Here is a 72,089-nt window from a genome sequence, read left to right on the forward strand (position 1 = left end):
TAAATCTACAGTAAGTTACTGGCAAACAGCTGCAAAACTACAGCAATTTTTTTACAGTGTATCTGTTCCCAAGAAAGTGGTGGCTGAAATATGTGCAGTAAGTGGACATTTTATAACTTTCCAAAGGAAAGAAAGTATAAGACTTTGTAATGTCCATTTGTTTCCATTGCACTGGACAGTGAATAAACCCTCTCAGATAACTGTCATATGGAGGAACTAGCCTACCTGCAAGTGCATAAATAACTTTACTTAATTTATACTTGTATGCTTTATGGCTGCAATATAAGTTGCAGGATTCCACATCTACAGAAAGGCCTACAGAAGAGTCTGCACAGACAGAGAGACATAGGCCTACAGGTGGGCAGTGTATAGACAACTTTTCCTTTTTATTTGTTGCATGAGGCATGTATCTAATATCTCTTGTTGCAGGCACTTGACCACTGGCTTTTCTTTACAAAGAACAATTGAAATAAAACTCAAGGAACTAAGCATATTTGTCTTTTATTAAACATTTAATGAAAAGTGTTTTTTTTTTTTTTTGGCAATGTTGTGTAATATGGCACATGCAACAATGTCACAGGCCCTGTCAGGTGTGCAACCCTCAGGCTTTTCAGACACTGAAATCTTCCCTTTAGTTAGCCAAAGTTCATTTCATTGTGTGCCCTTGTCCTGGCTAGAGCTGCATTGTAACTGGTTTGGGTCAGGGAATGGGGTCATAAAACACCTGTCTGCAGGCAGGAACATGTCATAATCACCTATGAAAAAATGCAGTTCTGTTAGGATCAGCATAAGTGTATGTAATACAGTGAACTTGATATTTAATTGTGGAACTTTCCTTACCACTTTAAAATAATGTGCATAATTGTGAATCTCTGAAAATTCTTAAGTCATGCACAGATCCTGGCCATTTTGCTTTCACACTTGTGATATGGAAGATTTTAGTCAACAGCCTTTTTTTAATGTGATATAATATTACTAATCTGGAATATTAAGAATCCCAATAGTAACTGGGCTGCACATTTACACTGTGAACCCCCTTTCTATTCACATAATCCCCTTCATTGAGGCCTTGATTGGCAGTCTATGGTATAGTCTACCAATCACGTTAGTGAAGCCTGAGTGACATATCTGTAATCGGCATGGTCATGATTGTATGATCTTCATAAAAAATTATGATAGCCTAAAAAAAAAAAAAAACTGCTTTACAACATTGGGTCTTAAGTGGCTTGGAAATGCCTAAAAGCGACAAAAAACGACAATCTCACGAATCACGAGAAAAAATATATATCTCAGAAAGTGCACTATCGCGCTGCGCTGGACTTCCCGTATCAGCTCCGCTTATGAAGCCGGGATCTAATCCTGTTAACATGAAATAAGCCTGCTCCCGAGCAGGTTTAAGATTGCGCACCTGTTGCTATGACAGCAAGTCCAGGATGAGCGTCGAAGAACCAAACAATCCAAGATCATGCCAAATCGCCAACAATCAAATCCAGCTAAGTGAGTTAGCGACGTACGAAGAACGGGCCCCTGGTGACACAGATGAAAATGATTGACAAGACACAGGTGATGATGATGAACTAATGATGGTAGACATGGCAACGGATAAGTGGCGGGAAAACAAAAGACATGTGACTAAACAAGAACACAACAGTTACAGTACCGGTAGGCGCGTCCTCACGCTGTGGAGGGACCAACTGCAGAGGGAGAGAGGGACCAGGACGGAGCAGACGGAGCAGGCAGCCAGGGCGTAGGAGACAGAGGTAGGGATGACGACTCCAGGGGGCCGACTGACGGGGGCGAAGCAGGTGGGAGAGGAGACCAGGGCGGAGCCAGCTCAGGCGACTGAAGTGCAGGCGGGGACACAGAAGGGCATGGTGAAGACAGAGGGAGTGAGGACCAAGGAGGAACTGAAGGGAGTGAGGAGTCCAACTGAGCCGAGGGGACGAAGGGATGAGGCGAAGCCAGAGGAGTGCAGTCCAGAGGTGAGGGAAGGTGGACGAGCGACCAAGGTGGATCCGGTGGGACGAGGGAGCCTGGCGGAGCTGGTGCACTGATGGGCCACGGTGGAGCTGAAGGAGGTAAGAGCCAAGGGGACGTCAATGGACTGTTGGGCTGAGGCGGAGTTCTGGTCGAGGAGGTTTGAGGCAGAGACCGGGGATCCACCGACCAAGCTGGAGCTGTAGGCTTGCAGACCCACAGCGACACCTCCCAGAAGATGGAGAGAGGGGCTGACAGGCAGTGGTGGAAGGGTTGAGAGGTGGTAGATGGGAGTAAGTGGGATAGGAAGGCTGGGTGGGGATTTAGGCTCAGTGCCCGGTTGCATAAAGCACCTTAAGTGTAATTTGCCCTTAAGTTCGCCCTTATGTTTCCCTTAAACCTAAGGGTGTTGCAGAAAAAAACCCTTAAGTGTTACTTAAGGGTTTCTTTAAGTAAAACGTCATAAACACTTAGAATTTCCCTTAAATGCTGTTTTTTCACTTAAGTAATCCCTTAAAAAGCATTAAGTGTTGCATAAAACCCCTTAACGGTCATTTCCCTAAGTATAATTTAAGGTTTGGAAATCGTAACCTTAAGAGTAACGCGGACAAAAATAAGACGACATGGCTGAATTTATGGAACCAGCTGAAGATCATTATGTGCCAAGAAGAATTTTTAGGGATAGAGAGAACCCTTTGGACCATCTTAGCAATGAAAAATTGTTGCAAGAATACCGATTTGATCGACGCGCAATATTTGACATCGTCACACATCGCATACCTTGACCATGTCACACATCGCAACCACTCTTTAACTGCGGTGTTACAACTGCTTATGGCACTGCGTTTTTTTGCAACTGGGAGTTTTCAGACGGTAGTGGGATATGTTTTCCACGTGCATAAATCGGCTACCATTCAATAAATGTACAATTAGTGTGTATCGGATCTTCAGGTGATATTCTCAATTCATTCAGTTAACGGACACTCTGAGGTAAAGTGACTGCAGACTTAGCAACGATTATATTTAATTGTACAGTACAGTCATAACATAACGTACATACATTATCTTAATTCCATTATGTCCTTAAACATAACAATATTGCTGTCCATAAACTGAGAAAGTGCGCGTCTGGTGTGCGATACCTCGAGTTGTCCTAGACGCGACGCGGCATGTTAGTGTTTTGCGTATCTATGGCAACAACAGACTTTTATAACGTGAATCCAGGATCGCTGTCGTGAAACACTTAAATGTTTCCCTTACCTAAGAGAACCGTTTAAGAGATTATATGCAACACCCTTAAGTTATTCTCTTAGGTAAGGGGAAATCGCCCCTTAAGTATCATACTTAAGGGAAAAACTTAAGGTGCTTTATGCAACCGGGCACTGGTGTCAAGACGGGATCTGGGCTGGAAAGGACCAGCGATGAAAAAGTCTCTGGGCTGGACGGGACCAGCGGTGAAAAAGGCTCTGGGCTGGACGGGACCAGCGGTGAAAAAGGCTCTGGGCTGGACGGGACCAGCGGTGAAGCAGGCTCAGCGGGCATGACATTTACAGTTTCTGGCTCAGCGGGCATTACACTTACAGTCTCTGGTTCCACGGGCAATACGTTAACAGTCTCTGGCTCGGCGGGCATTACGTGATGCGCAGGCTTGGCAGGACTGACGTGATGCACTGGCTCGGAAAAAAGGTCAATTAAGTCCTTCTCATCCGGACTCTGGACGAGGACAGGAACAGGAGACACTGGACGGGCGGTCTCGATGGAATGAGACTCAGGACTGGTGGTGACGGAGGCTGGTGACGGTGGTTGTGCGATGATGTTAAAATTAGCCTCACCCACAGTGTAGGCTGAGCAGCTCAACAAAAGCACATAATCCAGACAACGAACGAACGTCCCTGGGATCGCTGCTGCTGGAGCTTAGCTTCCAACCCATACCAAAACAGTCTTTTGGACATCATCTGCCCAGCTTACCCCATCCGAGAGCTCTAGGAACTCGGCGACATATTCCTCTAGGTGACGGCCGTCCTGGAAACAGGTCAGAAGACCGTTTATTTCTTAACAATCACTTGCCACTACATCACACCAGATTTATTGCTTGGAAGCAGAGTCTTTACAATAGCGATGTTCCCCCTGAAGAAGCGGAAACCGGTGACAACATTCGGAGAGAATTACAGAGACAGCTCATATCTGTACTTGGATTTGATGCCTGTGTGATGAACAAAGTCGTCTGGGTCACTGACCAGGGATCAAACATGATTGCTGCACTCGCACCGTATCATCGCCTGGATTGTCAGGACCATGTTTATAACACAGTTCTCAAACACATTCTTGATTCTGCCGAACTATGAGACTGCGCACCAGAGGTCACACAGACTTTGACTTTGTCTCATCAAAGGCACTCGTGAGATACGTAAAGCAAACGGGTATAATAAACCAGTTATCAAAAACTGTCAGGCAAATGTCAGACACCAAGTTTAGCACTGTGTTCCTTACCTTGGATTCAATTAAGCAGGAGTACGCTTCGTGGAAAACTTGAAAGCCGCAAAATTGACGGAATATATATATATATATACAGTATATTTTCTGTGAGAAACGGACCTTGAGTTCGGGCTTCAAATATAACCTTAATGGTCGGGTCGGGTTAAATGATTTCGGGCACGGGCCGGGTTCGGGCTTCAGTTGCAGATCTCTACAACAGATACTAATCACTTTTCTGGAGTGTGGAGTTGCCATCTTGCAGACTCACCTTTCCAGACACAACTTCATGCTTTTGGATTATCACTTCTTTTGGACTGTATATACACTGGTGGACACGAACACAGGGACGCTTCAACACCCAAGGATTCTCATGGACTGTTTTAGGGTATGGTGCGATGGACTCTATGCTTTTAACATCCTGAGTTTTCCTGGTTTTATTGTGTTGTTTCAAAGTCTCCTGTCCCAGCAAACAATATGACGTTGTGACGACGTCACATGCTGGTCATTTTTAGTCACGCTTACGTTAGTATATGACGTCGCCACAACCGTCAAAGTGAAACACCAAAAGAGGTCGCTACGACGTCACCAACCGACGTTGCTGTGACGTAGCAAGTACGTTGCGACAATGTTTAATTAAGGTCGCCGATTGGTCATTTGATGACTTTTGAGTTTTTCATATATATATATATTAGAGGTGGGCATAGATTATTTTTTTAAATCTAGATTAATCTAGATTAATTTTGAAATTAATCTAGATTAATCTAGATTAAAATGGCTCATTTGAATTCTGCCGAAGGCATTCAGAATATGTGTGCTACCCAAATAATGACTATAAAAGTAAGTCTTTGAGAACGGGTTTCTCAAGCCAGGTGGCGCATTAGACCAGGGGCTCATCTCCTGTTTCCAAAATGCATCACAAACTGCTTGAGAAAGCTGTTCTACTCATAGACTGTAAAAGGTTACTACTGTACTGTTACCGTACGTAGGCAACATTAGGTAGGCCTGTGTTATTATCAACTACTATAGGCTATCAATTAGGGATGGGCGATATGGCCTAAAATCCATATTGTGATATACATTGCAGCCTCTTGCGATAACGATATATATTATAATAAAACCATTTCAGAACAGGTTACACAGACCCTGCTAAACAACTGCTAAATGTTTTTTTTTGAAAGGGTGTATGTAGTTTTGAGAACATATATTGTGCAAAACTGTAAGTATACAACATAATTTTGCAGATAAATAAAATGTAAGTACACTAGCTGCAGAGACTTAAGTAGGTCTAATGTTTATTATGGCTTGGAGCTTATGAAACCCCAAATTTAAAATTAGAATATTGTCTAACTGATGTCTTTTCAGTTAAAAAGAACACAACAACGATTCTTAAAATCGGGCGCTTTTAATAAAAAGAGATTATGTGCTACACCACTCACTAAGATATATTGGGAATAATACGCGCGCGCTGGTATTCAGTGATATGTTTCGTTTTGAATTTGAGGTGGTAGAACGGATTAGTCGTGTGTTAACTTACCGAACTGTTACCCCACACAGTCTACGTCGGACGGCTTAAATCCGAACCAAGTCCAAATAAGGGTTGCACCGATCTTTTTCACCAGCTTTCACTTTCAGCCGTGTTTACTTAAGATGACGACGAATATGATGCGTTGCAGCCGGGTGTTCCTCGCGGCCGCGGGTAGATTGCGTCATCATAGCTTGTGTAGCTTGAGCCAGCTCCCAACGCTCCCAACCCAACTTGGAGAATAGATTAACGGCGATATTTTTTTTATCGCGCGATAAGAGTCTCGCGTTAACGCCGATAACGGCCCACCACTAATATATATATATATATATATATACATATATATATATATATATATATATATATATATATATATATATATATATACATATATATATATATATATATATATATATATATATATATATATATATATATATTCATTCTGCAGTGGATTTATTGACATCCATTTATACTAGCATTTACCTGCCCCTACTGTCACAGCAACATCTATAATTGTGGTTCTTGTTGAGAATTTAAGTTTGTTGTTTCAACTAGCATTACTGTTCAAATCTTGACATTTTACTCAAACAATTGGTAAAAACATGTTTAAACATTCACTAATATAAACACATGTTAAAAACATTGTAGAATAATTGAAAGAACTGAAGTGTTTTTGCAGATTTTATTTAACAGACACTATAATAACAAATGGGAAAAAAAAATTACACAACTATACATTAAAGCAAAAAATGAAAAAAAATAAATAAACATCACTATGTAAAACACTTTAAAAAGGTCTTCATCTGAATCTTAATCTGTGGCACTGAATTGCTGGTTATTGATCTCTTGTGGGACCGTCACTTCTGGGACTGACTGCACCTAGACAAACAATTTAAATAAATTCAGTGAACAGACCTTCAAGATTTAATGTCAACCAAGGAAGTAAGTGTTAACCATTTTGTAAGAGTAACTATACCAAGTAACTAGGGATTGGCCGATACCAGTATCGGGCCCGATACTGGGCTTAAGTACTCGTACTTGTGAAAACAGGCCCAATACTACAAGACGATACTTCCACCACATTTAAGAGCGTTATGCTGCGCAACGTATAGTTGTTTTATTTAAGTGCCAGAGGAGGAATAGTAGCCTACTGTAGGCTACAACGAATATAGATATATAGGAAACAGAAGTATTGCTCAACAAAACGATTGGAACAACAAAACCAACGAACTGGTAAGTCTGATTTATATGGACGTAGCTGTATCCAGCACTATGCATAGACTTTTGCGTTAGTGAGAACGGCAGTCTACTTTCTCTTTCATGGTATGAAATGCGATGTAGCCTATGTATATTTTGTTCAAAAACAGTGACAGAACAGCTAAAATTGTGTACATGATCTTAACTGAATATTTTATGTGTCGCAAAGGACTGCCTTTATGACTGTCCAAAGCCAGGTGCTGTAGTCCGAGAGTTAGAGAGGAGTTAGGAAGGTATGGCATGACAAGATGATTTTCGGTGGAAAATAGATAATTTATTAATTATCCAAGGATAATCCGTGCAAAGTACAAATTAATAATAACAAAAAAAAGGGAAAAAAAATACATGATAAATGCTAATGAAGCAGCACTATAACCTCTGCACATTAACGACAAAGGAAAATTGCTGAAACAGCACTCTATCAACAATAGACCATAATGTTGTACCTACTCTAGTAACAGAGCAAACCACCACAACCCCCCTTCAATAAAGGAACACTCTGGTTAAATACACAAACTTCCCGCCAAACGGAAATGGGAAGTACCATTTGCAAAGGGTAACATTTGTTTCAATAATGTCCATTACAACAATGACATTAAAACAACCTCATCTTACTCAGCCGAATAAATACAATTAGTGCAGATTAAGCAAAGTAACATTACAAACATACATTAAACATTAAACAGAACAAACATCACAATCCCCACCTAGGTTGCCTCCCCCCAGTTGTGAAAAATGGTATGACCGCTGCTATTATAAGCGCGTTCCGGGTTACGCGCGCTACCGGAACGAGCAGAGCAGAAATCTACAGGTAAGCACAAACCATAACACAGAGCTGTATCGTTTAAATTACCAATAAACAGTCTGTAAAAAACATTAGACTCCTTGTGATTTATTACACTTCAACAAGTGCTAACAGTAAACAAAGAAATTGAACTTGCATGATATTACTGAATGCATGAATTGTGGAGTTGCAAACGTCCATAGCTAATTATACGGGATGAAGAAATAAAATGTAAACAAAGCACTTAAACCATGTACTTGACAGACTACATATAGCAACCTTTAACACTCACAGAGACATACTGAAATGGTGATGACGTCAATCACATAGGTTCGTCATCACATTATGATAAAGTCATTATCATTATACAAAAAAAATGTCTGCAATGTAGAGTACAATTGCAAACACAAACATACAGCCCATACATTGGCTTTTCACAAACGTGTTTCTGTCTTTCTAGTTAGGGAAGGAGACAAACTATAATAAATATATAAATTACACATTCTTGATCTGCAATATTAATGATGTTCTTTTGAATGTTGGAGCATTTACCTTTCTAGATTTGAATTGGTTGAAATTGGTTGATCAACATCTAAGGAGATCAAATTTTAGCTTGACGAGTGACATTTGGCACAGTTATTAAAAGTACTTGTATCGGTACACTGTATGTATCGGCAAGTACAAAAAATGAAATACTAAGTACTGCTACTCATTCCATAAAGTGGTATCAGCCCATCCCTACAAGTAATAGTCGATTGCCACAGTCTTGAAATGCTCACAAGAAGTGTATATTTGTACCTGTAGTTTACTGTGGGCTGGCGCATGTTTTAAAACATTTGTGACGAGTTCCTCCACAGCTTTGTCCTGTAGTCCGGACCGACTCAGCATGATAGCCCCTGTTGTGTAGAATAAAAAAATAGAAATGTTTTGTAAATTTCTAGTGTAATTACAATATGTTTTACAAAACAAGTGGTGGACTCATTTGAAATATAAATTAAATGAAGCAGAAGGGCCTTTAATATTGATATTGTCTTTTAGATTTGAAAACAGCAAGCTATATTTTGAAACATGAACCAATTGTAAAGCAGAAACTGTTTAGACAAGCATAAATGCATTTTTTGTGCTGTGGAACATCCACACAATTATTACCAAAAGTAACACTTATATTAAACTCACGTTTGATAACCTGGTACACGGCTGTATGCAGCAACGTTTTTTTCCCCTTCTTCCCATGAAGGCTGTAGTTCTTCCAGACATTGCTAGAAGCTACAGCCCTCATGATACGCCTTGTAGCTTCTCCCGGGTTGGCTCCACCAATCAGACTGAGATGGTGTGTCTACACAGAGGTAATACAGAAAATTAAAAATCAGTAATGCGGTAAATATTCAGCTCTACATAAAACATAGCTTTATGTTTAAACCATTACCCACCAATCTCTTCTTGTAGTCCGGAAGCTCTTTCAGTTTTGCCTCCAAGACAGCAAGTTCTTCCAAAGACTGGGCCACATCGATTTCTATTGGGGTCTCCGGACCCTGGCTGGCTCCTCCAGTCTGGTTTAACTGGAGGAGGATCTCCTGGATGTTTTTTGCCATCACATCCTGGCGGGTCAACATTGCCTTAAGTGTCTCTGTTTCAGAAACACAAAATGTTTCAAAGACATTAAAATGAAGGTCAGAAATGTGCAAAGATAACACATTGCAGTTATTACATGACTGAAATTTACCCACAATAAAAATGAACATACCTTGTATTACTGTAACTGTTCGGGTTAAGGCGGAGATAGAGTCTGACACACTTGAGGAGCAGCTGGCAGTTTCTGTGTGCACATATGCAATACAAAATGCAAGCGATTAAATTCAACACTTAGGTTCAGCATGTTATAAAACAAGGCTACATTTCTTGTGTGTCACCATGTTGATAACTGTAACACTTACAAATAAACAAGATTTTCAAAGTCATTAAACCAACAATAAAAATATAATCATACCATCAGACATCTCAGGCTGAATAGGACTAACTGGATCAAGGTCTGTGTAAATAAAAAAAAAATGTCAACATAAGGTATATTTTAATATAGATCCGCACAACTTGACAAAGCTTATGCAACAATTGTTAACTTACTGTTCATAGTGTTTGTCTGCGGAAAGATGCAGATGGGAGGTGGAGGGTATGTTGGTCCTGCAGAAGATTTCCGTGTAAGTGGCACCTCTGGTGGTCCATGGGACAAATCTAGATGATACATATTACCAAGATACTTTGGTTAATCATTCATTTACGGGACCCTGTGATTTCCAAAAATGTCATGCTAGCGATTTTCTTATAGAGGACAGTCTTGTGAAGCATGGCATGCTTGAGAAATATTGAACAATTATTTAATATCATACCTCTGGATTTCTTAGTATGGAGGACCTGTTCCGCAGAGTCTTCATATAAAAAGCATACAATAAACTCCAGTCAACAAACCAGTCAGAGATACAGCATAATAAATAACTACATGAAAATGTAAATACCCTCGCTGCTGTAAGCAAATTTTGCTGGCCTTTTTGATGTCCTTTTTGAGAGCACAGCCCCATCCTCTGCACTTTCCACGTTTGACATTGTTTCGGCCTTTCTCAACCACCGAAGCGCCTGGTTAAAGTCAGCTACAAAGAAATGTGAACATTAGGGAAAGTACAAACAATATAGGATTAGTTGAAACATTTCACAAGTATTCTACATGATGAAATGTATTTTGCTTTCTTAGCAGCTTTCAAAAAAATTGACTTAAGCATGCACAGCAAAAACAGGACAAGAAATTAATACAACTGTACCTGTAACACCACTAAACACCTTGACTTTCCTGGAAATCCAAGTATCAGGATCAGGTTGTTCCCCTCTTCGTGCTCTGGCTGTCGGGTTGCACGCGGGCCAGTAACAATACTCATCCTGAAATTCATGAAAAACATTTAATGACTACTGTATTTTCCAAAGTACAGTACATACTGATACCCCCAGAAAATAGTCAATAGCCAATGCCGTATACCGTTAGTTCCTTATACGTCCAACATTTAGCCACCACAGCTACACTCCCTTCACTGAAGAATTCAACAACGACGTAAGACATACTGTTGATTAGAAAGAAGAAAAGTTAGTGATAGACAACCTCAGTGACCACTGACAAATTCCTGCCTGAGAGAATTCTATGCATTTACCTAGAAATGAGACAACCACAACACCGCATTGTAATCTTCCCAGTTCAGACCTCCCATTGCAGAAGCACAGTCTTTAAGCATCGAGGTATTCTACTGCCTGACAGAAAGTCACGGGGGTATGAGCCTATTTTTACAAAAACAGCAGCTACGGTGCCGTAACGCAAGATACAAGGTAATCGAGCCTTTGACACATTGTCGTGTTTATTTAGAAATAAACAATTAAAAATTTGAGTCTTTAAACGATTCAGCCTTTGGGCTAAGACTCTTCCCTTAAAAGAAGAGGAAGGGTTTTCTCTTAAACCCTCAGATCCATTTTCACCTTTCTTCAGACCTGATGTAGAACTGCCATAAAAGTTGTAATCTGCCCCCTCTCTACTAGTATGGCGCTCCTCCAGAGTTCTGTTGTAGGAATCCTCTTCATCATTGTGTTCCTCCTGTGGTATTGGAACACCCGAATCACAAACGAACTGCATGGCTGAGAGAAAAGAGGTTCAGGGTGGCGGTAGACTATGCATTTAACCTTTCCCTCTTTTTCTACCTGATCCACAACTTCACAGCAATGTCCATCTTCCAAATAGTATGCCTGGTCCTTCCTTTTTTTAGAAGTTCTCTTTTTTTGCTGTGCAATTGGCCGGTTCAGACTCTCTTCCAGTCTGTTTGCTACCTGAGCCAGAGAACTCTTTCCAGATCGTACCATCTTCTTAATGGCCTGGAGGTAGTTCTCAAACATGAAAGCACTGCAGTTGTCCAGGCCTTTGAAGCACACTGCATCTGTTGACAGGTGCAGCATGGTGTGTGTGTTGTAAACCAGGAAGGTGGGCCTGTACAGTTCACAGCCTTTCTCTACAAAGTATTGTAGTAGTTGGTGAGCATAGTCATGGTGCTGCTGCACCAGTGTTGGACACACCAGCAACCCAACAGCAACACTCAATGTCAGGAAGTGGTTGTAAAGGTCCTCTCTTAAGACACCTTTCAGCACCAGTTTCCCTGTGTATAGCAGAAACTGGCGAAACTCAGTTGCCTTCCATCGTTCAAGCTCATCCAGGCCTCGAGGGCTGCGTGCAAAAATCGAGGGGATTGATGACTTCAGCATCAGCAGCCTGCTGCTCAACTCCTGAACCTGGCTGGCAGATATCCGCATCCCCTTTTCGCCTCTGCACCAAATATAGAGCAGCTTCTTTGTGACGCCTAGGCAGACCTGGTGCATATAGTCAATGGGGAAACTCTGAACCATGTCAATTGGAAGGTCAGACAGTGGTGTGGTGCCATGGTGGTGCTCAGGCTGTGTTTGAGCTCTGAATGATGCATCAGTACGCAGCTCTAAATCAGATGTCTCCGGGTATGTGACTCGATTTAACCATAATCCTTGTGTGCATCGCTCACATCCATAGTACCCTGAGTAACATTTGGTGTTCTTGATCATTGCTTTGGCTGGGGCGTCACACACAAAGCACCTAACTGTCACTTTAATGTTCCTCCCTCTGTAGTTCAGGCCATTTGCTAAGATCTCAGCTAGGACCTTCACTGTGTCCTCCAGGAAGCCAAGGTCAGTTGGCTTCTTCATCCCACAAGTCAGTGTAGTGGGAAAAATAGTAATGGACTAGGCATTACAGCACAGAGGACCGACCACATGGACTTCCCAGAGCTTTTGAAGAGAGGCAGTCCATCAACATTAAAGGACAACTCCAGAGTCTCAAGATCACTCACAAGCTGAACTGGATAACGATCCAGGGTCTCAACTAGCTTCTCCTTCAATTGGTAGTGTAGACACTCCATGCCAGACTTCTCCACAGTTTTCACTTCTCTAGGTGTTTTCAGGAGTGTACGGGCAGTGGATGGCAGTTGTGGATGACCATGGCTTTGCAGCAATTTCAGTAAGCTATCCACAGCATTGTGCTTCACCCGGAACTCACTGGTCCAAGCTGCAAGGGCTGCAAACAATGTGCCATCAGAGTGGTTGTCGAGGTCTGAGTCACTGCTCACTAAGTCACTGCAGGGTGACTCCATACCACTTTTGTGCCTGTCACATGACTCATGCACACGGTCTTCAAACAAATTGTCCTCATTCATGCTTTCATCTCTCTTCAAATCTGACACATCCTCCATTACAATTCCATCTCTTCCACATGCCATGAATGTGTCTCTATTGAGGCTCTCAGTGTTTTGGTGAGTGAGATTCTCTGCCTGGCTTGCACGGGTATTCCCTGCCTGGCTTGCATGGAGTTTTTGGAGAGTGCATCTGGTAGCTCTCCAGGACTGTAAATAGATTCTCCGACTTGGCTTCATCCTAAAATATAATCAATTTTTATGACACCAGTTTAGCCAGAGAACCTAAAACTCCATGTAACTACAATGCCCTAACATTGTGAAAAAGTATGGTTTGTGAATAAAATAAGCAAAAGCAATTATCCACTTGAGACCATGTGTTGTTTAAGGACATGGTAGCCAATTGATATGTTTCTGAAAAGGTGTAAGTTAGGGGATTGTCAAGTTCTAAAAACAGAATAGTTTACAGTCCCCCAATAACAATATTTGTATAGTGCATTTAATACTTTCACTTGTTTAAAACATGCTTACCTGAAAAACACTGTTAATCTTCACTGAAATTGGAAATCACGGAAATCTGCGATCACCGAAAGCTGCAATGGAAGAAGAAAATAGATGTGAGTTTAATAGTTTCCCACACCACTATTGTGTGAATACAACATTTCCTGACAAAAACAGGGTTTCTAGGAATTGGGAAGGGAGAAAAACAATATATAATAATACAAAACAACAATTAAATAATAAAGCTGAAATAAGCTATTCTATTTACCAGGATAATGAAATAAATTACCACAGTAAGAGACTACAGCAGTAAATTTGCAAATAATTGACGATTTGCATGTAAATCTTTTTTGCACGAATGGGCGTGGTCAAATTAAAAATACTGGACATCTTGTTGGTTATACAAATTACTTAAGCAGAGAATATTTGTTTTCAGTTTGAATCCGATCATTTAAAAGTACACACTTAAATGATTATAAAGATATATGGCTCATAAATGTGTGACAAGTATTCGCTGAGTTTTGTTTCAATTTATAGACGTGCTCAAGAAAAAAAAAGTTCAGCAAGACGGAGAGGCAGAAAGCACACCCTGTTTATTTTCTTTATTTTAAAAAAGCACAATGTTTTGATTCGATTGTACATGGACACATACAAAAGTAGACATCTCGATTCTTTTTTTATATTTCTTTTTTCTGTATGACCATAAATGACGGAGTAATTTAAGTTTATTGTGCTACAATGTGAAGAAAATCCAGCAAAACGCGCGGGCGAGTTTGCCGACCTCAGACGGTTAAAAAGCCATTTGAAACAGAGATCTTGGTTAAAATGTAAAATTCGTAAATTACTTTAGAGAACGTGTGGGACCCTTATTGCGAGTTGTATTTACACTTACCTGTGTTTCGTCGTGAAGGAATGGTGTATTTCTTCTTTCTTCCTTCGTGAGGTGGGACTTCTATAAAATAGCAGCGGAAGCTTTTCTTTTGTGGATATGGGGAGTTTTGGTCACCGTTACGTCACATGTTTGCTGGGGTGAAGATTGTAAATACACCGCTCTTATCCACTTTAACCTCAGTTTTTGTATCATTCTTTTAACACCCAATTCCTCACACAGTAAATCTGACCCCATTTTAACTTTTGTAACTTGACTATATATCATGGGCTATTTGGCATTATTTCACACTGTATCCAGTATCTAGAGTTAGTTTGTAAGATGTATGTCTTGTTTTGACTACGTTTCTCATGGTTCTTTGTATTATTTTACTCCATGACCTACTTTCCCTAGATAATACCAACAGAACAACAGAATAACTAATCAATCAACGATTAGTTATTCTGTTGTTCTGTTGGTATTATCTTTAGAAATGTCTTTATGCTAATAAAGTGAATATATTTTTCATAATTAACAAGAAATACTAAATCAGTGTTAATAAAGGTGCTGACGAGTGATCCATGAGAGACAAACTTTTGTCTCATCTCCGTTTATCCTGTTTATTCAGGACTTTTAATCTGTTGATCTGTTTGTTTCTCCAAACACTGACAATCAGCAGATAAACAGAGGAGTGTTTATCACTGAAATTTCAGCATAAGAAGAAATCATTATAAGAGAGAGGGAGCATGACAGACCCTGTGAGAAACTCTGTGACGAATAAAGAAGAGCAATAAATAATACGCGTATAAGGGTTTTGAGATCTTTTATTTTCAATATTTGAGTATTTTTGTTTTTTTTGTGTTTAATCCAAGGATTTAGCTTTATATCTTAACGTTTCAATGCAAGGTCATTTTGAACAGGCTTATATTTTGTTAATTTTACCTAAAGAAATCCTGATGTTGTTCTTTGACCTGTTTCAACACACCTTGATCAGAAGCTCCACCCTCTTACAACACTAACCAGGAAGAGACTGACTTGTTATTTCTCTTTTCTTCCATACTGACTTTGTCTTGACAAAAGCAATAAAGAATCAGCGATCAGTGGAGTACGAAGGGGAAAAATTTACAGAAGAATTTGAGAAGTTTGTTTCTGAACAAGTTTGTTTCTGATTTTTGTGATTCTCATGGTGATTCATTTTTGAAACCGTCATTCAGAAAGTGAAAGTAAAGTTTAGATTGCTGGAGCTCAAACAGTGAAAATGGCTTCAGCAGCTGAAGATGATTATATATGTCCTGTGTGTCATGAAATCTACAACGCTCCTGTTCTTTTATCATGTAGTCACAGTTTCTGTAAAGAGTGTCTTCAACAGTTCTGGAGAACCAAGAAATCTCAGGAGTGTCCTGTCTGCAGGAGAAGATCCTCAAGAGGTCCTCCTCCAGTTAATCTTGCGTTAAAAAACTTGTGTGAGTCGTTCCTGAAGGAGAGAAATGAGAGGCATTCATCAGGGTCTGAGGAGATCTGCAGTTTACACAGTGAGAAACTCAAACTCTTCTGTCTGGAGGACAAACAGCCTGTGTGTATTGTGTGCAGAGATTCAAAACAACATGACAATCATACATTCAGACCCATCAGTGAAGTGGTTTCATCATATAAGGTAAGACAAATGCTTCTTGATTCACATGTAAAGAATAATAACGAGTCTTAAACACAGATTGTTCTGGTTACTAACGTAACCTTGGTCCTGAGGAGCAAAGATCTGTGTGCGCAGAGTTCCTCTTTCGATCTTGCATCATCTGACAACTTCTGGGCCTGTAAAACGCTCAGCAAAGCCGTCCACTGCAGAACCGAACAGAACCGAGAGAGAGACGGGGAGTCAAGGAGGGCTGTCTTGTCTTGATCTCCGTCAGGTTCAGCCAAAGGTGGTCCACCAAACTGGCCATGGCACGACTAATCGCTTGGGCCGTAGACTTAGTGGCACGCAGGGCGAGATCGGTCACGCTGCACAGCTTTTTAAAGGACGCCGGGTCAAGACCAGTTTATAGGTTTTACCAGTTTATACTGTGTACCAGTTTTTAGGGAGCGCACCATGACTTATAACAGAGTTCGCTCAGTCCTCCGCTTCAGAGACATAGTGTCATCAAAAGTCCTCCTCGGAGCCGCCAAATGAAACCATGTCACTCTCTCCAGATGAGGGAAGCAGGGAGCCCTGCAGGAGCAACACTCGTGGCATTTTGCAACAAATGTTGCTCAAATTTGCTCTTTTAATAGTGACAGTGTCTCTTGAAGAGTTGCCGGATAGCCCAGAGGAGAAGCAGCGAGTCAGCTTTAGCTGTCGAAGAGCCGTTAATCCGCCAGTTGAGGCTTGTTTCAACGGTGAGCAGAAAGGCTCCTATCTTCTTCTCTTTGGAGACAGCGAGGAGATGATCTTCACGTTTGAAGGAGAACAATTCTGATGAAGACAGTTTTCAGCGCGACTTAAACATGCAGTTGGCCCCGTCAGTTTTAGCGGGTTGAAAAGCCGTTTGTCTGTACAGGCACACAGACATGAACCAATCAGGCTTCAGTATTCAGTGTTGATCTGATTGAACAGGGCTGCAGTGACCAGGACTGGTTGTGTTTAGTCCAGCTGAACTACATTATAAATGCAGTTTTATAGATTTGAGAAATTAGTAACTACGGGGGCAAATAAATTTCACGCTGGCCCAGTTGGTATTGGATAACCTTTTTGTTTCAATAAATAGCAGTGTCATTTACAAACTGTACTTTGTGTTTACTCAGGTTGCCTTTGTTTTGCCTGGATCTGCTCTGGACTGGTTTACCTCCTATCTTTCTGACAGGAGTTTTTCTGTGTCCACAGGATCTTTCATGTCAGATTCTGTCCCTTTGTCCTATTGTGTGCCGCAAGGTTCTGTGCTTGGCCCCCTGCTGTTCAGTCTGTACATGCTTCCCCTTGGAAAGATTATAAGTAGTTTTAAAACAGTATCTTATCATTGTTATGCTGATGACATCCAGTTACTTATTTCATTTAGTCCAGACAGACTAGACAAACTGTCCCTTCTGCTGAATTGTTTAGTCTCCATTAATAAATGGATGGCTGAGAACTTTCTGCAACTTAATACGGATAAAACAGAGGTGATGATTTTTGCCCCAGACAACATTACCCCTAAGATTAGGCAGGCCCTCGGGGGTCTATCATCCTCTGACCGCAGTGACATAAGAAATCTGTGTGTCATTTTTGATAGATAAATGTGTTTTAACAGTCATGTTAAGTCTGTGGTTCGCACCTGTTTTTTCCATCTTTTATCTGATTGAATCTGACATTGCTAAGATTAGATCTATGGTTTCCAAAAAAGAGATGGAGATGCTTGTTCATGCCTTTATTTCTACACGATTGGACTATTGCAATGTGCTGTACACTTGTTTGAATAAATTTTCTTTAGATCGACTGCAAGTTGTACAAAATGCAGCTGCTAGGCTTTTGACTAGGACCAGCAGGAGGTCACACATTACTCCTGTGCTGAAGGCCCTTCATTGGCTTCCTGTTGGTTTTAGAGTACATTTTAAAATTTTGGTCATTACTTTTAGAGCCTTGCATGGTCAAGCACCCTCCTACGTTCAGGATCTATTACATATGCATACTCCGTGTCGGTCTCTAAGGTCTTCAGGCCAAGATCTTTTAACTGTTCCCAGAACACGCCTTAAGACAAGAGGTGACCGTGCTTTTTGTGTTGCGGCTCCAAAGCTCTGGAACTATGAGTTCTGTGGAATCTTTTAAAAAACACTCAAAGACTCATCTTTTTGGACAAGCTTTTAATTAACAATTTGACGTGTTTATTAGTGGATTTTTATGAATCTGATGGTAGTACAGTTGTGGAGTTGTACTAGGTTGGTACTTGTGCTGTTTTTATTTTATTTTGTTGTTTATTTTCATTACTGTGCAGCACTTTGTGACCCTTCTGTCTGTGAAAGGTGCTATACAAACTTGTTTTATGGTAGGTTTTACAGTTTTTCTCCATTGGTTTGGCTCATTTCTTGAAACAGAAATTACATTCTCAAAACTCTAAGATCATTTGGCAAAACAGTCTTACAGTTCAGCACAACACTATAGCTCACTTGCAAAAGCTCATATCTCTCCCAAAACTGTTCACTCATGCTTCAAAACTAAATTTGTTTCCCATATAAAGAGTCAGTGCCACGAAAATGCTTCGTCCCTTTGGCATTGTGTAAGCACTGCAAGTCAAAATGTTTAGATGTTTTGTCACTATGGCAGAGGAACATTGAAATATCCCTCATGTCCACCTTTCAGTCTTAGCCCAGTCCTTCATTGACAATGGCTACTGTACTGTTTTTTGTCTAGCTAACAGAATATAATTGTGTATAAAACTGAAAAAAAAAAGAAATAGTATTTTAGGGTAAGAGTAGCCTCCAAGGTTTGACATCACACATTGCACTCATAGTGCCAAGGAAATTGTAACCATTATCATTCACACACATAAAGTAACTTCCATACATCAGAGTAAAAAGAAAATGTATACAGCATAATATACTGTAATATAAACACAAACAAAAAACAATGAAAATTATATGCAGCCTACAGTTCTGTAAATAAAGCTGGAGTTTCACAACTAACAGTTCTTCACTGGTCGCTGTCCTCACCCTCCCTCTCCTGGCCACCGTTCTCACCCTCCTGGCCATCCACACGCTGCTGTCTGTCTGGCCACAGATTCTCGTCCACATCACAGCGTATATTCTCCCTTGCGATGCAACGAGGGAAGAAACGGCGTGCATGTCGCAACCATCCCCTACACTGATCTCCTGTAATATCCTCACACGCAGCGTCCATTGCATGGAGCAGGGACCTCTGATCTTGAGCCCAATGCTCATACACTCTCCACCTCCAAGCGGAGAAATACTCCTCAATAGGATTGAGGAAAGGAGAGTAAGGTGGTAGGAACACCATGACCATCCTTGGATGAGTAGTGAACCAGGCCCTGATGAGCGGGCCACAGTGGAAATTCACATTGTCCCATACAATGACATATTGTGGTAGGTGAGGCCCTACGAGACCTCTCTCATTTTCAGGGATCAAATCAAAATGAAGGCGGTCCAAGAAGATGAGGAGCTTCTGTGTATTGTATGGGCCAAGACTGGGGATGTGAGTGGCCACACCATTCTCAGATATGGCAGCACACATAGTTGCCCCCTCGCTGGCCTGGGACATCCACCATGGTCTGGTGGCCAATAGGCCAATAATAGTATATATATATATATATATATATATATATATATATATATATATATATATATATATATACACACACATATGGTATTCATGGTATTATGTTCTTGACTAATTTTGACAATTGAACAGACTATTGTGCATGTGATGGCTTATACAATGAAATGACGCTGACACGTTTTGGAGCGAACAACCATTAGACTGAGAATCAACAATCAGTTTAGATCAACAAGATCTATTCACTTGGAAATTGTGCTAAATGTAAGCTACCTGTACTTAATCATTTGCAAAGATGTACTGAGACATTGAGACATGTACTTAGACATTTGCAATTTGATGAAATGAATGAGAAATTAAATTCTGTTGTGAACAATTGCCAAGTGGTTTGGAGGTTTGTCCATGTTGTTTTGAGAATGTCATTTCTGTTTCAAGAAATGAGCCAAACCAATGGAGAAAAACTGTAATTTCTGAATAAATTTTTCTCTTCACTGTAATCTGGTGTTTTATGTATTTTTGTTCAATTCTAGGAGGAGCTCAATACAGCACTGAAGTCCTTACAGAAGAAACTTAAACGCAATGAAAAAATGAAAGCAGAGATTCAGAAAACAGTTCGACACATCAAGGTGAGGAAACAGAAACGAGAGTCATTTTCATTACAGCTGTTGGATCACTATAAACAGTTATGGTTTGATATAATGTATTCCAGTTTATTATTTCAGTAAATGACTATCAGCAATCTGCTTCTGGATCCGTTTTATGTCGGGTATCCGAGTTCATCGTGGATATTAATGATGTGTGTCGATTGAGATGATTGAAGTGAATGTGCTTTGATTTCAGTCTCAAGCTGAGCACACAGAGCGTCAGATTAAACAGCAGTTTGAGAAGCTTCATCAGTTTCTCAGAGATGAAGAAGAAGCTACAGTCACTGCACTGAGGGAGGAAGAGGAGCAGAAGAAGCAGAGGATGGAGGAGAAGCTGGAGGAGATGAACACACACATCTCAGCTCTTTCACACACAATCAAAGACATGGAGGAGATGATGAAAGCCAATGACGTCTGCTTTCTGAAGGTCTGATTTCAGATCATTGGTTGATTGATTGATGATTGATTGAGTTCTTGATGATAAATGGGGTGTTTGTTCTGCAGGAGTTTCCAGTCTCAATGGAAAGGTGAGTGATCTGCTCCTGTCTCAGGTCTCTCTGGTTCTGATCCAAAGCCACTGCAGTTCTAACTCTTGAATGTTCTTCCAGAGTCCAGAGCTCACAGCCGGATCCACAGATGGCTTCTGGAGCTTTGATTCATGTGCCACAATACTCGGGCAACCTGCCGTTCAGAGTCTGGAAGAAGATGCAGGACATCGTCCAAAACAGTGAGTCTGACAGCAGGAGATCTGAGCTGGACATGATGGGCGGGTGGAAAGTTAGAGGTTCTTCATGACAGAGATAGATAGATAGACACAGACAGACAGACAGATAGATAGATAGATAGATAGATAGATAGATAGATAGATAGATAGACAAATAGACAAATAGACAGATAGACAGATAGATAGACAGACAGACAGAGAAAGAGATAGATAGATAGATAGATAGATAGATGGATGGATGGACGGACGGACGGACGGACAGATAGATAGATAGATAGGCAAGGCAAGGCAAGTTTATTTATATAGCACATTTCATACACAATGGCAATTCAAAGTGCTTTACATAGAAGACATTAAAATAATAAAAAAAGAAGAATGATTAAAACAGTTAAGAAAAATAAAATACAGTACAGTACAAACAGTCGGACGAACAGTGGCACAGTGCTCATTCATTAAATGCATAGCTAAACAGATGTGTTTTGAGTCTGGATTTGAAAGTGACTATTGTAGGAGCACGTCTGATCTCTTCTGGAAGCTGGTTCCAGCTGCGGCTGGCATAATAGCTAAAAGCGGACTCGCCATGCTTAGAGTGAACCCTTGGTATTTCTAGCTGATATGATCCTGATGATCTGAGTGATCTGTTGGGTTTATATTCAGTGAGCATATCTGCAATATATTGAGGTCCTAGGCCATTAAATGATTTATATACCAGTAATAATACTTTAACCCCCTGAGGTCGACAATCGCGCCGGCGCGATAGGCTCGCTTTTTTTCAGTTCAGTTCAAAAGAAATTAATTTTGCTCTGTTGACTTTGATATTACAAGCAAGTTTCATACATCAATCGATTCTGTTAAATGTGTATTATTTTTGTGTATACTCACAATAAAAACAAAGTGTTGTGCTTTTTGCCAAATAAAGAAAAATAAACGTGATGCGAGTTCTGCCTTCTCTCTGTCAGTGAAGACCATTCTGAAACGCGTCCGAAAATGAACTGTAACTCAGCGAATACTCAGTCAAACAGGCATATAGACACACAGACATGAAGCTTGAATTCTCTTCTTTTAAATGAGGTAATTTATATAAAAAACAAATATTCTCATCTTGTGAAATCTGTATTAAAAGAGAGCGATTCCAGTCGAGCTAATTAGAGCTCATTCAAATGCAATGTGACTCCGCCCACGGAGAGCGCGTGCTATTCAAACGCAAATTACTGAGGCAATCCAAGCAAACCTGTGAACGCCCCCATATCAGCTCGAGAAAACACAAGTTTAAACAGATCATTGTAGCCTACGTGTTTACACCATCTGGCAGCGCTGTGAGGAATAATAAAAATGGAAAATCTACCTCAGAGTGCGGGTATTGCAGGAGAGAGGATCCGAATACTGTAAGTTTTTTTTCCTTCTCAAGTTAATCGCGTTTCTGTGAATGAATGAACGGCAGCCGCAGAGATGCGCGCTGTTTATCACAGCTCGCAAAAAGACAGTTTAAATTGTGTCTCTGTGTGAATGAATGATGATGTTTTAGCAAACTGTATTGCTATACTGAGTTGAGTAAAAATCGACAGAAATATGTTGAAATAAAATGTAGGCTATTTGTATAAGCAACGTATTAAACTGAAAATTAACATTTATATGCCCTAATATTTCATAAAAACAACGTTACAGTCAGGCGTTTCTGTTTGTGAATGAATGTTTCGGTTTTAGCAATCTGTATTGCTATACTGAGTAAAAATCAACTGAAATATGTTGAAATAAAATGTATTTGTATAAGCAACGTATTAAACTGCAAATTAACATTTATATTTCTTATAATAAAAATGAAAGACCTATGTTACAGACATATGAAAGACAACATTTCGTTGATTAGTTTTGGATAGATTATACATTTTTACTGTAAAATATCTGCCACCTCAAATAAGCTTTTGTTTGCCAATATTTGCTCATGTTAAATATAGTATGTTTTGTCAAAAATAAAGTAATCAAATAATCAATCAAATCCTTAACTTTGAAATATGTATGATAAAATGTATACTTTAGTTTTTACAAATAAAGATTACACTTGAATTGTTGTTGTAATTGTAACCTTTTTAATAAAAAAATATATTTACAAGGTAGATGTAAACAAACTATTAAAATGTAAATATAAGCCTTTTCTTTAAATAATTTTTATTGTGTTTTATTAGTGACAAATTTGGGGAGAGGATAAATATTCCAAAACTGAAAATACAGTATGAGAATTAACTGCACAATTACTAGACATGTTTTCCTTGGATATTATAGGCCAAATTGCAAGCACAATATGTGGAAAAATAAAAAAGAATGAATGATGCATGATGAGAAAAAAGATGCTTCCAACTGTTGCACTTGCATTCTTGTGGCTCAGTGACTCACCTGAATGAATGGCTAATTAAGTATGCAGGCCCCATTGTCTCCTCAGGTGTGAACCACTAAATATGCATGATCGTTGACGCCCACTCCGCATATTGCCTTTCCAAACAGAAAGTGCTTTGCAAAATTCAAATCAATGTATTGTGTTATGTGAATGATAAGGCAGGGTGATTTTCACATCATTTTGAAGAAAAAACACTAGGCAATGACATCCATTAGACAAAAGTCTTATTGGCACATATTTAGAATGTGTTTTATGGCCTTATTTCAGAAACTTTAGTTTTTAGTTTTTTCAATAACCATGCATAAACATTATTCTCTCAAAAATGCAGACATGTACATTCTTGTTGCTCACATATTATGGTAGCCCTGTTTGTGCTAAATAGTGTGTAATTTTTTTTTTGCCATTAATATGTTTATAAGCAACTGAAAAAAGCACAAATGTCAGGGCATGTCAGAACATCTCAAGGACCCCAAAAACACCTTAGACCCCAGAGGGTTAACCCTCTGAGGTCGGCAATCACGCCGGCGTGATCTGTTCGCTTTTTTCCTTATGAGTTGAATTGAGACCCGGAATACTCTTTTGACTTTGATTTTACAAACAAGTTTCATACATCAATCGATTCTGTTAAATGTGTATTATTTTTGTGTATACTCACAATAAAAAAAAAGTGTTGTGCTTTTTGCCAAATAAAGAAAAATAAACACGAGGCGAGTTCTGCCTTCTCTCTGCCAGTGTAGTCCATTCTGAAACGCGTCCGAAAATGAATCATAACTCAGCGAATACTTCTCACACAGGCACGTGAGATATGTCTCTATGAAGCTTGAAATCTCTTCTTTTAAATGAAGTAATTTATATAAAAAACAAATGTTTTCAACTCATGTAATCAGTTTGAAAGCAAGGAGAGGTACCGTTTTTCCTTCTCCCTTCATTATCTCTAAATGAGCTGAGGCCGCCCCGCCCCCCGGCGCGATTCACATGTAAATAGTTAGGTGATCTAGTATGCAGCGCACCCGCCCCCCGATCAATGCCTCAGACGACGAACGGCAGCATTTTGAAGAGCGAATTCCGCCGAGGACACAATTTCGGAGTAAGTTTTACTTAAAAGTCTTTTGTCTTTTATTTTTCGTGTTCGCATTTATGAGGAAAAAACAATATTACGTGACAGTTCTCCATTATGGACGCGAGCGCTCTGAAAGCAGCACTAAAAGACTTTCAAACTTTCACAGAGACCTCAAAACAGAAAGTACAAATCCTTTCTTTAAAACGAATTTAGTTTTGTATCAATTGTATCTTAATTTTAATAATTTTTTCATTAACAAATTTCCTGGATTTAATGTTAATATAGGCTAGCAATCACAACATAAGGTGCTTGAACTGGAGATCATCATGAACCAGACCGTAGCCTACTCGCCTCACATGTCTAAAAAATGTGAAATATATTTACAGAAAGCTGGTTCTAAACAAAACCATCCAAAACAAAAAACTATGTAGCCTAATAAATGTGCATTTCTCCGGTGCGTTCACTAGCCTGCTGCGAAGATCGCGAGTCAATAGCCTATCGTCAACTTCATCTTTGCCAGAAGTTAAATTTAAATCGCGTGTGTGAATGAATGATGATGTTTTAGCAAACTGTATTGCTATACTGAGATGAGTAAAAATCGACTGAAATATGTTGAAATAAAATGTAGGCTATATGTATAAGCAACGTATTAAACTGCAAATTAACAATATGCCCTAATATTTCATGAAAACAACGTTACAGTCAGGCGAAATATGAAAGACAACATCTTGTTGACTAGATTTGGGTACAGTTTTTACTGTAGAATATACTGCCATGTCAAATAAGCTTTTGTTTAGCAATTTCTATATATAAAATACTCATTATAAATAAAATGATAAAAAGTCATCAACTAAGATGTTAGCTGTTCCAATGTTGACTATATTCAAACTAATGAATACATAGATAAAATGTAGGCCTATAATCATTTTTTTTTTACAAAGAAAGAGTACACTTGAAATATTGTTGAAATTGTAATTATTGTTGTAATTGTAACCTTTTTAATAAAATAGCAAAACATATTTACAAGATAGATGTAAGCAAAATCTTAAATGGTCAATATAAGTCTTCTTCTAAATATATATTTTGTCCTTGCATTGTGGCTCAGTCAGTGTCACACCTGAATGAATGGCTCATTATGCAGAGTGGGTGGGACATTGTATTCTAAGGTGTAAACCACTCCTCGTTCACGCCCCCCTCGCATATTGGCTTTCCAAGCAAAACCTGTTTTACATCAATTTAAATTAATGTATGGTTTTATGTGAACGATAAAGCAAGACTATTTTCACATAATTTTGAAGAAAAAACTCTAGGCGAGGACATCCATTAGTGAAAAGTCTTATTGACACATATTTACTATGTGTTTTGTGGCCTTATTTCAGAAATTTTAGTTTTTAGTTTTCTCAATAACCATGCATAAACATTATTCTCTCAAAAATGAAAACATGTACATACACGTGGCTCACATATTATGGTAGCCCTGTTTGTGCTTTATAGAGTGAATTTACACCTTTGCCATTAATATGTTTATAAGCAACTGAAAAAAGCACAAATGTCAGGGCATGTCAGAACATCTCAAGGGCCCCAAAAACAGCCCAGACCCCAGAGGGTTAAAATCAATCCTAAATCTAACTGGGAGCCAGTGTAAAGACCTGAGGACAGGTGTGATATGTTCATATTTTCTGGTTCTGCTCAGAATCCTGGCGGCAGCGTTCTGTATGAGCTGCAACTGTCTTATGGTCTTTTTGGGAAGGCCAGTGAGGAGTCCGTTACAATAATCCACCCTGCTGGTGATGAAAGCATGCACAAGTTTCTCTAAGTCTTGTCTGGAAACAAAGTATCTAATTCTTGCAATATTTTTCAGATGATAGTATGCTGATTTAGTTATTGCTTTGACATGACTACTGAAACTAAGGTCTGACTCTAGTGTCACACCAAGATTCCTGACTTGATGTTTAGTTGTTTGACCCCTAGAGTGAAGGTATGCGTTCACCTTGAGAACTTCATCTTTGTTTCCAAACGCAACGACTTCAGTTTTGTCTTTGTTTAAATGAAGAAGGTTTTGACACATCCAACTGTTGACCTCATCAATGCATTGGCACAGGGAGTCAATGGGGCTGTAATCGTTAGGCGATAGGGCTAAGAAAATCTGTGTGTCGTCTGCATAGTTGTGGTAAGCATTTTGGTTCTTTCTCATTATTTGGCTCATTGGGAGCATATACAGGTTGAACAGGAGTGGCGCAAAAATTGAGCCTTGAGGGACTCCGCATGTCATGGATATCCACTCAGACTTATGGTCTCCTATACTCACATAATAACCTCTCCCATCTAAGTATGACCTGAACCATTTTAGGACTATCCCAGAAAGCCCCACCCAGTTTTCCAGCCTGTCAAGAAGTATGTTATGATCGACAGTGTCAAATGCAGCACTGAGGTCGAGTAGTACCAGCACTGATAATTTGCCTGAATCAGTATTTAAGCGAATATCGTTTATTATCTTTATGAGCGCTGTCTCTGTGCTGTGGTGCGGTCGGAAACCAGATTGAAAATTGTCAAAGTATCCATTCGAGCATAAGAATTTGTTCAGCAAGTTTTTCAATGATCTTGCCTATGAAAGTAAGATTTGAAATCGGCCTATAGTTGCTTAATATTAGAGATGCACCGATTGATCGGCTGGTGACCGGAATTGGCCGATTTTCACGTGATCGGCCATGACCGGCGACCGGCCGGTCAGTCTGACATATATAAATTTTATGCCGGTCAAATGCACTCGGGCGCCACATGATTAACCTTTTGAGCGGTACGGTCTCATATATGGGATTTTTATTTCTGTGCCCGAGAGTACGGTGCCACATTTAGAATGTTCAATGACGTCGCATAACTGCCAGATTCAAACTGTGCTTTCGCGCGTTGGCTGGCGCTGAGCCAGAGTCGGACGCGTTCAGCGCTGTCATATATGACAACTAAGCAGTGTTTTCAACCTCATAATGTTTATTTTAGGTTTCAGATATTTAAATACACATAAGCACGAGTAAAACAATGCATTTGGAGTTGTAAAATACACACTGATATCTGTGGAAGCAGCAATAACAATCTATTCAAATATAATTTGCCGACATGTGTTATTCATATCAGACAAACATAGTGGAAGTAACTATAAAGTTTACTCTATTCTTCTCAGTTCACCGGCCACTTTCTTGCATTTATTTCGGGAGAAACTGATGAATTCACGTGCTGTAAGTTAAATCCGACTGACAGGACAACATTGCGGCGCCCATCTCATGTTATAGATCAAGATTATTTATAAAGGTTTTTAAACGACCAAACACACTCACTTACACGTATTTGAGAATCGGAATATCAGATAGGCTAGTTGATGACATGGTAACTTAAGCAAGTTTGTGAATATTTTTAATAAAAAAGGAAAAGCGAAATAAAAGCGACACATCTGTCATACAGTATTATTGTGGCTGCGGTGTATCGCGTGACGCGTCGCCATGGAAACATTAAAGGGAAGGTTCGCCTTGAAAAAACTCACTCTGGGGGTGGGGGAGTCAGTTAGAATATTTTAAACTTACGCGTGAAAGGGTTAAAGAAAAGATCGAAAATAAATATTTGTGTGTGCTGTAAAGTGGTTAGAAATTTTTTTTAATCGGAATCGGCTAAAATCGGTATCGGCAGGTCAAACTCAATGAAAAATCGGAAATCGGAATCGGCCTAGAAAATTGTAATCGGTGCATCTCTACTTAATATGGTCTTATCCAGATTGCTCTTTTTCAGGAGGGGCTTGACAACTGCAGTTTTCAGGGAGTTTGGAAAACTCCCAGAGAGAAGTGAGGCATTTACCACTTCTAGAATATCTGCTTCTAAACTGTTTAACACACTTTTGAAAAAAGATGTGGGAAGTGTGTCAAGAGCGCAGGTTGATGTTTTAAGGTGCTGTACGGTTTCTTCCAAAATTGTGCCATCAATTTCTTTGAAATCAGACATAGTAACTACTTTCTCAGGTGGTCTGATCGGTCTGACCCCAGAGCAGCTCAAGGATGTGCTGATCACCTTTCAGATATTATTGATTTTCTCAGAGAAGAAAGAAGCAAACTCACTGCACTTGCTGTCTGAGAGCATTTCACTGGGAATCTGGCTCTGGGGGGTTTGTCAGTCTCTCTACAGTAGCAAAAAGAGTGCGGGTGTTGTTTAAACTTCTGTTTATAATATTTGAGAAGAAAGTCTGTCTGTCTGCTTTGCCTAGTTCCATATTGAAAGCATGAAGGCTGTCTTTGTAGATATTATAATGGACTACAAGTGTTGTCTTCCGCCACATGCGCTCTGCTTATCTGCATTGTCTTTTCATATTTTGCACTGCTGTTGAGTTTCTCCAAGGTGCTTTTTGTCTGCCACTCTTCTTCCTGACTTTCACAGGAGCAATAACATCAATTACACTTTTAACTTTTGAGTTAAAAGAATCAAGGAGAAAATCAACAGAGTGTTAACATGCTTGGTGTTAAGGATATAGCCTTCATAAATCTTCATAAATAGTATGCTAGTGTTCTCATTTAAGCATCTCTTCTTGACAGACACAGATCTAGCTTCAGTGGCAGGAGAGATCAATATATCAAAGAAAATACAGAAATGATCAGACAGTGCTACATCCTTAATAACAATCGATGAAATGTTTAGACCCTTACTGATAAGTAAATCTAGAGTGTGTCCACGACTGTGTGTGGGTCCATGTACATGCTGAGTCAGATTAAAAGTTTTTTAAAACAGTTTTGATTTCTTTTGCCATATTGTTTTCTGCACTATCTATGTGAATGTTAAAATCTCCAGCAATGGCAAAACAGTCAAACTCTGAGGTAATTGTTGATAACAGTTCTGTAAAGTCCTCAGCAAAGGCTGGAGAGTATTTTGGAGGCCTGTAAATAATGATAAGTAAAATGCACCTTTTAACACAGTACCCAGATATTCGAAAGACGGGTAATTCCCAAATGATATTCGCTTACATTGATAGATATCTTTAAAAAGAGCAGCTAGACCCCCACCTCTCTTAACAGCTCTGCAGACACTCATAAAAGTAAAGTTAGGAGGGGCCGTTTCATTGAGGATTGTTGCACTGCAGCTGTCTTCTAGCCAGGTTTCATTTAGAAACATAAAATCCAGGTTGTTTGTGGTTATTAAGTCGTTGACTAGAAGTGATTTTTTTTTAAGTGAGCGAATGTTTAAAAGTGCTAACTTAACAGTCTTACTTTTTGTCCCCACAGCAATCTTAGTTTGACGTGTAATAGGCACCAGATTAATTGGGTTTGCTATACGGCTATTGAAGGCCTTAGACTTCCTATCTTGTAATAGAACAGCAATAGAGAAAGATACAGGCACACTGGGTTCCCGCTTGTTCTGTAAACATTTGAGAAAGTTACTGTTATCATAGCAGGGACCCAACACATATCACTGAGAGCTGGTATCAGTTGTTTTTGGTTCACCTCGAGCAGATGGAGGAGGGTGTGGGCCCTGGCGTTGTGGCAGAGGCCGAAGAGCTCTCACAGGAGGAGGGGGAGGGCGAGCTGGGCCTGCAGGCTTTGGTGGTTGAGGTGCCTGCCGTTTTTTGGTTGGTATCTGGGGGCTTGCAGCAAAAGAGTGGGATAGTTTGGTTCCAGCATACACCAGTTCTTCCATTTTCTGTGAGAAGCACAGAAGTGGAGATGCTGGAGAGAGGGAAAAAGTGTCTGGTGAGAGGGGCTGTTGGTCTGGTGTTATCGGAGGCTGTGATATGCTGTCCTGGCTTCCCTGGCTGTTTTCCAGGAAGTCATCCTTGGGTGCTGAATCTTGGAGCAGTTCTAATATGTCTGTTTGTGGTGAGCTCTGTGGGCAGGGCTCAGTTGAGATTGTGTCCGTGAGCAGAGGTTGTTGCGGCTGAGTGGTGTTATCATTGTCCTTGTGTGATATGTCAACCGCATGTCCATTTGCTGTTTAAGTGAAGTCCCGTGGTCATTCATACTGTGTCCAGGTGTGTGTGTGTGTGCCGTTCAGATCGGCACACACTGCAGAAGGACGATTGAGGGAGAAGTAGATATTGTCCTTTAGCACTCTTGAACCAAGTTTGTTTGGGTGGTGGCCATCCTGTTGAAACAGCTGTCTCTGACTCCAGAAAAGATTGAAGTTGTCAATGAAGTTCACTCCTTTTATATTGCAGGTTTTTTGCAGCCATGTATTAAGCCCAAGCAACCGTGAAAACCTGTTTGTTTCTCTTGCTGGGAGTGGTCCACTGATGAATGTTTGAACTTTGAACTTGTGTTTCAAAAAGTTCATTGAAATCCTTCTTAAGGAGTTCTGACTGCTCTTTATGAATATCATTCTTCCCCACATGAATGATGAGTCGATTTGTAGTCTTATGTTTCATTGGAATGGTCTGAAGTTCCCTGTTTATATCAGAAGTTGTTGCTTGTGGAAGGCAGCACGTAGTTGTATCCCTGCTGCTAATGTTTCTGATTATGGAGTCCCCCACTATCAGAGTCCTGGGCTCGGCTGCGCTCTGAGCTGAGTGCCGCTGTCTGCTCGACCTTGAGCGCCAGTTAGCATCAGTGTTAGCTACTGGCCCATTCAGTCTGTGTTCAATCACATTCATCACGTTTGGGGATTCCTCATTTACATTCATTAGTACTTCAAATCTATTCTCAAGATGTATAGGCGGTGGTAGGAGACCAGTGTTTGCAATCCTTGTTAGAGCTGTACCTGGTGTAGAGGATGCTACTGCGGCAATATGTGAAGCTCGTGACAATCTGATGTCTCGAGTGCCTTTGGGTCTCGCTCCCTGTTTGTGCCATCGATTTGTAAGTCGATCGGCTTGTTTCTCTACCTGTTGAGGAGCACTAGTTTCATGGGACTCACCGGCTATATGCTGAGGGTGTCCATGACAAAGCTCTGTTGTGTGTTCCGTCTTGTTTGGTGGTCCCGTAAGTAACTTTGTTTCAAGAACTGCAATCCTTTGTAAAAGTCTGTGGCAGTTAGTGCAGCAAGTAGATTCTTGAATCAGAAGAGGCATTTTCTCTCTTGTCCTTATGAGTGTAGGCAGTTGTGTTTTCTTTTCCCCGGAATGTAAGCTGGTCGGGTAAAAGAATTCTGAATAATCCAAACTTTGTCGTTTGAGCACTGTGCTGATTTGCTGAAGTTAAAATTAGGTGATAAAAGGAAATAAAATATAAAAATATAGGAGATAAAATGTAAAAGCGATAGAGCAAAGCGCGGAGCAGTAAGCAAGAGCGTCCGAACAGTAGCTGAGCAGGAAGTGCTTGATGAGATAGATAGATAGATAGATAGATAGATAGATAGATAGATAGATAGATAGATAGATAGATAGATAGATAGATAGATAGATAGAGAGATAGAACAGTTTGGTGTTTGTTATATGGTTAGAATTAGTAACATTATGCTAACACAATCACCTTGTTGCTTGCATGTTTTAGCAAGGTGCTAACATGATGCTAGCATTATTTACATGTTGTTATCATTTTGCTAACATGATTAGCATGCTTCTGCGTTTTAGTTAGCATTTTTTATGTTTTAACACTTAACTAATCGCTATTAGAGTGTAGCTATTCACTGCTAGCATGTTTAGAATGTTCTGTTTGCTAGCATTAGTCAAAGGAGCCAACCACCATGTCTCTAAGATGTTCTGGTGCAGAGATATAGGTCTTGCTGAACAGTTGCTAGGGTACTCTGTCTAGTTGCTAGGGAGCAGCTTGGCAGCTGCCAATGATGTTACTTCAAAGGCTGCTTGCTAGTATGAATGATATAAACCAACCGCAACTCCTCTATGACATTCAGATTAGAAGATATCTCTCTTTGGATTTGGGTTGCTAGGGTGCTCGACAATGGTTGCTAGGGCGTGGCTAGGAAGTGTTAAAGGTGATTCGTGTTTGTAAGCAGTGATGCTTTGCCTTCACTAATAATAATAATTTATCAAGTCAACATAATAAGGTGATTCATGATTGTAAGTCAAACACAACAGACAATCATAATAAACTAATTTAAAACAAAACAAAGACTATAAGAGCCAATAAAATGAAGATGATCAGATGCTGCTGAAGATCAGACACACACTTACAGTTTTTCATCTACATCATAAATCTCAACAGATCTCATTGATTTATTGTTATTTAACTTTCCCAAAGTATCAGTTTCTCTTGATGGACGCAAATGTATGAATCTCATATTTAACCCTCTGGGGTCTGAGGGGTTTTTGGGGTCCTTGAGATGTTCTGACATGCCCTGACATTTGTGCTTTTTTCAGTTGCTTATAAACATATTAACCTGTTAAGCTGCACCCCCACTTTTAAAAAATCCCCAGAAATGACATACCCAAACAGATACAGTTCATGAACCCTTTGCACTAAAAGCACAAGTATGATCTCATTTGAAAGCTGACACCTGGCAGTTTATTGTAAATGTAGAATTAATTATTGTCATAATGAAAAAAATTGTTATAAATAGCTTCAAAGTTTTGTAAAGTTATTAGAAATTATTTTTTATGAAACATCCTTATGAAAATAAAATTGAAGTTGGCACTGTAGCAATCTAGAAATGCACTACAGCTAAAGCCACATGTCTAAACATTTTATGTTTAAAATCTGAAGATAATAAGTCCAAAACTCTGTATTTAGTTAAATGTTTTTGAAGACCATGTCAATGACTTTATTTTGCTTTGACGCTAAAATGCAACTGATGTTTATTGCTATCTTCTAACCATCTATCCAGTATATTGTCTCTATTGTTTTGTGGTGCAGACGAGCCCCATTCAGTCTCAGTCTCCCCCTGCACACATTCACACCTCTCCAGACTGGTTATGGCTCTAAATATGCATTTCTTTTGTCTGCATTATAGTTACTAATGACTGGCTATTCACAGGCTATTCATAGGGTTTCAGTCCCTAATTTCTTTTCTCAAAGTTCACCTAACATTTTAAACTGTATCAAATGCATTTCTTGAATAAAGAAACTTTCAGTAAGCATTCCAAAAATCATAAAAGTATAAATTTCTAGGTTGCAGGTGCACCTAGGGCTAGCTAGCATGTTAGCTTAGCACACCATCAATACACGACAATTTATGAGATTAAAACCATGTTTGTGCTCCAAACTTACTTCATAACGCAAGACGAGTGTTTTAAATAATCTTCTGTGATCTAATTTGGCTTCAGATAAAAAAATCAGACAGAAAATATACCATTGTATGGTATTCTGCACAATGACAGTCTATAGATTAGCATTACATTATAAATATAATCTATTATTATGGAAATACCTGGCATGGCTTGAAAAACACAGGTAACTCAAATATCATTGCAAACATGTTTATTGTCTTCAAAACGTCTGTATCTGCATGTTGTAGCGTACTCTCTTGTTAGCTTTGTGTGTATCAGTGACGTCCTGGAATGTCACATGATCATGGCTTTTCTTCATGTTCCATATATGGACTATTATTGTGCATATAGCGCCCTCAGGCTATTGGTATGAATTGAAAACACAGCACATCTCAGTAAGAAGCTCATAATGATTACATCGACGCATTTGGGTATAAATTCAATAAATATTATTCCTGTCTATAGAAATCTGATGTAAATCTATGAGAATCTATCAATATTTCTCCAAATATGCACACTTTTGAGCTAAAGCCCTGAAGGACGTTGTTTTGTGTATCGCTGTCATGACGACAGCACGGGAGTTTTTTATGAATGAAAGCGGCTGACGCGCATAATTCATATCAAAGGTATCGACTCATTTTTTCATTTCATAACTCCTGACACAAATGAAGAAATAACTGTCGCTATAAGTTTCTCAGAATACAATAGTGGTCAAATACTGAAACTTGAGTCATATCTTTTTAATGATGTATAGTTTGTCAAGGTATAACATTAAATCTGATAGTAACTTTGAACTATATATATAAAAAAACGCTTCAGTGCGCTGCGCACTGGCAACGGTTAACAGGTTAATGGCAAAGGTGTAATTACACCCTATTTAGCACAAACTGGGCTACCATAATATGTGAGCAACATGTATGTACATGTTTTCATTTTTGAGAGAATAATGTTTATGCATGGTTATTGAAAAAACTAAAAATGAAAGTTTCTGAAATAAGGCCACAAAACACATACTAAATATGTGTCAGAATACACACTAGGCGACGACATTCATTAGTCAAAAGTCTGACTAATGGATGTCGTCGCCTAGTGTGTATTCTTCAAAATGATGTGAAAATCATCCTGCCTAATCATTCACATAAAACGATACATTGATTTAAATTTTGTGAAACACTTTTAGTTTGGAGCCATAATGAGCCTTTCATTCAGGTGTGTCACTGAGCCACAGGAAAGAATGCAAGGACTATATATATATATATATATATATATATATATATATACACACACACATACATACATATACATATACATATACATATACATACATACATACATACATACATATACATACATATATATATATATATATATATATATATATATATATATATATATATATATATATATATATAATTGGTTCACAGTTGGAAACACAGTTGTTGTTGTTGTTGTTGTTGTTTTTTTCACAAATTGTGCTTGCAAATTGTATAATATCCAAGGTAAACATTTCTAGTAATTGTGCAGTTAATTCTCATACTGTATTTTCAGAAAGTTTTGGAATATATTCTCTACCCAAATGTGTCACTAATAAAAAACAATAAAAAATTATTTAAAGAGAAGGCTTATATTGACCTTTTAAGTTTTTGTTTACATCTATCCTTGTATATATTTTAGCTATTTTATTAAAAAGGTTATACAATTACAACAATTAAAATTTGAACAATATTTCCAGTGTAATCTTTCTTTGTAAAAATACATTTTATCATACGTATTTCAAAGTTAAGGATTCATTAGTTTGAATATCGCCTACATTGGAACAAACACTATAACATCTTAGTTGATTATTTTTGACAAAACATATATATATATATTTAACACATGAGCAGAAATTGGCAACATTATAAGCTTATTTGATGTGGCAGTATTTTACAGTAAAAACTTTATAATCTATCCGATTTTTGTAGTCGATTTTTACTCATCTTAGTATAGCAATAGAGTTTGCTAAAAGCTGTTCATTCATTCACACACAGAAACGCGATTCATTTTGAAACAGTATTTGTGCCAGCTGTAGTAGCTCCACAACAGCGCGCATCTGTGCGTTCATTCATTCACACACAGAAACGCGATTCATATTTAAACAGTCTTTTTGCGTGTACAGACACTTGCGATTAGAACAAAGCATAGAACTGACCTATTCCTCAGCGGGATCCGTTGCTCCTCAAAATGAAACTTCCAGAACTTCTGAGGTAAATTTTCCAGGATTATTATCAAGATAGTATTATTCCTCACAGCGTCGTAAAGTACATGAGTCTGAAAGTGAACTCGCGGAGTCAAATTAAAACATAATGAGCTGAGATGAGAACGACTGACATCTCTCTCTTTTCATTCATATTACATAAACTGAGAATATTTGTTTTTTATAAAAATTACTTCATTTAAAAGAAGAGAATTCAAGCTTCATGCCTGTGTGCCTGTGTGACTGTTTGACTGAGTATTCGCTGAGTTATGGTTCATTTTCGGACGCGTTTCAGAATGGACTTAACTGACAGAGAGAAGGCAGAACTCGCTTCGTGTTTATTTTTCTTTATTTGGGAAAAAGCACAACACTTTGTTTTTATTGTGAGTATACACAAAAAAATACACACTTAACAGGATCAATTAATGTATGAAACTCCTATGGAAAATCAAAGTCAACAGAGTATTTATGAGTTTCTTTTACACTGATAAAAAAAAAGCGAGCTGGTATCGCTGGCGATACCGCCGACCCCAGGGGGTTAATGTTTGTAGTTGATGCCGTTAAACGCTGATGATAAAAACTGAAAATGTGTTTGATCAACAGGACGAGTGTCATAATTCATAATAATCTGTGTTGGGTTTCACTCTTGATCATTATATGAAGATCAGAATAAAAGCATCTGTTGATTGTGTCTCATCAGCTCCTGTGATTCTGGATCCAAACACTGCGAATTCACGTCTCGTCGTGTCTGATGATCTGACCAGTGTGAGATGGAGCAGGATCTATCAACCTGTTCCTGATAATCCAGAGAGATTTGACGGTTATTACTGTGTTCTGGGTTCAGAGGGTTTTAACTCAGGAACACACTGCTGGGATGTGGAGGTTAAAGAGAGTGAATACTGGACTCTTGGAGTAACTACAGCATCAAACCAGAGGAAGGGAGATGTTTTCTTCGACACTGATGTCTGGAGTGTGGAGTATAATGAGGACGGAGTGCCTTTTGGTTCTGGTTTTCATGTTAATCAGAAGCTTGATCGTGTGAGAGTGAATCTGGACTATGACGGAGGAACGGTGTCGTTCTCTGATCCTGTAACTAACACACATCTACACACATTCACAACCACCTTCACTCACACACTCTTTCCATTCTTTTATTGTTCTTCCTCTCTGAGGATCTTACCGGTCAATAGTCAGTAAACGTCACTCCTGTAGATCTGGATCTTACAGCTTTCATCATGTTTCCAATATTTAATCCATATCACATGAGTATGTAATAGCAATTTTTAAATCTCAATGAAAAACACAGCATCAACAGGTGTAAGAAACATTCAAGAGGCAAAACTGTAATAAAGAGAAAAGTTTATTCTTTGAGGATTCTTTTCACAAAAACCGCAGCTACCCGGTTTGGAAAACAGAAAAAATACCTATAGACTCAATAAAGCATAGACATTTTATACAGTTTCTTGGCAAAAAACTCCTCCTTCCAGGTTTCTTGTAAATTTCCAGAAAGATACCCCCTATCTTCAGCTGGTTCGGACTGGTTTCTACCCCCTGGTGCAGGTCACACTGTTCCTTGTCCCTGAGACACCCAAAGGCCTTCATTTATGACCTAAATTGCCTCTCGCTTCCCTAAGGAGAGGGCCTGGTGCTTCTTTTATTAGTTAAATAACCCTGTATTCTTCTAACCAAACTCTTTCTCGTGCTCAGGTATTTCACTATCTTCCTGCCCATCTGTTTTATTGGCCTGCTCTTTCCTGTCCCCTCCTCAGCTGCTGGAAAACCTCACAGAAACATATGATTAAATGGAATTAACAGTTTGAAAACAAATGAATATAAGAAATGCTGAATTTTTCCACAACAAGTAAGAGTGCTGTTGATCTGAATATCAGTACGGTGGCTGTGATTGGGCCGTGATGATCACATGACTGATATCCAGCACTACAGCAACACTCAGATCAATAAACAAGAAGTTTTCATTTATATTCCACTTCACACAATTAGACGATTAGAGACCGTTTTAGCATTCATGTTTTCAGGATAATTGACATTTACCCGATTATTTCTGTCAATGTGTGTTTATTAATTTCTAAACTTTTTGCATCATAAATATATATGTGTAACATGTATGCTGTGTCTGTTTTTGGTTCTCCCCTGTGACCTAAGCTGAGCCCGAAATCGCCCCCTAAACCCTCATTCACTATTCCTTAAGTTAGACCACTAATACTGTTCACTTGAAGGAGTGAATAAATAGGAGTGAATTCGGACAGCTGTTGAGCGTACATCGGTTGAGCGTACATCGGTTGTTCACTCGCCACTGCGTTGCATTGTGGGATAGAATGAGTGCACTCAATAACGTCCATTATGGTTTCGGACACCCCTATAAATGGCTGTCGCTTCAAATAACGCCCTATTTGAGGGTATAGGGGGCGATTTCGGATTCTGCCATGGTTTTCCTACTGTGTCTAATTAGTCATCTTGTTCACCTGATCTGTCAGTCACCTTGTTAATTCTCTGATTATTTAATCCCTAGCTGTGTCCGAAACTGCTCCCTATCCACTATATAGTGCATCACTATATTGGGCGTCGGCCATTTTGTATGGTGTCTGAAATCTGAGTGAACATCATTCTCTGCATTCATTCACTACTTTTACCAACAATCCTTTCTGATTTTGAGTGTAAATCCAAAAAGTGAAAAAAAAGGAAAGAAAATATTTATTTACAGATTTGCTTGTAACTTTACTCCCTTTGCGGAATCTGAAAAATATGTTTTTTAATAATTCATGAATTTTAAATTTGTAAATGTGAACAGATATGCTAAGAGAAAAATATGTTTTATCTTTGGATTTAATTCATATCAGGAATCAGAAATATTTTTTTACAGATCTCAAGCTAGCACTGGCATGACCAAATATAACTTTCACAGACATTGACATATGTTTATTCATCTCTGTATATAGTGTCAATTTATGGATTGTGGATTAAATATGCATAATTGTTTGTGAATGTTATATTTGGTCAGGTCTGTGCTAGCTTGAGATCTGTAAAGATGTAATGTAAGGCATCTCTGTTCACATGTTTTTGTACTTTTGTACTTTGCCCCGATGATGGTCACAAATATGGCAGATGGTCGTAAAAATTCACGTGACTGAAGCAGATGGATTTGTTTTTGTCTATAATTATAATAAAACTCTTACTCATCTGTTGGGTTGTATCATTTGCTTATAAAATAGGTTAGAGGCCATCCATCCAGCCCTCATCCTAATCAAAGAGTGTAGAAGAGGCGAAACGCTGGTGCTTTATTGGTAACAGCCACTAGGTGGCGCTGAAAATGCCAACTGGACAACAGCACAGACACACAGAAACAGACAGAATGACAATGAGAGAGAAGTCAAAGAGGAATGAAAAGAACGCAAAATTAAGTCATCAGTAAATTTTATGACACCTACAGAAAATGTTGTATTGTCTTATAGGCCTGCCTGTTTTATGTTATTAGTTGTGGATTCCAACCATTAAGTAGGTCGTTTTTTTTTATTTCCATTTTGTACAACTTTACATATTTACTATTTGTAAATATGTAAAGTTGCACAAAATGGAAATACTCAATAAAGTAGGCTGAAAAAAAAACATTAGTTACTATTAGCCTACTCCACTAGGTCTGAACTATATATATATATATTGTACGTTTAAATCCCCTGGATCACGCTACAAACATGATGACCATATATAACATGATGCATTGCTGTCTGTATCCCATAATTGGCACTTTTGGACACTGTGGCTGTTTTTGTTTTAGTTTTTTACATAGTCTTGCTTTAACGGACATTTCAGTTTTTTTCAATTGTTTACATACAACAACAATAGACACAATGACCACAACATGTAACTCATGCACCAACCCCCTGAACCAATTCTGCTGAACTACAAACACAGTTCCTGCTTTACACTCAAATTGCAGTTCTAAAACACACTTTTTTCAAAACACTACACACAATTCTCTGCATTTGGCACAATTTTCACGCAGAAAATCTCTTGTTTTCACAAGGCCATTCAAATATGCACACTGACTCATCACATGGGCAAACACCTCACACAGTTTTACAATTAGCAATCAGAGCTTTAGTATAAAAGGGCAACAGATGAGCTCTTCTGTTTTGGAGCAATGGATGCCAAGGTAGAGCCAGAGCCAGAGGAGTGAGAGGATGAGGACAAGGATGAGGATGGCCAAGGACCGTAATCTATGATGAGAGCCGAGCAACTTTGGTTGACACTTTGGTCAACCATGGTCTAACAATGAGGGAGGCTGGGCAAAGAGTACAGCCAAATTTGAGCAGGTTCACTGTAGCATCCATCATCCGGACCTTCCGAAACGAGAATAGGAAAGAAATCTACTCACTAGAAAATTGCAGAACTGCATATCAATACAGTACTCAGAGTACAGTAGTACAGTATTGCCTGTGGACTGTTCTGTAGGACTGTAAACATTGTAAGGCTGGTGCCAGTATGTCTGATCGACCCCTCGATTAAACAAATGGCCCTCCTGAGAATTAACACTTGAACTATCTCCTGCATATGTAACAGGAACTTCCGAGTCGCAGCACACAGTGCAGCTCACACTTCACACACACACACACACACACACACACACACACACACACACACACACACACACACACACACACACACTTCACACACACTATCTCCCCTTCATCCCCCTCCTCCTCCTCACCTAAAATACACTGAAAACCTATGCAATGTTAAGTATGTATAATAAGTAACTATGCATGTGTGATATCATTTAAAGTGTCTCAGTGCTCCTGGTAAAATGGTCTCATTCTCCCAACCATAATGAAAAGCTAAAAGAAGTTATAAAATATGAGAAAAGTGATGTGTCCCTAAAAGGTGTTCCCTCCCCCAGATCCTCCATTCAGACTATACCTCCTGTATGGAAAACAAGAACCCATTCAAGAATAAATTCTGATCTCACAGTGTGAACCCCTCAATAAGGAACCAGAATCTAATTATAATGACAGACCACCATTTGGTAAGAATATTGAATTATCTGGGTTTATAAGGAAAAGGAGCAGAAAAGTTCAGGGAGTCTGTAGGTTGACTTCCCACACGACCGCTGTGTGTAATTATTGTTGCCAGATAATAATTTCTACAAATACCTCTATTTCTGAATTGTTGTTACGATATGCTTAACTGATGATTTTATTCTTATGAATTGGAATTTGAATTATTGTTTCATTACCTGGTCAATAAATTGTAAACGTTTGATTTTATTCTGACTGACTCTGAGATTGTTTTTCCCAAGTAGATTATCGGATTCGTATATTTCCACAAGTTTGCATCAGAGATTAATGACGACTAATATCTGGTATCAAATTCAAGTGTACTTGGATGCAGAGACGAGTTATTTTCTGTCTAGAATCAACAAATGCTTTTTGATCAACCTAGATTTGGGTGTGTCTAATTACCTCTGTTCTAAGTTAATGTTACTTTAGATAAATGTACGTGAAATGCCACGAGCTTGCCCAAGCCAAAGCTATTGTAAGAAAAGTAAAGTTGATCGACTAACGTCTTTTAATGATGGTCAAGACCTTTACTAAAGTAAAACGATTGAATTAAGTTCCTGAAGGGCACTCCAAGGGGGCTATTTACATATGTCGATTGTGTACGTGTGAATACGGCAAATCCCACATATTTAGCCAATTACCTCTGTTTTGATGATAGGGACTGGCGAAACTGTGCCGAGACCTTGCGAGGAAAAAGGACCTCAGAGCGATATAGTTTCCTGATCTAAGCGGGTAAAATATAATCAGAGTTTAAAAGAATAATCAAATATTCATTCACGTTTAATGATGCACAGACATCATTAAAATCTTTTTCATTTATGGAGTCAGATGAAATAACGAGTCAATACATGTGAGAAAATGTATTGCATTTAATCTTGTTGTGTTGCGAAATTGGACCAATACAAGGCTTACAGAATAATCAAACATTCACCTAAATTTAATGATTAATAAACATCAAGTAAACCTTTTTATTTTTGGAGCCAGATGAAACAAAGAGGTAATTAAATTAATTAGCTGAACGCTGTAAAGACAGTAACACGCAGTAAACCTTCACCTGCTTATCAGAAAGAGTCGTTGGACTGATTGGGCAGGGCCTTATAAAGTGGTGACCCCGACGTGATCTCGCAACTCAGGCGTCTTTTCAGGGGAAAATATTGGGATTTTTCAACCAACAAGAGGTTTGATCTTCTCTTCCTTCAGTATTCGTGGTAAGTCAATTCTTTTTTCCATTTTAGAAGTGTTGAAGGAAAAACAGACGCACCCCATATAAACACATTTTTAGAATGGGTCGGTAACACCCAGTTAGACCGGAGACCTCAGAAATCCAGTAAAGCTTGAGAATTAGACACAAACACATGTCAGGGACATGATAGCGGCAGCCTAGATGAGGTAAAGGAGGAAAGAAGTTGTGCAGCCATAAGAAATAAATAAGGGGTTACAGGGCAACCCTGACCAACTCCTCTTGACACTTGAAATCTAGGCGAGGTTCCTGATTCAAGGTTAATGGAACAGTTGCATTATTATAAAGAGTTCTTATAAATTTGCAGAATGTGTGAGTGGGAAAGCCACTGCTGAACTCGGCCCTGGTGTGTCCTCAGGGATTGAGACAATGAGGACAGGGGGTTTGGTGCAATGCCTCTGTCCCAACACATGAGGACAAACCAGGGCCAAGTTTCAGCAGTGGGTTTCCCACTCACACCCTCACCTGTCCCAGGACACTTGCAATCCTAAGGCAGAGCAAATTAACCATGGCTTGTTAAAGGGGTCATATAATGCCATTTTTGTACAAGCTAATATGATTCTTTAGGGTCTAAATTAAAAGTCTGTAATATACTTTAATTAAAAATTCTCATTAGTATTGTAAGAAAACACTCATTTTACCTGGTCAAAAACAGCTCTGTTTTCAGCACGCCGTTTAAGTACGTGTCTTTAAATGATAATGAGCTTTGCTCACCCCGCCCCTCTGTTCTGTGCGTACACCGTTTAACACAATAACCATAACGCGTTGTTCATTATAAACGTGGGATTATGAATTATATTGAGAACGTCGTACATAGAAAACATGCCGTAATGTACCCTGAGTGTAAACCTTAGCTGCATTCATCTTGAAGCGTGCAAGCGATTTGCAAAGATTAATATAAATATTAATATAAAGGTTAATAAATCGTTACACTCACTTCTTCTTCTGGAGGTTCAGCAGGAACACGTTGGTAGCGATCCCTTTTTTCTGGAGCAGCTTCTTAGCAAAACCAGCTTTACTGACCCTCGTTTGTAAAGCTGTCTGTTGTGAAATGATTTGCACAAACATGAAAGCATGGAGGTTGACCGTGGGGAATCCCCGCGAGGGAATCCCCGCATCAATGCTTTGGGCATATTCCCTTCAAAAACAAAACTCAGCCACTGTGTCTTTAGCGGTTCAGATTTAGGAACATCAAAATGACTGCTGTGTTCCTTATTACACCCAAGAACAGAACACCACAATCGATTAGACGCTATTCTGCTCCAGCATATCAACAATGCACTATGATGACAGACAGCTCGCTCACGAGCGAGGACGAGCGAGGGTGTGTTGAAACGCTGCTGTCAATCAACAATCATGGGAGGGGCGTCGATTTTGTGACGTCACAAAATCGAACGGCTTGATTTGAGAGAGGGGAAAACATATAAGGAGATTAAAAAAAACACTGGATGGATTTTTATCATTTTATGATGGTTGTGTACAGGCACTGCCAACACACATTTCAGTACAATCAACTTGTAAAAGTGCATGTACCATTATATGACCCCTTTAACAACAACAGCACAATACATTTCAGCAAAGATGTGTGTATTAACTTTCTTTTTTTTTTTTTTTTTTGCCTGTATGAGAGTTACCTTCCCCAGCAGACCCATTTTCTCCAGAGTTGCTCTAAAAAAGCAGAAAAGGGTACTTATGAAAAATATTAAAACAGGGGTGCAATCTTAACATTAGTGCATTGTTAACACTGCAAAATATGACACGTCAGGACATGCATACAAAATAATTCAGAAATTATATTTATGGATACTCAAATTTGGCTAAAACCTTTGTAGACACAGCTTGCATGACAGCACTACAAAAACACATAAAAGTGAAACCCCATTGCCTTATCTACTGCTTTTCTTATTGTCGTGGGCTTTATAGGGTGAGTGATATTTCTTATAATACACAAGTGAGACAGACTAGCGCAAATATTACAAATAGGTTGTTGTCTTTCCTCCAAGCCACACTAGCGGAGTTTTTCACCCCGTAAAAAAATGGTCATTTTCAGACCGAAAATTTTAATTTAATAAGTTGAGCTGTCTGCTCCTTGCTCCCTGAAACAATTATTAAACTGATATTAGCACAAGTTTTGCCTCAAACCACCTGACAAATGAAGCCACGCAATGGTGACAAAGGAGTTAAGATGAAGTTTATAAGAAAGAAAAACTTGTGGCTTTTAACTGTGATTTCGCTAGCTATTTGAGTAAATGAAAACATAATACTTACATTTAAATTTGAATTTGCCGTCCACAACCGAACTCTCGGCCACCATTTTTTAAAATAAAAATGCACCGACGCACAATGACTGTGCATGGGTAGGATAGGCCGCTAAGGATCCTTTTATGTATCCTTCCTTTCATGGGGAAACAAAGGGTGCATTTGGCGTCGCTTCTGAATCAGAGTAGCCTTCGTCGCACCGCGGTGACGCAACCGGCCTTCAAATACGGCCTTCGGAGGATCCAGCCTTCACATTGGGACACAGCTATGGTGTTTGGAGCTGTTGTTGGGGCGAAAGGCACAATTATTAACATGATGATAAACTTTTCCATTTGTTGACATGACAGATTCAGATGGTAAATATCAAATATCAAGTTGGTTGTCCACCTCAGAGATTATCACCATTTTATAATGAAACCATGATATTTGATATCATTCAGTGCTTTCAGAATGTTTTTGTTTCTGTACTTTTAAAATATATTTTTATATTAACAAATTTTTTCATTATCAAAAACATTTAATTTTAGCTCAAGTATTTGTAAAATAATGTGTGCCTTTTGCCCTATGTAAAATGGGGGCTTGTAAGCCCGTCTAAATCGGTCCGATGGCGGTTTCCGATAGAACGGGTGAAGGTCTCTTCGCGTTACTGTCTTTTCCGCGTGGCAAAGTAATTTAGTTCCAATTAAACTTATCTGACTCCATTTTATCACAACCTCGAATTTAGGTTAGAATGCCAGTTGGTTATTTGCCATTTATATAATAATTTAGCAGCACATTTGATTATTCTTTTCAACTCTTTAATTATATTTTACCGGTTCACATTAGGAAGCTATGTTGCTGTGGGGCTGTTTACACCTGGCCACTTCATGCGTGTTCTGTGATTGGATGGCTATCTGATCGTGAAAAGACCAGGTGTAAACGCCCTCCTAAAACGCATTCGAGACGGATTTGAATCCGATCGCTCAAACCACTTCAGGAGGAGATCATTCCAGACGAAACTGGACAAGTGTAAATGCATCTGGTTGTTGAAACCACATACATCAGTGCTTCTCTCCTCCCAAACGGAAGTACGTCATGCGCTTTAGCCGCGCCAGAAGCAGAAACAAACATGGATGATACTCAGGGATGGAGCAGCGGCAAAACTCGGACACTTATTTCTTTATGGAGCAACGAAAGCGTGCAGCAAAAATCTAGTTCTGTACTTTTCAAAGCAAACTCTTTTTCTTATATTTTAGTTTTTGATACATTTGATGTAATCTACTATTTTAAACTAACAATACATCAACTTGGTCTTTTTTTTAATGATCACGGAAAAGGAAGAAGACAAAACTAGAAGCCACAGTTGAATGCTTTGTAAAGGCCCTGTCTGATAAACTGTCAAGAGAGATGCCGCTCGCTATGCAAATGCAAGCCGCCTAGAATGAACATGAGGCAAGAGTGTTTGGTATGATGATCCAAGCCATCACAAATACACACCCCATGCCCCCCCAAGCCCCCTGTATAACAGGCCATTTCCAGCACAAAATCCACACTTGCCTCAGACCCACACTAACTCACCTGGGCCCATGGCTCACAGTCCACAACCTACGGACCGACACAGACTCCTCATCAGGCAGACACTATCACTAGATGAAGACCAGGAAACCCAGACATTCACTCCACTGTAATTCTTCCAGAGCCACCATTTCTTGTTTTTGAAAAACTAAGTTAAACATTTTAAAAACAAATTAAAAAGTTGTTTTTGCCTTTTAAATGTATGTTATTGTGAGCCATATACATTTCAGTTTACCTTTGTACTCAATTGTGACCTCTTAAGTGGAGTTTAACCTTTGACACTAGAGCTTTTGGGTATTGTGTTACTATGCTTTTCATGTACAGTTTGAGTTATAAGATGTTTCTGTTAAATACAACAAATAATTTTGCCTTTGGGTGTTGCACTTTATTTTCAAATATTGCATATGTAAATTATTAAAGTGTGGTTTATGCTGCTATTTACTTAACTTGATACAGCCAGGCACATATGCCTTTTTTTATTTATTTTTATTAAAAAATAAATAAAAGTTTCAAATGTTCACCATCTTCAGTTTGGTTTTTAACACTCTGACAAACACATGACTTGGTAGAAAACAGAAAAACTAATGTTAAGAAATAGATGAGCTGCATCTTAATTTCAGTGAACATGTTGCAAATGGAAAGGTGATTGCTACTCCTGTTGTCCCTGCTCAGAGAACAAACTGGTCAAAGCAATGCAAATTTTATGGGGTTGTGTGTCTTGGTGCCGCAGAACAGGTGCCGTCTCCTGGGTCTCTTCTTGAGTGCCAGGCTCACTAACGCCGTGTAGCCTCTCGTTGTCAATGTTCTCCACTCCGCTTGCACAGATTATGTAGAATGGAGCATGCTGTGACGACCACTGGCGTTCAGTCGAAGCTCAGACGGCTTGAGGAGGAACCTCCACCGGCCCTTCAGCCTCCCGAACACACACTCTCCCGTCATTCGTGCTCTGCTGAGGCGGTGGTTAAAATGTTGCTGTTCCACCGTCAACTGGCCATGGTCACTGTAGGGCTTCATAGGCAAAGACATGAGCGGGTAGGCTGCGTCCCCCAGGACTGTGATCGGCACCTCAATGCCTCCAATGTTGCGCGTAAGCTGTATAAAGAGAAATCAATTGTGATAAATTATTATTGTGGCATTACTTACATATTATAGATATTAATTGCTTATGTCAATTGCTTTCTCATTTGCAAGTAATTTGTCCATAAAATGAAGATGTATGGTGATAACACAAATGTATATCTTGGTGTAATAAGCACATACTACCTATATTTTTATTTATTAATAATAATGATACCAAAGGCTGCTTTTACAAATTCACACATTTTTCTCTTCTTTATTCTAACATTTTTATAGACAACCTCTTTTGCTAGCTTTTCTGTTATTCTTGGGACAACAATGAATGATCATGTTTTTACCTAGAGCAAGTCAGAATAGCTGAGGGGCCGCCGTGCCTTGGGGAAACTGTGTTTGTACATGGATTAGATTAATTGTCAATGCAAGCAATCATAAAATACATAATATTGCAATATATACTGTATATATTTTCTGTGAGAAACGGACCTCAAGTCCGGGCTTCAAATATAACCTTAAAGGGATAGTTCGCCCAAAAATGATATTTAAGCCATGATTTACTCACCCTCAAGCCGTTCGAGATGCATATGTCAATCTTTTTTCAGACGAACACATTTTCAGTTATTTTAGAAAATGTCTTAGATCTTTCAGTGGTTATAATGTGAAGCAATGGGGTCCAGCTGATTCAAGTCGCAAAATGTGCATGCATCCTTCACAAAAATAATCCATCTGGCTCCAGGGGGATAAACGAAGGCCTTCAGAGGGTAATCCGTGCAGTTTTGTCGTAAAAATATACATATTTAAAACTTTATAAACGAAAATAACTGGCTTCTGGTGGCGGTCGGCGCGCGTTCATGGAGATGAATGACGTCGTGACGTAGAGCGAACGTAGAGTTTTGTTTTGCTCTGCTCTCTGGCTGCGCTGTCACGCTCGTTCTACGTCACGACGCTTCCTGCGCTACGTCCTACGTCATATGCCAGCAACCATCTCTGTGAACGCGCGAAATGTGTTTGTCTGAAAAAAGATTGACATATGCATCTCGAACGGCTTGAGGGTGAGTAAATCATGGCTTAAATATCATTTTTGGGCGAACTATCCCTTTAATGGTCGGGTCGGGTTAAATGATTTCGGGTACGGGCCGGGTTCGGGCTTCAGTTGCAGATCTCTACAACAGATACCAATCACTTTTCTGGAGTGTGGAGTTTCCATCTTGCAGACTCTCCTTTTCAGACACAACTTCATGCTTTTGGATTATCACTTCTTTTGGACTGTATATACACTGGTGGACACGAACACTGGGACGCTTCAACACCCAAGGATTCTTATGGACTGTTTTAGGTGCGATGGACTCTATGCTTTTAACAGCCTGAGTTTTCCTGGTTTTATTGTGTTGTTTCAAAGTCTCCTGTGAAGATTGTAAATACACCGTTCTTATCTACTTTAACCTCAGTTTTTGTCTCATTCTTTTAACACCCAATTCCTCACACAGTAAATCTGACCCCATTTTAACTTTTGTAACTCAACTTAATTGGCTGATCGTTACAACTTGACTATATATCATGGGCTATTTGGCATTATTTCACACTGTATCCAGTATCCAGAGTTAGTTTGTAAGATGTATGTCTTGTTTTGACTACGTTTCCCATGGTTCTTTGTATTATTCTACCTACTTTCCCTGATTGATTGATTGATTAATTATTCTGTTTCAATTATCTCATTAATTTCCTTTGTTTCATCCATGCTTATATACCCTGAGTTCTGTCTTAGTCTCTGTCCATCTTTATCTATGTATAGCGTGTGTGAAGTGTATTCTGGTATTATCTTTAGAAATGTCTTTATGGTAATAAAGTGAGTATATTTTTCATAATTAACAAGAAATACTAAATAAGTGTTAATAAAGGTGCTGACGAGTGATCCATGAGAGACACACTTTTGTCTCATCTCCGTTTCTCCTGTTTATTCAGGACTTTTAATCTGTTGATCTGTTTGTTTCTCCAAACACTGACAATCAGCAGATAAATAGAGGAGTGTTTATCACTGAAACTTCAGCATGAGAAGAAATCATTATAAGAGAGAGGGAGCATGACAGACCCTGGAGAAACTCTGTGACGAATAAAGAAGAGCAATAAATAAAACGCGTATAAGGGTTTTGAGATCTTTTATTTTTAATATTTGAGTATTTTTATGTTTTTTTGTGTTTAATCCAAAGATTTAGTGTTGTATCTTAATGTTTCAATGCAAGTTTTGAACAGGCTTAGGTTTTGTCAATTTTACCTTAAAAAAATCCTGATGTTGTTCTTTGTCCTGTTTCAACACACCTTGATCAGAAGCTCCACCCTCTTACAACACTAACCAGGAAGAGACTGACTTGTTATTTCTCTTTTCTGCCATACTGACTTTGTCTCGACAAAAGCAATAAAGAATCAGCGATCAGTGGAGTACGAAGGGGAAAACTTTACAGAAGAATTTGAGAAGTTTGTTTCTGATCTTTGTGATTCTCATGGTGATTTGTTTTTTAAACCGTCGTTCAAAAAGTGAAAGTAAAGTTTAGATTGCTGGAGCTCAAACAGTGAAAATGGCTTCAGCAGCTGAAGATGATTATATTTGTCCTGTGTGTCGTGAAATCTACATGGCTCCTGTTATTTTATCCTGTAGTCACAGTTTCTGTAAAGAGTGTCTTCAATGGTACTGGAGAATCAAGGAATCTCAGGAGTGTCCTGTCTGCAGGAGAAGATCCTCAAGAGATCCTCCTCCATTTAATCTTGCGTTAAGAAACTTGTGTGAGTCGTTCCTGAAGGAGAGAAATGAGAGGCGTTCATCAGGGTCTGAGGAGATCTGCAGTTTACACAGTGAGGAACTCAAACTCTTCTGTCTGGAGGACAAACAGCCTGTGTGTTTAGTGTGCTTTACTTCACAACAACATGACAATCATACATTCAGACCCATCAGTGAAGTGGTTTCATCATATAAGGTAAGACAAATGTTTCTTGATTCACATGTAAAGAATTATAACGAGTCACAAACACTGTTCTGGCTTTGCCTATCTTAGCGTTTTTTGCTTGTTTTTTGCTTTCTATATTCTACACTTTGAATTGGTTTTATTCAGTTTCCGGGGTTGGGTTCAAAAGAACAACACAGCACATGGTAGAGCATGTTGAATTTGCCGTCAGTCCATAGCAACAACAACTCTTAAACGAGGCACTGTCTGTAAGTGGTATTTGATTATTCTTGATTATGGCATTTTGTATGTTTTTTAGGGAGTGCATATAAAGTGATTGTTTTCATAGTTCTGCATTATATTGTGTGAACACTTTGTATTATTTTCTCCTGTTGTACATTGATGGACTTGACATTTACCATGTTACAGTTTATTTATGTATTCTTTTTGTTTTTATATTGTGTTACAGTTTTACACATTTATTCAGTAAATCTGAACGACGACTCTGGTGTCAAGATTGTTTATTGAGTGGATGTGTTTAGCTTGCTGGGTATGAAGCCAGTACAGTAAAAAGGCAAGCTTCATACAAGAGCTGTTTATCATGGAAACTGGATTTCGCCTGCTATTGTCATCCATGGCATAGAGGCTCACACGACAACTGCAGAATATCCATGGTAAAATCCATCAAACTTAAATTTTCAACCAGTCATGGAAGATAACAAAAGTCAGTCAGCTTCATCTCGATGTTCCATGACTTCCAGCAAGTCCAAGGCCAGCATGGCAGCGACTAAAGCAAGAGCAAAAACAGAAGCTGCGCAAGCAAGGGCCTCATTTGCAAAAAGGGAAATGGAAATTAAAATAGAGAAAGCTCGCCTTGAAGCAACATTAGACGCAATGGAGAAAGAGAGAGAGGCGGAAGCCGCAATGGCAGAAGCCGCAGTCATGGAAGCTGCTGTCGCAGATCTAGAGGTGAAAAGTTCACATCATAGTTTAACTATTCACCTTACACAGCAAAGTCCTAGGAAACGTATTGAAGAGTTGTCACAGTGTCTGGTTTGTGTTCCCTGGGTAAACACTAGAGGTCCCCTTCCCTCACGGTGTCACTCACTCATGATCTGCAATTCCCACAATCCTATCTGTACTCATCACTGTTCATTGCACCCAGCTGTTCCCCATTATCATTGTTAGTTTCTGTGTGTATAAAAACCCTGTCTGTGTTAGTGTTTGTTACGGAGTCCTTGTTTAGTTCACACCACTTCCTGAGGTCAGTCTTTGAGTGTTCCTGTTTGTTTCTGGTTTTTGGATTACTTATATGGATATTGACCTATTGCCTGGACTGGATATACGAATACGGATTACCCTTAAATAAAAGCTGCATTATTGGATCTACTTTTGTCTTCGTGTGTGCGATCGTGACAGAAGGACTCCGTCACATTTAAGATCCAGCAGTATGGGGTTTCGTATCCTTCCCCCCACTACTGAGAAGGAGAGGAGGGGAAGATTCAGTCATTTAATGGCCCTACGGCAGCAGGGTCGGTCGGTGAATAGTTTGTCGCAAGCATTTTGGACCTTATCGAGAGGTATGGGGTACAATGATGCAGCACTTAAGGATTTTTTTAACAACTGCCTCGACGACCCTTTACTCCGATGTGAGATGATGGGGCTGGAGAACCTGGATTTTTGGGAGTTCATTGACTACCTGGAGAGGCGTAACCGGTGGGCTACGTCAGACCCACTCGTTTCTCCAGGGGGAGGGCTGACCTTGCACCGGTGTCTCCGGACAAGATAGCTGCCGCCGAACCGGTGTTTCCATCGGTTGCGGGGCGTGACCTGCCGCAGACCGTGCCGTCTGCCAGCACGGTTGCGTCCGTGGAACTCGTCCAGGGATGGAGTGGACTGGTGTCTAAGCTGGCCGATCTGCCACTGAGATCTGTCCGAGCAATCAATCTCCTGAAGGTTTCACGAGTCTCAGCACTTTCAATTCCCCAGGCCGTCATGCCAGAATCTCGGTCCGCCGAGACCACTGATCCAGAGCCAGTCTCCTGCACAGCTGATCCAGAGCCAGTCTCCTGCACAGCTGATCCAGAGCCAGTCGCCTGCACAGCTGATCCAGAGCCAGTCGCCTGCACAGCTGATCCAGAGCCAGTCGCCTGCACAGCTGATCCAGAGCCAGTCGCCTGCACAGCTGATCCAGAGCCAGTCGCCTGCACAGCTGATCCAGAGCCAGTCGCCTGCACTGCCGATCCAAAGACTGTTCACGTTACGTCTGCCGATCCAGAGACTGTTCACGTCACGTCTGCCGAGCCAGAGACTGTTCACTTCACGTCTGCCGAGCCTGTGTCTCCGGACAAGATGACCGCCGCCGAGCCTGTGTCTCCGGACAAGATGGCCACCGACGAGCCTGTGTCTGTTCCTGAGCTGGTGTCTATTCCTGTTCCTGAGCCGGTGTCTGTGTCTGTTCCTGAGCCGGTGTCTGTGTCTGTTCCTGAGCGGGTGCCTGTTCCTGAGCGGGTGCCTGTTCCTGTTCCGTGGCCGCCCGAAGGGTCGTCTTCGCCATGGTCGCCCGAGGGATCGTCCCCGCCCTGGCCGCCCGAGGGATCGTCTCCGCCCTGGCCGCCCGAGGGATCGTCTCCGCCCTGGCCGCCCGATGGGTCGTCTGCTTCGCCCTGGCCGCCCGATGGGTCGTCTGCTTCGCCCTGGCCGCCCGATGGGTCGTCTGCTTCGCCCTGGCCGCCGGCTAAGCCGTCACCCCCTGTTCCTGTTCCCCTTCATGGACCTGGCCCCCCATCCCTCCCCCTGATCCTCCACCGTTCCACCTCCCTCCTGGACTCTTGTTTTGTTTTGTAGTGTTGTCTTGGAGCGTCTGGTAGCCGCTCCATAGAGGGGGGGTTATGTCACAGTGTCTGGTTTGTTTTCCCTGGGTAAACACTAGAGGTCCCCTTCCCTCACGGTGTCACTCACTCATGAACTGCAATTCCCACAATCACTATCTGTACTCATCACTGTTCATTGCACCCAGCTGTTCCCCATTATCATTGTTAGTTTCTGTGTGTATAAAAACCCTGTCTGTGTTAGTGTTTGTTACGGAGTCCTTGTTTAGTTCACACCACTTCCTGAGGTCAGTCTTTGCGTGTTCCTGTTTGTTTCTGGTTTTTGGATTACTTATATGGATATTGACCTATTGCTTGGACTGGATGTACGAATACAGATTACCCTTAAATAAAAGCTGCATTATTGGATCTACTTTTATATTCGTGTGTGCGATCGTGACAAGAGTATGTAAAACAACACAGTGAACTTAGTGACACTGTACCAACCAGAGGCAGTTCAAAGACTGAATTACCTCAAGATCTAGAGGATGAGAAAAAGCCTTCTTCACCTGTGTATCGAGTATTGTCCTCGTGGAATGCCAGTCAATACGGTGGCAGTGAGAATGAAGAGCAGTGTAATCCTCCTTTTCCCCAGTCTTCACATAGCTTCTCACTCCATACGAAGAATCCAGCTGCTCCCATGCACCATCCCAGAAGAAACACAAATCATCCTACTCAACACTCTGGTCATGATGCAGCCACGTATGACTTAGCTAAGTTTTTAGCACGAGATCAGCTTGTGACATCAGGGCTCAACAAATTTGATGACCGACCTGAAAATGATCTGGCCTGGAGATCATCATTTCTCAGTGCCATCAAAGACCTTGATCTTACAGCAGGTGAGGAATTTGATCTACTGATTAGGTGGCTGGGGAGAGATTCGGCAGATCATGCCCGTCGCATTAAGTCTGTAAATGTAAGGAATTTACCTGCTGGTCTTGAACTGATTTGGGAGAGGCTAGATATGACCTATGGGTCTCCAGAAGCTATTGAAAAGGCTCCCTTCAAAAAATAGAGACTTTTCCAAAGATAACAGCTAAAGACCATCATAAGCTTCGCGAATTAGGAGACTTGCTTTTGGAGATAGAAGCTGCTAAGAGTGGAGGTGATCTATCTGGGCTCACTTATCTCGATACAGCCAGAGGTGTTAATCCAATTGTGCAAAAGTTGCCCTTTGGACTACAAGAAAAGTGGATGATGCAGGGTTCACACTACAAGTACACATATGGAGTTTCTTTCCCACCATTCTCCTTCTGTTGAGTTTGTGTGTACAGAAGCAAGAGCACGCAATGATCCAAGTTTTAATTTTTCTTCCCTCTCCATAAACCCTGGTGGATTGAACCGGTATAGTGAAAGCCACACCCATGTTCATAAACCTGTTGCAGTCCATAAAACAGATGTGATGCCCCCCTTTAATCTTTCTTATGAAAAGAGTCTTCAGAGAGCGACCAATGAGATAGATAAGCAATGTCCAATACATCATAAACCTTATCCTCTCAAGAAATGCAGAGCCTTCAGAGAAAAGCCATTAGAAGAAAGAAAAAGGATTTTGAAGGAGTTGTCTATCTGTTTTAGATGCTGCTCATCAATTAAACGTGGCTAAGAATTGTGATGTGTCAGTCAAATGCTCAGAGTGTGAGAGTGACAAACACCTGGCTGCTCTTCACCCGGGCCCAGCGCCGTGGCATTCTGGTTCTACACCTTTTTCACTGCATGGCGGGGAGGAAGAGGAGTCTTATGGTGGTGATGTGTCATCAAAATGCACCAAGGTTTGTGGCAAAGGGTTTAGCGAAAAGTCGTGTTCCAAAATTTGCCTTGTTAATGTTTATCCTGCTGGTGACCCCAACCAAGGCAAGCGGATCTATGCCATAATAGATGAGCAGAGCAATAGATCTCTGGCCAGATCTAAATTTTTTGACATGTTCAGTGTACGAGGAACCTCTGGACCATACACATTAAAGACATGTGCAGGAAAAGTGCAAGCAAATGGAAGAAGAGCTCACGGGTTCATCATTGAATCTGCAGATGGTGAGATACATTTTCCACTTCCTACTCTTATCGAATGCAATAGTATGCTAGATAACAGAGATGAAATACCAACCGCTGTTGCTGCCCTGCATCATAGACACCTAAAAGTGATAGCAGACAAGATACCACCTATTGACCCAAATGCTAAAATACTGCTCCTGTTGGGAAGAGACATAATAAGAGCGCACAAAGTCCGCAAGCAACTCAACGGTCCTCATGATGCTCCATATGCCCAAAAATTGGACCTTGGTTGGGTCATTGTGGGAGATGTGTGTCTAGGAAAGTGTCACAAGCCCTCTCCGGTGAACTGCATGAGAACACACATCTTAGAGAATGGTAGACCAAGCTACTTCAGTCCATGCAATAATCACATTGTACTGAAGGAGATGTTCAATGAGAAAAAACAGATCCAAAAACCACCTCACTTGTCATATTGTCAAGTAAGCCCATTAAGCTGCAGACTTGGCCAGTCAGTCTTTCAGCAGACCAAAGACGACAATAAATTTGCCCCTTCAGTAGAGGATCAGTTATTTTTGGATATCATGGAAAAGGAATTCTTCAAGGACTCGAGTAACAGCTGGGTAGCACCATTGCCATTTCGTAAGCCTAGGAGACGCTTGCCTAACAACAGAGAGTATGCTAAAAGACGTTTCATGTCTCTCCGTCGAAATCTTGACAAACGACCAAAGATGAGAAATGACTTCACGGAGTTCATGCAAAGAATACTCGACAACGACCATGCAGAGCTAGCGCCTCCTTTACAAGATGGCCAGGAGAGCTGGTATCTTCCATCATTTGGCGTGTACCATCCAAAAAAATCAGGTCAAATACGAGTTGTATTTGACTCTAGTGCACAGTTTGATGGAGTATCTCTCAATGATGTACTGCTGTCTGGCCCTGACCTTAACAATAGCCTGTTAGGGGTCCTCATAAGATTTCGAAAGGATCCTGTTGCCATTACTGCTTGTGACTGCTTGTTTTACGCTTTCTATGGCATTGTGACAATGATCTGACTAAGGAGGTCGTAGACTATAGGATGCGAGTTCACGTATTCAGGAATTGCCCTTCACCGGCAGTGGCTATTTATGGAATTCGCCGAGCTGCCAGAGAAGAAGAAAAAGAGTATGGTAGTGATGTGAGTAAATTCATTGAACAAGATTTCTATGTGGATGATGCCTTAAAGTCATTTCCTACTGAGGAAGAGGCCATCGATTTGCTTAGATGGGCACAAGAGGCACTAGCTGCCTCAAACCTCAGGCTTCACAAAATTGCTGCAAACAGAGTTAAAGTAATGGATGCCTTTCCAAATAACGATTTAGCTAAGGATATCAAATGCCTTGACCTCTCAACGGATGACTTACCAGATCAACGAAGCTTGGGGGTACAGTGGAATCTAATGTCGGATACCTTCTCCTTCCAAGTGCCAGACATTGAAAAGCCATACACACGTAGAGAAGTGCTTTCAACAGTGAACAGCTTATTTGATCCTCTCGGGTTCCTGGCACCAATCACTATTCAGGGCCGGCTACTCTTAAGAGAACTCTCATCACAGACACATGAGTGGGACACACCACTACCTGAAAACAGACATGAAGAATGGACACAATGGTGTCATTCACTGCAAGACTTGAGAAGTCTAAACATTCCACGCATGTATGTATCCATTCCTTTTTCTGAAGCCAAACACACTGAAATATGTGTCTTCTCGGATGCCTCCATGAAGGCTGTCTCAGCTGTTGCGTACTTGAGAGCCTTGAATCAGAATGGCAACACAGAGGTTGGCTTTATTCTTGGCAAGGCAAGGTTGGCTCCAAAACCTGATCTCTCTGTACCTAGGTTGGAACTATGTGCTGCAGTCCTAGCTGTTGAATTGTCTGAACTCATTACAGAAGAGATTAATCTGAAGCTGGATAGAATAAGGTTCTACACGGATAGTAGAGTAGTGTTAGGCTACATCTATAATGAGTCAAGACGGTTCCATGTTTATGTGAGCAACAGAGTGCAGCGCATCAGACAGTCTACTTAGCCTGAACAATGGAGGTACGTTTCCTCTGAGCAAAATCCTGCCGATCATGGCTCTCGTTCGGTTTCATCTGCGAAGCTTGAGCCCACAACTTGGCTCACAGGACCTTCATTTTTGCACTATCCATCAGAGCAGCTCCCTGATAGTCCGAGCTCATATGACCTTATTGATGCAGAGAAAGATGTTGAAATCCGCTCGGAGGTTAAAGTCTTGTCTACCCACATCAAAATGGACCAGTTAGGTACCAAAAGATTTGAGCAATTCTCAGACTGGAGAACAGTCGTCAGAGCTGTGGCGCGGCTGCACTACATTGCTCATTGTTTCACTGAACCAAGTGACGATAGTCAGTGCACCGGTTGGCATTTTTGCTCAAAGGGCTTATCTGTAAGCGATCTCTTGAAAGCAGAGGAAATCATCATCAACAGTGTACAACATGAAGTGTATTCAGAGGAGCTGGAATGCATCACTTCCACGGGTGAAATCCCCTCACATAGTCCACTTTTAAAGTTGAAGAGTTGGTGGACGCATCAGACAAGCAAAGCTAGGAGATAAAGAAACAAATCCCCTAATCATCCCGGCTCGCCATCATATCACAGTCCTACTGGTTAGACATTTTCATGAACGTGTGCAGCATCAGGGCAGACATCTTATGGAGGGCACCATAAGATCTAATGGCTTTTGGATAATTGGGGCTAAAAGATGCATTAGCAGTATTATCCAAAAGTGTGTTACTTGACGTAAACAAAGAGGCAAGATGGAGGAACAACAGATGGCTGACCTGCCAGCGGAAAGGCTGCAAATGGATCCACCCTTTTCCTTTGTCGGCTTAGATGTGTTTGGGCCATGGGAGGTGAACTCACGGCGCACAAGGGGTGGTCTAGCAAATAGCAAGAGGTGGGCAGTGTTGTTTACTTGCATGTGTACTAGAGGAGTTCACATAGAGGTGATTGAGTCAATGACTTCCTCAAGTCTCATTAATGCTCTTAGAAGATTCTTTTCTATTAGAGGTCCTGCCAAGCAGCTGCGCTCCGACTGTGGGACGAATTTTGTTGGTGCCTCTAGACAGCTTAAAATGAGTGAGAACGAACAATCAGAGGTGAGAGAATACCTGCTTGAGCAAAGATGTTCCTGGGTCTTTAATCCGCCACACTCTTCTCATATGGGAGGCGCCTGGGAACGCATGATTGGTGTTACAAGGTGAATCCTAGATTCAATGCTCCTAGAAAACAGGTACGCACAGCTTACTCACGAAGTCTTAGTAACATTCATGTCTGAGGTCACAGCCATCATTAATGCACGGCCTCTAGTCCCAGTCTCCACAGATCCTGAATTCCCCTTCATTCTAACACCATCTATGCTTCTGACACAAAAACCTGGTAATCTCACAACTCCACAAGAAGATTTGAGCAAGAAAGACATGCTCCAATCTCAATTGAAACGGGTTCAAGCCTTAGCAGAAATGTTCTGGAATAGGTGGAGGAAGGAGTATCTCGGAACACTTCAGAGCCGTTGCAAGTGGTTTCACAAACATCCGGACATAAAAGAAGGTGACATTGTACTGCTCAAGGACAAACAAGTCAAAAGGAATGAGTGGCCAATGGGGATAATTGTGAAGGCCGTTCCCAGTACAGACGGTATGGTGAGGAAACTGGATGTGAAAACTGTTCAACATGGGACAAACAAAACCTATCGCAGACCTATATCTGAATAAGTATACCTCCTGTCTTCAGATCAGGCTGTTTAGTCCAGTAACTGTTAGTGTAAATGGTATCTTTGAGATACCAGACTGGGAGTGTTCTGGCTTTGCCTATCTTAGCGTTTTTTGCTCCCCCTGCTGGTCTTTCTATATTCTGCACTTTGAATTGGTTTTATTCAGTTTCCGGGGTTGGGTTCAAAAGAACAACACAGCACATTGTAGAGCATGTTGAATTTGCCGTCAGTCCATAGCAACAACAACTCTTAAACGAGGCACTGCCTGTAAGTGGAATTTGATTATTCTTGATTATGGCATTTTGTATGTTTTTGAGGGAGTGCATATAAAGTGATTGTTTTCATAGTTCTGCATTATATTGTGTGAACACTTTGTATTATTTTCTCCTGTTGTACATTGATGGACTTGACATTTACCATGTTACAGTTTTATTTATGTATTCTTTTTGTTTTTATATTGTGTTACAATTTTACACATTTATTCAGTAAATCTGAACGACGACTCTGGTGTCAAGATTGTTTATTGAGTGGATGTGTTTAGCTTGCTGGGTACGAAGCCAGTACAAACACAGATCCGGTTACTAAACGATCTGGTTACTCATGGTTGATAGCTGATAATGATCCGCATAAATGATCTGCATCCACAAATATCATAAAAGTACCCCTTCGAACGTGAATCTCAAGAACTGTGATGAGAGGCTATCTGTATATGAAAGTATGTGTCTGTCACAGTGTCTGGTTTGTGTTTCCCCGGGTGTCCACTAGAGGTCTCTTCCCCATACTGTCACCATTACTTCTTGAACTGCATTTCCCACAATCCCTGTCTGGACTCATCACTGATCATTGCACTCAGCTGTTCCCTATCACATTGTTAGTTTCTGTGTATATATACCCTGTCTGGTTAGTGTTTGTCACGGAGTCCTTGTTATTCGTCACTACACTTCTGAAGTCTGTTTCTCGCCTGTTCTTGTTTTGTTTCTCGTGTTGGATTGCTTATTTGGATTTTGACCCCTGCCTGGATGACTCCGATTTGGATTACCCCTAATAAATAATTATACTGCAATTGGATCTGCCTGTTTCCCGTGTGTGTTCCGTGACAGCGTCCTCCAGATCCACTGATAAAAAAACAATCAGATCTGTGAGAGGATTCATTTCAAAGTTAGCATTAGCATTATGAACGGCCGTCTTACCAGAGCGCGGTTCAGACATCTCAAATCGAGGATGAGCCTGAGGCCGCCATCCTTCTCTGGAACGAGGAAGAAGCGGCTGTAAAAGCCTGAGTCCCTCTTCACTAGCAGAGCTTGTGCTTCAGCTCGGAGGACGTGAGCGTCGCTGTCCGAGACTAAAGTGTTAGTCACACTCCTGAAGCAGGGGAGCCTGCGGGAGACCTGGAGCGAGTAACTCCGTTTGATTATTACTAAAACCCAATCTGACATGCCGGTAAAAGCTTCCCAAGCCCGTCTCTGGGCGGCGAGGGGTTAAAGAGGCTCGCTCAGTCCTCCACTTCAGAGACATAGTGTCATCAAAGTCCTCCTCGGAGCCGCCAAATGAAACCATGGCACTCGCTCCAGATGAGGGAAGCAGGGAGCCCTGCAGGAGCAACACTCGTGGCATGGCATTTTGCAACAAATGTTACTCAAATTTGCTCTTTTAATAGTGACATAGTCTCTTGAAGAGTTGCCGGATAGCCCAGAGGAGAAGCAGCGAGTCAGCTTTAGCTGTCGAAGAGCCGATAATCCTCTAGTTGAGGCTTGTTTCAACGGTGAGCAGAAAGGCTCCTATCTTCTTCTCTTTGGAGACAGCGAGGAGATGATCTTCACGTTTGAAGGAGAACAATTCTGATGAAAACAGTTTTCAGCGCATCTTAAATATGCAGTCGGCCCCGTCCGTTTTAGCGAGCTGAAAAGCCATTTGTCTGTAGAGGTGCACAGACGTGAACCAATCAGGCTTCAGTATTCAGTGTTGATCTGATTGAACAGGGCTGCAGTGATCAGGACTGGTTGTGTTTAGTCCAGCTGAACTACATTATAAATGCAGTTTCATAGATTTGAGGAATTAGTAACTACGGGGGCAAATACATTTTCACGCCGGCCCAGTTGGTATTGGATAACATTTTTGTTTCAATAAATAACACTGTAATTTACAAACTGTACTTTGTGTTTACTCAGGTTGCCTTTGTTTTATGGTAGGTTTTATTTTCTGAATCAATTTAGTATGAGATGGGGGCAAATACTTTTTCACTGCATTATATGATCATATCACTGTATTGTCTTCTCTTCACTGTAATCTGGTGTTTTAATGTATTTTTGTTCAATTCTAGGAGGAGCTCAATACAGCACTGAAGTCCTTACAAGAGAAACTTCAACACAATGAAAAAATGAAAGCAGAGTTTGAGAAAACAGTTCAACACATCAAGGTGAGGAAACAGAAACGAGACTCATTTTCATTACAGCTGTTGGATCACTATATACAGTTATGATTTGATATAATGGATAACAGTTTATTATTTCTGTAAATGACTAGCAGCAATCTGCTTCTGGATCCGTTTTATGTCGGGTATCCGAGTTTATCTTGGATATTAATGATGTGTGTCGATTGAGATGATTGAAGTGAATGTGCTTTGATTTCAGTCTCAAGCTGAGCACACAGAGCGTCAGATTAAACAGCAGTTTGAGAAGCTTCATCAGTTTCTCAGAGATGAAGAAGAAGCTACAGTCACTGCACTGAGGGAGGAAGAGGAGCAGAAGAAGCAGAGGATGAAGGAGAAGCTAGAGGAGATGAACACACACATCTCAGCTCTTTCACACACAATCAAAGACATGGAGGAGATGATGAAAGCCAATGACGTCTGCTTTCTGAAGGTCTGATTTCAGATCATTGGTTGATTGATTGATGATTGATTGAGTTCTTGATGATAAATGGTGTGTTTGTTCTGCAGGAGTTTCCAGTCTCAATGGAAAGGTGAGTGATCTGCTCCTGTCTCTGGTCTCTCTGGTTCTGATCCAAAGCCACTGCAGTTCTGACTCCTGAATGTTCTTCCAGAGTCCAGAGCTCACAGCCGGATCCACAGATGGCTTCTGGAGCTTTGATTCATGTGCCACGATACTTGGGCAACCTGCCATTCAGAGTCTGGAAGAAGATGCAGGACATCGTCCAAAACAGTGAGTCTGACAGCAGGAGATCTGAGCTGGACATGATGGATGGGTGGAGAGTTAGAGGCTCTTCATGACAGAGATAGATAGATAGATAGATAGATAGATAGATAGATAGATAGATAGATAGATAGATAGATAGATAGATAGATAGATAGATAGATAGATGGACAGACAGACAGACAGAGAGAGAGAGAGAGAGAGAGAGAGAGAGAGAGAGAGAGAGAGAGAGAGCCAGAGAGCCAACCACCATGTCTCTACGGTGTTCTGGTGCAGAGTTATAGGTCTTACTAAACAGTTGCTAGGGTACTCTGCTTAGTTGCTAGGGAGTGGCTTGGCAGCTGCCAATGATGTTACTTCAAAGGCTGCTTGCCAGTATGAATGATATAAACCTCTCTCCTCTATGACATTCAGATTACAAGATATCTCTCTTTGGATTTGGGTTGCTAGGGTGCTCGACAATGGTTGCTAGGGCGTGGCTAGGAAGTGTTGAAGGTGATTCATGTTTGTAAGTCAAACCCAATAGACAGTCATAATAAACTAATTTAAAACAAAACACAGACTATAAGAGCCAATAAAATGAAGATGATCAGATGCTGAAGATCAGACACACACTTACAGTTCTTCATCTACAGCATAAATCTCAACAGATCTCATTGATTTATTGTTATTTAACTTTCCCAAAGTATCAGTTTCTCTTGATGGACACAAATGTCTGAATCTCATATTTAATGTTTGTAGTTGATGCCGTTAAACGCTGATGATAAAAACGAGTGTGAAACTAATAACAGCACTGACAGTGATCAGAGGAAAATGTGTTTGATCAACAGGACGAGTGTCATAATTCATAATAATCTGTGTTGGGTTCACTCTTGATCGTTATATGAAGATCAGAATAAAAGCATCTGTTGATTGTGTCTCATCAGCTCCTGTGATTCTGGATCCAAACACGGTGAATCCACTTCTCGTCCTGTCTGATGATCTGACCAGTGTGAGAGACAGCTGGAACTATCAACCTGTTCCTGATAATCCAGAGAGATTTGACTGTTATTTCTGTGTTCTGGGTTCAGAGGGTTTTAACTCAGGGACACACTGCTGGGATGTGGAGGTTAAACAGAATTCATGGTGGAGACTTGGAGTAACTACAGCATCAAACCAGAGGAAGGGAGATGTTTTCTTCCACACTGATGTCTGGAGTGTGTGGTATGAGGAGGACGAACAGGATTTTGAGGAGGACGAACGGGATTTTGAGGAGGACGAACGGGATTTTGAGGAGGACGAACGGGATTTTGAGGAGGACGAACGGGATTTTGAGGCGGACGAACGGGATTTTGAGGCGGACGAACGGGATTTTGAGGAGGACGAACGGGATTTTGAGGCGGACGAACGGGATTTTGAGGTGGACGAACGGGATTTTGAGGAGGACGAACGGGATTTTGAGGAGGACGAACGGGATTTTGAGGAGGACGAACGGGATTTTGAGGCGGACGAACGGGATTTTGAGGAGGACGAACGGGATTTTGAGGCGGACGAACGGGATTTTGAGGAGGACGAACGGGATTTTGAGGAGGATGTACTGTTTATGCCTTTAGGTTCTGGTTTTCATGTTTATAAGGATCTTGATCGTCTGAGAGTGAATCTGGACTATGACGGAGGAACGGTGTCGTTCTCTGATCCTGTAACTAACACACATCTACACACATTCACAGCCACCTTTACTCACACACTCTTTCCATTCTTCTGTTGTTCTGGCTCTCTGAGGATCTTACCGGTCAATAGTCAGTAAACGTCACTCCTGTAGATCTGGATCTTCCTGCTTTCATCATGTTTCCAATATTTAATCCATATCACATGAGTAAGAGTGCTGTTGATCTGAATATCAGTACGGTGGCTGTGATTGGGTCGTGATGATCACATGACTGATACCACAGCAACACTCAGATCAATAAACAAGAAGTTTTCATTTATATTCCACTTCACACAATTAAAACGGCTTTCCACAGAATGGACTAAAGAGTTCCTGACCAACAGACAACTTTCGGGCTGCAGATTTCACCCTTCTTTATACATATATATATCAACTTCCTCTCATGTTTCTCTTTGAATGTTCGGGGGCTACGTGACGGAACAAGCGGAAAGTTTTGTAAATTTGTAAAAAAAGTTTTGTTTTGTAAATCCATGAAAAGGGACATTTAGACACAAGACACACTCTTGTGTAAACTTTCTTTCTTTCTTTCTTTTAATTTATTTCAGACATGTTAATAAGTTCCTACACTTTGTTTCTATCACATACAGCCAGTCTTTAACTCCCACATGAAATTGAGCACATAGACACATATGTGCATAGAAACCCTCATCCATATCTATATGTACATACATATATATATCCACACATACCCACACCTACGTGCATACATACATACCCATATACATATACACATATACAGGTACATATACATACCTACATACATATACAAACGCTTACATATATACACAAATGCATACATATACACACAAACAAATACACACTAACACTCTTTAACATGTCTGAAAAGGGGTTGGAAGAAGTAAAAAGTAATCCTACCCCCTCTATTCAAAACTTACATTTGCAATAATCATCCTATTTCCAAAGTCTTATACGAGAAAAAAATAAAAAAAGAAATAAAAGAAATAAATAAATAAAAGAAAATTAATATGAACATATATCAAATAGAAAGTAATCTAATATTATTCGTATAGTAAATTCTAGAGCCTTGACTTCAAATCCTTATTCACATCCCCCTACCATACCCACATACACATTCATATGCATACACACCTACACAAAAATATCTCGTCCCACTCACATGTACAGTTCTATCTACACCGTACGAGACATCAATTCACCTCTGGCTTTCATCTCGATACTTCACAAAAATCATCAGTCTAAACCTCTTTTTAAACAAACTCATGCTTGGACATTGCTTCAGTTTTTGACTGAGTTTATTCCAAACCCTAACACCACAGACTGAAATGCACATCCTCTTCATGGTTGTTCAAACACTCTTCATCCTGAAGTTGCACCTTCCCCTGTAATCATAACCCCCTTTCCTATCCGTAAAAAGTTTCTGTATATTATCTGGTAGTTGTTTGTTTGTTAACTGAGCTGTTTGAAATTCTACCAGATCTGAAAATTTTAGTAGGCAGGAATTTCTAAATAAATCATTTGTATGATCCTGGAAACCTGCCTTATGTATTATCCAGATGGCTCTTTTCTGGAGTGTGCACAACGGTCGGAGTGAGGATTTGTAGGTGTTGCTTCCACGCAGTAATTTAAGCAAGTAATTTGTGTTTGTCAATAAATTTGTCTAATCTGTTAACAAACAGTTTTTCTAAGATTTTAGAAAACTCTGGTAGTAGGGAAACAGGCCTATAATTGGTGAAATGGTGTCTGTCCCCAGTTTTGTATAATGGGATGACTTTTGCGGTTTTCATGCTATTTGGAAATTTACCAGTTTGGAAAGAAAGATTACAGATATGTGTCAATGGTCGAACAATTGCTTCAATAACCTTTTTGACTATTGTCATATCAGTACCATCACAGTCTGTTGACATCTTGTTTTTACATTTAAGTACAATATCTATGATTTCTTTCTGCTCCACTGCCGTGAGAAACATTGAATTTGAATTTCTACATATTAGTTTCTCATTCCAATCATCTGCTGATCCAGGATCAAGGATTTTTCCTGCCAGTTTAGGTCCAACACTTACAAAGTACCTGTTGAAGTTATTAACCACATCGTTCATATCATTTATGATTTCATCATTATCAATAAAATACTGTGGATAATTATTTTTTCTATAGTGTTTCCTAATTACATTGTTTAATATATTCCAAATACTTTTAATGTTACTTTTATTCATATCTAATAATTTGCTATAGTATTCCTGTTTTGAGATCCGTAATATGGTTGTCAATTTATTTTTATATTATTTATATTTATTTAGGAATTCTCTGTAGAGTGTATTCTTTTTTTTACAGGCATTTTTCAATCCTTTTGTGATCCATGGTGTATCTAAGTATTTATTTCTTTTGGTGATTTTCTTAATTGGACAATTTCTATCATATGTTAAATTAAAGGTATACAAAAAAGTTTCATATGCTTTATCAATGTTATCTTCATTTAATACCAACTCCCAGTTCTGATTAAATAACTCTTCTTTAAGTGAATTGATTGTCTCCTCAGTTCTTATTCTTTTAAATAGCTGTCCAGCATCCTGTTTATTTCTTGTATAACAGCTGTCATATACTAAGAAAACAGGTAGATGGTCAGAGATATCATTAACTAATTGTCCGCTTATCGTTTTGTTATCCAATAAGTTTGTAAAAATATTATCTATTAACGTGGCACTGTGAGAAGTAATTCTACTGGGTTTGGTAATGGTAGGGTACAGAGTCAAACTGTACATTGTATCGATGAACTCTTTTGTTGGTCTGTGATTATTTGGGTTGAGTAAATCAACATTAAAGTCCCCACAGATAAATAAGGCCTTCTGAGTTGAAGCTGTGTATGTTTCCTCAAACCACTCCATAAAGATTTTTAAGTTAGAACCTGGAGTTCTATAGATGCAGCTAACAACTACATTCATTTTCTTTTCCATTATAATTTCCACTGTTATACATTCAAATATATCATTCATCACCCTTGTCATGCTTTCCAACACTTTATACTGCAGGTATTTATTTACATACAAAGCTACACCTCCACCAGTATTCCCCTCTCTGTTTATATAGTTGAATTCATAACCATCCAGTTCAAAGTCAGCTCCCTTCTCAGTGCTGATCCATGTCTCAGAGATGGCAAAAATACTGAATGGTTGTTCAAACTGATTTAAATAATTCTTGATTGTATTAAAGTTTGCATATAAACTTCTGCTATTGAAATGTATAATAGAAAGTTTATTTTCTGCTTTAATAATCCTGTTGTACTGAGTGGTAGCAGCAATTATCAATGACGTCAGAGTAGAAGTTATTATCCGGGTCAACATCGTTCTTCATATCCTGACATTTGTACTCAGTGTAATTAAATGTTTTCAGTTCTATTTTATCATAGTTCACAGTCATAGTAGGTGCAGTTCTATCATCAGCTGATGATGAATAATTTCCGGTACCAAGTGTCATCATGATGATGTAGAGTGTTGGCTCTGTTCCCTACCTTCAGTCACGTAGTAATCAGTTAAATCTCTCCAGCTCCTCGATGTCTCGGATGATCATTACCCTCGCCTCCTCCGGTGTTCCATTCAATTTAATGAAGATCTTACCGCTGGATGTCCATGTTGCCTGGATCTTCCCCTGCTTTTTCAGAAACCGGGCCTTCCTAGCGATGTCCGCGTTCCGTTTGGTCAGATGGTCATTGATGTAGACGTTTGATCCTCTCAGCTTCTTCCCTTACTTTAGTAGCTCCGTTTTATGTTTTCTATTTACAAACTTAATAATTATGGCTGATTTATCATTGTTGCTCCTCCTGGGCAGCGCATGGCAGGCTTCAATGGTGTTCTGGTCAACCTCTATTCCCTTGGATCGGAAAAAAGAAGCCACCTGCTGTTCGACGGAATCCGACAGTTTCTCATCTGTGGTCCCGTCCACCTCCGCTGCAACTGCCTGTGCATACGAGCGAGGTTTGACCTGCATACCAGTGATGATCACGTCATTCACCCTGGTATACTGCTCCAAATCTGACACTCGTTTCTCGAGGAAAGTTATCTGCTTATCCTTTTTGGCATTCTGGAGTTTCAGTGTTTTTACCTCCTCGATTAAATCCATGATTGATTTCTGCTGAAGCCTGACAGCAGAAACCTCCTCTAATAGGAAGTCCAGTGACTTTTTAATGTCATCCAGATCCTCCATCGCCTGGGTCTTCTTTGGTCCCATCTTGAAGCGAGAACGAGAACAAGCGCGAAACATGAATTGCTTTACGGCAATTCGACATTAACACATGATGTATGATGTATTACCAGATTACCCACCTCGGTAGACATACCTCCACACGATACAGTTGGCTTGCTCCGATCAAAACAAACGCACATGAGCAGCGGTAGAGAGGGGGGGGAGGCCGCCGCAAGTGAGTTTTTTACGACCGTGTTGTGAAATATACGCCCCACCACAGCTGTAGGGGGAGCTCGTGGGGAAAACATGCGACAACAAAAGGGAAAATCAGCGAAGAAGTGACTAGAGTTCGCTAGAGTTGCCGAGTTCTGCTTTAAAGCACATTTAAGATTCGACTGTTTAAACAATTATATTCCTACTTGCAATCAGTGGTGTTAATGTGACACTCACAAAAATAGGTTTTGTTGAGATTATTATCTTTTGTTTTCTTTCCTTTTATTACAAATTAAATACTATTGAGAGAATACACAGAAGTGCGCTATGACATGCTGTTTCACAGAACAGACACAAGGCGGCAGTTCCTTTCAGCCGCGCCACTCTGGGACCCTTAGCGAGGCGCGGAGGAGGACAAGCTCATTATCCGGCTGAGTGGAAAAAGAGCAACTGTTGTCCCGCGTCATCAATATAACTGTGTAATATTTTCAATATTTCCAGAGCACTTCGACCAGGATTCTCAGCATATATCTGCTAGCCGACCCCTGGCCGGGACCCGTTACATTAATGTTTTAGATAAAAATGCAACTACTTCTTTATTAGAAATGCTCTTTCTTCAACTCCAAGAACCCTCCCTAAAGCACGATCTGGAGGATCTGTTATCCGAACTCTGATTTTAATCATTTATGGACTTTTCCTCACAAACTTTTTAAGCCTAATAAAATTAAAGAACTCCATTTCAAAATTGTTCATAGATATTATCCATGTAATGTATTTTTGAGCAGGTTTTCTGAGAATGTTTCTTCTTGATGTTGCTTTTGCAATATTGAAGAAGAATCAGGGCCCAGTTTTTCAAAAAAATGTAATCTGGATCAAATTGATCCAGATTTGGAAATCCCATGTTTTGCTATCCAGGATCACCTGATCCATTTTACTTTTATGCCAGTTTTTTAAAGGAACCTTGGATTAGATCACTGTGATCCAAATACCAAATTTCAGGATTACCAAATCCTGTTTACTAGAGCCTTAAATGGGTCCAACAGTGTAGCCTACTGGCTTAGCAAAGAACAACAGTTGGCAAAATACCGGTGGCCACAAATAACCATTGTTTATTTTAATTTTAAGAAACAGAAACACTGTAATAAACAGAAACATTTTACTTTCCTTATTTTGTTATAATGTTAAATTGTAGATTTTTTTGTTTTACCATATCTCATTAGATGTGACATGCTTCATATATGCTTCAAATATGAAGAAATGTATATATCATCAGTAAACATTGATTTTATGATCATTCACTTAAAAAAAAAACTCTCTGGTTTTATTTGGTTCGAAAAATCACAACTGAATCCACCCTTCTGATGGGATCAGGATAATCCTGTTTTTTTTTGGATCAAATAGATCCCAAACCGAGTTCAAAGTTCTGAAAAACCCAAAGGGAAGGTTTGATCCAGATCAAATTTAAGATCGGATTACATGATCTGATCTTAGTTCAGAATCCCTCTTTTGCTTTTGAAAAACCCATTTCCAAGATTTGATCCGATCCGTGATCCGAAATCCCACTGGATTACTTTTGAAAAACTGGGCCCAGTTCTACATTTGTATGATCAGTGCCCATTCTCTAACTCTTTCTGGCCAGAAGTTCCCTTGTTAGTTTTCTGCTGATGTTACAAATTTTTAAACATTTTTTGTCAGATTTTCATTGTAAGGATGTTAATTTTGATTATACTGTATTATTACATTGTCTTCTGGGTAAGTTTCATCTTCACAAAGCCAGAACCATTCAATGTAATCCTGATTTTAGAATATTCTCCTCTGATATAAAGTCGCTTTTTACTTCCCTTAAGAAAATATCAAAACCTTTGAACTCAACAGTTTCTAAAACATATAATATCCTTGAGTCTGTTTTAAGGAACCTTTAATTTTTCATATTGACAAAATGTAATATTGAATTGATTCGTGTAGCCTAATTTATTCTCTTATGATGTCTCCTCATCTGTTTTTCTTCTCACTGTTAATGTCTGCAACCTTTAATTTGCAATAAATAACAAAAATCCAACTTCCGCATCTTGACGTTCATGTAGTTCCTCCAGTCAAAGCTGCGCTCCAAGTGCGCAGAGCGATTGAAAACAAAAGGATTTCCTCTTTGTTACACTGCGCAGAGTCACGCAGCTTATGCACACACATCAGGAAAGAGGATCAGTGCAGTGAAGACGTGTCGATAGATCCCGATCCTCATGATTTCAGCTGAACTTCAGCCACTGCTTCCATGAGAGAATGTGAAAGAGCTCCGAAGATGAAGCGTGTTTCCATGCGGATTAAAGGGCACCTATTAGGCAAAACTCACTTTTACATGGTGTTTGAACATACAGTAAGTGTGTGTTGGCAGTGTGTGAGCAAAACCACCCTAGAATGATAAAAATCCACCCAGTGTTTTTTTTGCAATCTCAATAAATCATAATCACTGTCTCAGAATGAGCTGTTCTAAGATTCGGTGCAATGTGACGTAGAATTGCGCAAGCCCCTCCGACGTGGTTTGATTGACACTGTGGTTACCCCGCCCTCGGTGATCTGTACACCATCGCCATTGTTTCAACGACAGCCGGTAATGTCTCCTAAGAAATGTAGGTGTTCTGTTGTGGGATGTAAGAATGGACATAGTAGTCTTCACTGACATCAGAGCCACTGAAAACACAGCGGATGGATTTTATTTATGAAGATAAGGCGCCACTTACACTTCCTAAATACGTTTATGTTTGCGCAAATCATTTTCTGACTGACTGTTTAGTGAACGAGGGTCAAAGTTAATCCTCAAGTGTGGATCGTTGCCTGCTGTTCGCGATCCAACGTCACCTCCAGAAGAAGTAAGTGTATTTTATGATTTTTGAGCAAATAGTCATTTCAATCGATGTCAGCAGTTCAACAACAAATGCGTCTAAAGCTATTTATTGTCGTCGTCATAGGATGTCTCAACAAACAACGTCAGACAGTTTTATGTCACGTATCTTTTTTGCAGCAATTATTTAATGTAAATAAATTAATACCTGCTCTATCTCCATAGACAGTATATAAACGTCTATCTCCCTGCAGCATTTGTTTTCTGGTTCTTTAGCCATCTCCTCACATTTGCCACATAAGCACCTGTACGACAAGTAATGTCAACATGACGCAACAGCACCCCTCGCATAAATATAATTTCGTTTGTACTTAGCAAACGTTATCACAGTATTTGTGTGTGTGTAGTTTCAAAAAATTGTGCGAAAGTTATCACAATTTGTGTGTGTGTGTGTGTGTGTGTGTGTGTTGCACATCCATAATTGCAAAGGGGATGCGATTAAAACTCTATAAGTATATAAATGTATAAAAAAAAAACCATTCCGAGACGCCCTGGTCCATTCTCATTTGTGTTTCTTCTGCCGGAGTCTCTTCATCATCTGGGTCCAGCAGGGCGGGGATATGCAGCTCATTTACATTTAAGGTGGTACACACCAAAACAGCTCTTTTTTAAAACTCATTAAAAATGACATTTTCAAATGGTTATAATAAATTAACTGTGGGGTATTTTATGTTGAAAGTTCACAAATACATTCTGGGGACACCCAAGACCAATATTACATCTTGTAAAAAGGGGCATAATAGGTGCCCTTTAAAGGCACACTATGCAAGAATTGTACCTTAATATAACAGCTTCAAAGTCATTTCGGTGGTAAACAAACTCATAGTAAGGCGAATCATCCTGGTAGTAAAGCTTGGGGGGACGCCGCTGGAAAAACCAGCAATGCAAGTTTGAGAGGAGCGCCCCCGACAAATCTCACGAGAACCACGACTTGCTTTACGGCAACGACGTCACACACGGTATTAGTCTATCGCCTCTGTCTAATGGCCGAGACTGACGAGCTTGTGATTATGAGATCGTATACCCGGCCGGTGTGAGACTCGAAGTGTTACAGGAATCCGGATGAACGGGTGTAATTTCAATAAAGCGGTAAATAGAATAATCAGACACTCACCTAAATGTAATGATTAACAAACATCAAATTAACCTT

General features: G+C 40.0%; 2 protein-coding genes and 1 long non-coding RNA gene across 3 annotated transcripts; 2 read left to right on the forward strand and 1 right to left on the reverse strand.

Annotated features, from left to right (window-relative positions):
• Window positions 1–9,791: 9,791 nt before the first annotated feature.
• Window positions 9,792–10,183, reverse strand: LOC311066078. The gene is made up of 3 exons (XR_014603020.1): window positions 10,140–10,183; window positions 10,006–10,047; window positions 9,792–9,834 (listed from the first exon to the last, which is right to left on the reverse strand). It is a non-coding gene; the product is annotated as an uncharacterized lncRNA (long non-coding RNA).
• A 5,230-nt stretch (window positions 10,184–15,413) lies between these two features.
• Window positions 15,414–37,265, forward strand: LOC311066073 (zinc-binding protein A33-like). The gene is made up of 6 exons (XM_084087048.1): window positions 15,414–16,278; window positions 20,391–20,486; window positions 20,701–20,931; window positions 21,009–21,031; window positions 21,113–21,231; window positions 36,744–37,265. The coding sequence occupies exons 1-6, from the start codon at window positions 15,883–15,885 to the stop codon at window positions 37,238–37,240; spliced, it is 1,362 nt and encodes a 453-aa protein (XP_083943174.1). The 5' UTR covers window positions 15,414–15,882; the 3' UTR covers window positions 37,241–37,265.
• Window positions 37,266–49,602: 12,337 nt separating this feature from the next.
• LOC311066076 (E3 ubiquitin-protein ligase TRIM35-like) lies at window positions 49,603–66,007 on the forward strand. The gene is made up of 6 exons (XM_084087051.1): window positions 49,603–50,214; window positions 61,133–61,228; window positions 61,443–61,673; window positions 61,751–61,773; window positions 61,855–61,973; window positions 62,891–66,007. The coding sequence occupies exons 1-6, from the start codon at window positions 49,819–49,821 to the stop codon at window positions 63,748–63,750; spliced, it is 1,725 nt and encodes a 574-aa protein (XP_083943177.1). The 5' UTR covers window positions 49,603–49,818; the 3' UTR covers window positions 63,751–66,007.
• The last annotated feature ends 6,082 nt before the right edge of the window (window positions 66,008–72,089 follow it).

The sequence above is a fragment of the Abramis brama genome (genome assembly GCF_963993115.1).
Source record: "Abramis brama genome assembly, chromosome: 16".
Classification (NCBI taxonomy): domain Eukaryota; kingdom Metazoa; phylum Chordata; class Actinopteri; order Cypriniformes; family Leuciscidae; genus Abramis; species Abramis brama.

Excerpts from the sequence above, each read along its gene's own strand:
- LOC311066073 (XM_084087048.1), top strand. The coding sequence starts at position 15,883 with ATGGCTTCAGCAGCTGAAGATGATTATATATGTCCTGTGTGTCATGAA. Across the intron at positions 16,279-20,390 it reads AAGTGGTTTCATCATATAAG|GAGGAGCTCAATACAGCACT; the intron begins GTAAGACAAATG and ends GTTCAATTCTAG. Across the intron at positions 20,487-20,700 it reads AAACAGTTCGACACATCAAG|TCTCAAGCTGAGCACACAGA; the intron begins GTGAGGAAACAG and ends CTTTGATTTCAG.
- LOC311066076 (XM_084087051.1), top strand. The coding sequence starts at position 49,819 with ATGGCTTCAGCAGCTGAAGATGATTATATTTGTCCTGTGTGTCGTGAA. Across the intron at positions 61,229-61,442 it reads AAACAGTTCAACACATCAAG|TCTCAAGCTGAGCACACAGA; the intron begins GTGAGGAAACAG and ends CTTTGATTTCAG. Across the intron at positions 61,774-61,854 it reads TTTCCAGTCTCAATGGAAAG|AGTCCAGAGCTCACAGCCGG; the intron begins GTGAGTGATCTG and ends ATGTTCTTCCAG.